Source organism: Sarcophilus harrisii, chromosome 2 (genome assembly GCF_902635505.1).
Source record: "Sarcophilus harrisii chromosome 2, mSarHar1.11, whole genome shotgun sequence".
NCBI classification, from domain to species: Eukaryota; Metazoa; Chordata; class Mammalia; order Dasyuromorphia; family Dasyuridae; genus Sarcophilus; species Sarcophilus harrisii.
The window spans coordinates 244,687,318-244,748,265 of NC_045427.1; the positions used below are offsets into that span (position 1 = coordinate 244,687,318).

The 60,948-nt window shown below is 38.2% G+C and overlaps 3 protein-coding genes across 3 annotated transcripts; 1 reads left to right on the forward strand and 2 right to left on the reverse strand.

Annotated features, from left to right (window-relative positions):
• Positions 1-26,591: 26,591 nt before the first annotated feature.
• On the reverse strand, positions 26,592-26,845 carry NDUFA3 (NADH:ubiquinone oxidoreductase subunit A3). Its single transcript, XM_031949492.1, is given in 3 exon segments — positions 26,592-26,642; positions 26,644-26,745; positions 26,747-26,845. Coding segments are annotated over 3 exon segments (252 nt in total).
• A 1,097-nt stretch (positions 26,846-27,942) lies between these two features.
• PPDPF (pancreatic progenitor cell differentiation and proliferation factor) lies at positions 27,943-34,422 on the forward strand. The gene is made up of 5 exons (XM_003757602.4): positions 27,943-28,152; positions 32,324-32,411; positions 33,148-33,225; positions 33,527-33,623; positions 33,978-34,422. The coding sequence occupies exons 2-5, from the start codon at positions 32,357-32,359 to the stop codon at positions 34,090-34,092; spliced, it is 345 nt and encodes a 114-aa protein (XP_003757650.2). The 5' UTR covers positions 27,943-28,152; positions 32,324-32,356; the 3' UTR covers positions 34,093-34,422.
• Positions 34,423-36,008: 1,586 nt separating this feature from the next.
• On the reverse strand, positions 36,009-57,490 carry PTK6 (protein tyrosine kinase 6). Its single transcript, XM_003757601.3, has 8 exons — positions 57,031-57,490; positions 54,264-54,385; positions 49,919-50,082; positions 46,353-46,506; positions 43,683-43,844; positions 42,686-42,867; positions 39,491-39,644; positions 36,009-38,304 (listed from the first exon to the last, which is right to left on the reverse strand). Exons 1-8 carry the CDS (start codon positions 57,264-57,266, stop codon positions 38,117-38,119), a joined length of 1,362 nt encoding a protein of 453 aa, XP_003757649.1. The 5' UTR covers positions 57,267-57,490; the 3' UTR covers positions 36,009-38,116.
• Positions 57,491-60,948: the final 3,458 nt, after the last annotated feature.

Below are 60,948 nucleotides of genomic sequence, written 5' to 3' on the forward strand. Positions count from 1 at the left end.
CATTAGGTAGAGTGTCAGGTCTGAAGTCAGGAAGACCCATATTCCTGAATTCAAATCTAACCTCAAAAACTGCTATTTGACACTGGGCAAGTCACTTAATCCTGCTTGTTTCAGTTTCCTCAACTATAAAAGGAACTGGAGAAGGAAATGAAAAATATTCGAATATCTCTGCCAAGAAAACCCCAAAAGGGATACAAAAGAGTCAGACATGACTGAAAACCACTGAACAAAGAGTTAAGATAGAATGTTGAGAGATAAAATGTTTCTGCTGGCAATTTTAAGTCAATTGAGAAAAGACTTAAAGTGAAATGGCTCTCTCTATGAATCAGGGAGAAAGTGCTTGTTTTATCTGTGATATATGAAAACTGAAGAGTCTAATACATCAAAAAGAAAGAAGGTGAGGATGAACTTCATAGCTTCCTCTTCTTTCTTCTGAAAATTTGTCTTGAGTGTTATTTTGTAAGTAAATTCCATAAAAGTAACTTGCAAAGAGAATTCTCTGAAGAGCCTGAGAGAAGCTGAGGGATTGTTTCTTGTTATTATTGAAGACAAAAGAAAGAGGACAAATATTAATGAGAAATATTAACATATTTGAGAGAATTTAATCATTATCTGGGATGATTTGAAGATAAGGGAAGAGGAATCAATTATAGACATATCAAATTTGAGATAACTTGGCCTAGAACATTGCTCATAGACAATATATTACAAATACTTTTTTTAATATAAACATATGGAAATGTTTTATATCAATTATTGATCCTGTTTATTACATTACATAGTCAGTCATTTTCATATTTAATTATAGAAGATAGTGGATAGAGAGGTGGCCCTTGGTTCAAATATACTGTTTGACTGTGATGGACTTGATCAACTCTTTTCAACAATGAAGGGATTCAAGTCAATTCCAATAACTTGTAATAGAAAGTCATCCACATCCAGACAGAGAACTATGGAGACTGAATGTGGATCAAAGTATAGTATTTTCACCTTGTTGTTGTTGATTATTTGCTTGTTTTTTTTTTTCTTTTTATCTGATTTTTCTTGGGTAGCATGAAGAATATGAAAATATATTTAGAAGAATTGCACGTTTAACTTATATCAAATTGTTTCCTGTCTAGGGGAAGGAGGTGGAAGAAGGGAAGGAGAAAAGTTTGGAGCACAAAGTTTTACAAAGTTTAACATTAACTAAATGTTAAAAATTATCTTTGCACATATTTGAAAAAATAAAAATCTATTTTAAAAAACAAACAAAAAAGGTTTTTAAAAATAAATTGTTCACAAGACTATATGATGACCAATTCTGATGGACATGGCTCTCTTCAACAATGAGATGATTCAAACCAATTCCAATTGTTCAGTAATGAAGAGAGCCTTCTACACCCAGAGAGGACTATGGGAACTGAGTGTGGACCACAACATAGCATTTTCATTCTTTCTGTTATTGATTGCTTGCATTTTTATTTTCCTTCTCAGGTTTTTTTTTTTTTTCTTTCTAGATCCTATCACTACAGGATATCGAGAATGAGAAATTCAACAGGAAGTTGGACTTGTGAGACTAGTACTCAACAAAGAGATAACTCCTTAAGATTTGAGAGTCATCAGCATAGAGATGATAATTCAAGCCAGAGGAGCTGAGATCACAGAATAGAGCCTTGTGAGTGTAGGACACTCACGATAATAGGTATGACTTGGATGAAGATTTATCAAAGTAAATTGAGAAGAATCAGGTAGGTAGGAAGAGAGTCAAGGGGGAGCGGGGGGGGGGGGGGGGGGGGGGGGGGGGGGGGGGGGGGGGGGGGGGGGGGGGGGGAGGGTATCAAGAAAAACTAAAGAGAAGAGAAAAAGATTTGGATTTGACATTGGATTTGACAATTAAGAGATCATTAACAACTTTAGGGAGAGCTTTTTCAGTTGAATAATGAAGTCAAAAGCCAGGTTGTAGAGAGAAGAGAGTGAAAAGATTTGCAGTGGAGGCACCAATTGTACACATTGTAGCCACAAAAGAAAAAGAGATATAAAATAATAGCTAGCAAGAATGGACAGATTAAGTGAAAATTTTTTGAGAATGATGAATATGAACATGTTTGTAAACAGTAGGGAAGCTATAATAGGGGCTTAACCCAAGTAATTAATGAAATAAAGATTAAAAATGTATTAATGAGAAATAACATCCAAATATAACTATAAATTGCTACAAAGCAAAGGAGGATAAATTTAAATACATAACAATCAAGTTGCAGGCTTAAGATTGGGTAATCTAGAAGCAGTTATGTTTTAAGGTTCAAATAAAATATTGACTATAAAGCACTTTGCCAAACTTAAAACGCTATTTTTAAAAAGTCTGTTAATAATCGTAGTAACCCTACAATCTGTGAATGTCCTCATTCCCTGAGCTTTCTACTGCACTCCTGTTAGAGCTCAGTATTTACAGAGCTATAGTGGGTGTGCTGGTAAATGATTAACAATTAAGCTGAATATATGCACACACTATTTAAAGTTTAATCTGCATCATTAACACTTTAAGTGTAGATGATTAATACACAATAAATCAAACCCTGATTTGTAGCAATGGCTGATTTCTGAAGAGTAAATGCTCATATTGAAAATTTGTTGTCACTCGTTCTTTCAGTCCTGTTGACCCTTCATGATCCCATTTGGGGCTTTCTTGGCAGAGATATTGGAGCCTTTTCCTTTTCCAGTTCATTTTACAGATAAGGAAACTGATCTAACAGAAGTAAATAATTTGTCCAGGGTTACACAGTTAGTATCTGAGGCCAGGTTTGAACTCAGAAAGATTAGTCTTCCTGACTCCAGACCTGACACTCTATCCACTACCCTGACACTGAAAATCTAACAATCAGCCTTCAATAATTAGAGCTAATTCCAGCGTACCCCAATCTACTGATGAGGATAGTCAGACTCCTGATTCCAAAAGCCTTTACTACACATGAGGCTACATTCTTCATAATCTGCTACATATGAAGAATTTATTTTTCAAGCCAATTACACAAATAAAACTTTGGTCATGCTCTGCTCCTCTATTTTCTCAGCCTCCATAAAATAGGCAAGATGCCATTTTACCTCAGTTTCAAAGGTGGATGGGGGCCAAAGGCAACAGAAATGGAGCCAAGGGGAACATGAAAAAAGTTACCTGGTGAATTAAAACACTCTCTTTCTCCTTTCCTATATGAGCCATATCTTCTATAAAAAGCAACAGATAACTAACTTTTAAAAGAGCAACTGAATGACTTTGAAAAAGCAGCAAGAGGCTGGAGAATGAAAGAACCAAGATTTCTCAAAATAACTTTTTAGTCTATCTGAGAATTCTCTATTTGGGATCAGAACAGAAATGATTTCAAATCCACTTTCTTATGCAAACTAGTTGTATGACTGTTAATCTTTCTTAGGCATGCCTTAAAGGAAGTCCAAATACAGCCAGGTATACAAACATGCTCAATTCAAGCCCTGTTTATGTCTATGAGATTATAAATTATAATTTAATTGCCTTGTTTGAAAAATGGGGATTACAACTTTACTTATCTCCCAGGATTATTTTGAATATCTAATGAAATACTTGTAAAATGTGTTGCAAATCTTAAGGCTTTATATATATTGATAGTTAATATCATTTCTATTGTCCTTTCCTTGTCCTGTAAACCTAGCAAACAGGTTTGACTAGCACTGTCCATCTCAGGAATATGTGTGCGCTTTTGTTTGGTCACTGGATTTTACTGGATTCCTAATGAGTCCTTAAAATGGGCTTTGCAAACTCTTCCCCTAAAATGAAAAAAAAAAAAAAAAAAAGCTTTATAAATGTTTTGAGTTATTTTTATCATTACAAAGTTTTTACATAAAGACCACAAGAATAGCTTTCAGCACTTGGGGAATGGAGCATAAAGAAGAAAAAAAAAACTGATCCTACATCTTCCATATTTTGATTCCTCAAGGATTTATAATTTTATTAGTGCTTGGTTCTTCTTTCATCCTCGAAAATCCATCAGGAAAAAATTCATCAACTGGAAGCCAGTCTTCTGGGGATAAGCTACAATGAATAAGCAGAGAAAAGTTTCAAAGTATCATATATAACAACCACTGTGCTAAGCCACTGGGAATATATATACAAAATCTAAACAGTTATTGCTGTCAAAGAGAATATATTCTAAAAAAGGGGGGAGACAACATGTAAACAGGAGTGATAGCCCAAAAAGGATATTGTGATATAGGAAGTCTGAGGTAAAAGGCACAATAGGGATATAGATAGAGCCTCTCTAATAGTTGGTTTGATTATGATTCCAGAGCTAGGAGGAGAGAGGGAAAAAGAGGCAATTTGAGAGAGAAGAGATAATGTAATATGATGTATAACTAGGATGTGTGATGTATGACTGGATGGGTATATTAAACCTTGTGAGTCATTCAATAATTAGGATTCCCCAGGTCTATACTAGGAGTTTCAGCTGAGAGTCTCCTAAGGTATAATTTCTAGTTATGAAGTCATAGCAACAGGACAGATGAGAGAATGTAAGAGAATATAATGGGGAGTATAGTTATTCAAACTTAACCAGATTAGTCCCTGGTTTGCTGTCATAGTATTCAGAAAAACCCATATCAGAGTGAAGTATCAGAGGAGGATGGAGAAGACATCTACTATATGGATGATGTTACCTATGCAGATACTTGCATCAGTTCAATCTCAGCACTGTGTCCTTAGGGAAAGAAAATAATAGTACTCATCTGTCTCTTGCATTAGGGATAATCATGAGATACAAAAACTGATTCACAATGAACAGAAGGGTTACAATGGAGAATAGAGGTCATTGGTGATTTAAAAAACAAACAGAGACCTGGAGGAAGGCAAAGAAATAAACAGACAAAATAAGACATACAAAGAAGGAAATGGGGATATTTAAAACAATGAAGTGTACATTGAATATCAAATGTTTAGGTTTAAGGTCTCCAGATATAAATAGAATTAGAATTAGAAAGGAATTTAGTCATCTAGTCCAATCTCCTTCTTTTAATAGATGAGGTATTAGAGGTAGACCTGACCCCAGCATCTTATTAGTTCAGATTTTATATTGGAATAAAGTAGGGCATTTATAGATCACTGAAAATAGTTGATAAAAAGAAGGTTTACTTTACTTCTTATCCTTATGAAGCAAAAATATGCACTAAGAATATAGTGGTATTAAGCTTCAATAGAAGCTCTCCTTGTCTCCCTCTGGAAATATATGTATGTGTTCAGCAGGGCAAGGTGTGATGACTCTACTTGGCATCCACCAACATTGAAATGAAGCTCATGTATGTAATGTGAGAAAGATTCCTAGCTTTGATTCCCAACCCCACCTAGTTAATGTAATTACCCTTTAACTCACAAATCCTGGTCCCTTTGTATTCTAATAGAAGATCTGGACCTGTCGCAGCCCCATCAGGTTCTGAGCCAACTTTGGGGCTACACCCAAAAGCCCCTCGAGCTAAATCTCCCATCATTAAAGGGACGGGCTGGGACCCCCTCTTTCCAGAGATGCCAAACATGCTAGCCATGTGAGGACCCTCTGTCCACTGGACCCTCTGTCCACTGGACCCTCTGTACGGTGCCCTCCTTATCTCTTCACCTTCTCCTTCACCTATCTCCTTACTTCCAAACCACAGTAATAAACCTCTTTTATCAGTCTAGCTCTCCGTCCAATAAAAGCCTTTATTGGGGACTCGCACAGCTACTAGTGTATCCTTGCGCCGAATCCAAGGGGGATTACAGGGGAGATTTGCTTGACTTCCTGTACCCCAAACCTGCCACTAGATCTCAACTAAACCCTAATTTCATTTAGGTACCCCAAATCTAGACCTCAACATGTGGGGGACTTTTCACACCTTTAGGTGAGTAGGAAATCATATCAACAAAGCCAGAAACTACATTCATCCAAGATTCATCCAAGGAGGCATAGGAAACTTTATCTTACTCCCAAATCGATCAAGCCCCGGCTTGGTAGCCTTTTGGGGAAAATTTAGCCTATGCCATGGAAGTTATGGGAATGGGAAGAGGACTATGGTCGATATTAGTCCTTGTACATGAGGGAACTGAGGCCTAAAGAGATTAAATAATTTATGTAAGTTCTTCAAGAGTCTGGATTCAAACACAGGAGAAAGAACCTGGAACCTGAGATGGGGATCCTGCAGCTGGAGAGAGGGCTGGTCTCAGGGTCAAATATGTTAGCATCTTGGAATTGAAATTTCAAGGGAGCAAAACTGAAGAGAAAGGTTACTGATGATCCAAGAATATGGGTTCTAGTTTGGTTCAAAAGCACATAGTAGTACATTAATTCAAAATTTCAGCTGGCAACAATAGGAACTACAGCCTCTCATCAAACTGACAATCCCTTGAAGAGACATTGCATCCAGTAGGGAAGAGGATGAGGACATTAATTGAAATGATGAAAAAATCCCCAGAGCCTCCATAGCATTAGAGGTGTGAGTTCCTTAGCAACATGAATTGCTATATCTTTCTATTGGCATTTTCTGCATGTGTGAAGGAATAACATTGTATTTATGGGAGAGTCTGAGGGGAGGACAATATTTTGTTGCTATGGTTAAGGCTATGCTATTTCAGTAAATGTCAATGACTAGAGCTGTTAGCATCTTCTGGCTCACTAAGAAGTAGAAGCAAAAACATGCATTTGGAGATTTTAATCCAAGAGATTTAGAAAATGTTGTTGAGTTGTTTTTCAGTCATGTCTGACTCTTCATTATTCCATTTGGGGTTTTTTGGCAAAGAGACTTAGAATGATCTACCATTTCCATCTCTAGCTTGAAGAAACTGAAGCAGACAGAATTAGATGATTTGCCCAGGGTCACAAAGGTAGTAAGTGTCTGAAGCTGAATTTGAAGATGAGTTTTCCCGACTTCAGACCCAACTGCCTAGCTGCCCCAGATTTACAAACCCACAAAGTATCTTGAACAAATGTATCTGTCCCTCCAGGGATTGAATCATCAAATATAACTTGGGACAAGGGTGGTAACCCAGTGGGGCACTATATTGTGGTGGGCTCCTTGAGGACACTCAGAGATATACTTGAAGAGACTTCTTGGATGCGCTAATATCTCAGGGTCCCCCTGGAGAAAAATTACAACATTTGTTTTGCTTTGTTTTCAGATTGTAATTAGTCACTTTTCCAGCCTGTTCTTTGTTAACCTAACCAGCAACGCTGTCCATGGGTCTGAGACAAGTTTTGCATGGTAAAATTCTTAAATATTGATATTTGTTTTATTACTATATCCATCACAAATATGGAGGATGATTTAAGCATTATGAATGTTGCATCATTAGAAAATTGACATTTAATATTATTTCTGGAGCTAAAGAGGGGACTTTTGGAACAATAATGTAAAAAAAAAAAATCTGTAAAATGCTATAGACCCTTTGGGGAACTATGAATTATTCCTATGGCAGTGTAGACCTTAGCATGGCAATGCTGTCCATGGGTTTTTTGTTGTTTGTTTGTTTGTTTGTTTTGGGGAGGAGGGAGAGGTAACCTAGAACAAAAGAAAATCAGAGAGAATAATTTGGTTTTCTAATATCAGAAACTTTGATGACTGACTATTCCCTATAGAGGCTAGTCAACTTTCACTTAGACCATGATGTCAGGTTTTGGTGGCTTTTCATTGTTCAGTCATTTTCAGTCAACTCTTCGTGACCCCCATTGTAGTTTTCTTGGCAAAGATATTAGAATAGTTTGCCATTTCTTTCTCCACTGGATTAAGGCAAATGGAGGTTAAATGACATGCTCAGGATTGCAAAGCTAAGATGTATCTGAGGCTGGATTTGAACTCGGGTTTTCTTGACTCTATGCCTACCACTTGATCCACTAAACTACTTAATTGCCTCAAAGAATGGTGCTATTACCAAGCCACTCAATAATCGCATTCAGGCATATATAAATGAAAAAATCCAAAGTAGAAGGAAAAGAAATAGCAGGTTAGCCTAAAACCTCTGAATCTACTTCAAAACTATTGGAACAAAAGATGCCAACAAACTTTCAAAGATTTGGTTGACTGCCTCATACCTACCCTGATCTATATAGACACCAAGAAAGTCCACAGAGATGCTGGCTTGGAAGACACGTTCTGTTCCAAGACAATGATGGTCACCAAAAACCATTGTATTTTTCTGCAGACTTACCAAGACTGAAGCTTGGTATCTTCTACACAAACTAGAGTAATAGACTCTAAAGTGAACTCTTTCTGAGAAATTCAAAAACTACATTATGAAGCCAAATTCCAAGTATGGACAGATAACAACCCACTGACATATTTTTAATCAGTCAAGTTAGATGCTGTCTGTCAGAGATGAGTACAATGCTAACTAACTCTGAGTTCTTCATACACCATTGACTAGTACTATTGGGACGCTAAATAGCCTTATTTATGTTTCAGGAAGAATTGGAACGACACGTAGCCATGTGAGAGTCATGTTTCACCACACCATGTGATCTTGCATTCTTGCTATCAAACTGTTTTATTAAAAAGGATCCAGTGTTGATAAGCTTGTTATTATGCAAAGTTTTGCATATTCTACTAATATATGTTTCTGGACTGTATATTAGAACATATAGTATTATGGCTACACTATTGCAGTGGGTACATGTTATATATTTATGATAAAATCCACACATCTGGGAACTATTCAAATCTATAGTGTGTTATGTGACATATGGTATGGTTACATGTGCATATTTATGTGTATTTGAGCAATATACATATACTATATAATCATACTATATTTCTACATGTTCTATTTATATGTTTGTTGTATATGTTTATGTGGTAAGGTTATATGTGTATGTGCATACATGGGCAATATATATGTTCATACAGGTGATTCAGGACAATTCCAGAAGAGTTGTGATGGAGAGAGACATCTGCATTGAGAGACAATTATGGGAACTGAATTGGATCAAAACAGTATTTTCACCTTATTTATTATTGTTGTTTGCTTGCTTGTTTTTTTTCTCTTATTTTTTTTCTTTTTTGATCTGATTTTTCTTGTGCAGCTTGTTAAATGTGGATATATGTTTAGAAGAGTTGCACAAGAGTTGCAATATCGGACTATTTGCTGTCTGGGGGAGGGAGAAAAATATGGAACACAAGCTTTTGCAACGATGAATGTTGAAAACGTTCTTTGTATGTATTTTGAAAAATAAAAAACTATCATAAATAAAATAAAATAAACCGGAAAATATATACTCATGCAATACAACCATGGCATAGATGTTCTATATATCTAACATATGGTGAATTTCATATGTTAGGTACCTGCACTGATTATTTTAACTACTGGTCACATTAACAATGTTGAAGAGAGAATCCCTTTGAATTAAATTCAAATTCTAATCCTAGCTGAAACCCAGCAAGGAGCAAACCTGGGATTCCACTCATTAACCTCCTTCAGCTTGTAGCCAAAATTCCCTATTAGAAAAGAGCCAAACTAAAACCCTCTCTTGGCAGAGAGTCCAAACATGCCAGTACCATGCCTGGCCCTGCAAGGACTCTCTGCCCACTGGAATATTGTTTCCAGTGCCCTCCTTTCTTTATCCTCACCTATTTCCTTAACTAGACTTAACCAGACTTTAACCTTACTTCCAATCCCCATAATAAACCGTTTTTTTTATCAATCTAGATTTTCTGGTCTGTAAATTCCTTTACAGAGACTCTGCGCTGCCAGAAAGGGAATTCTCAGAACTCCCTACCCTTGCGCCATCACTAGACCTCATTTAACTCCCTGACCACCAGAAACCCTAATTTCATTTGGGTACCCCAAATCTAAACCTCATCAATGTGACTTTATGGAATGCTATTTTCCATGCCCACAGACATCCTGATGTACCCAAATGATTTGCAGAGTCTACAAATTTTCTAAGGGGAGAATTTAAGTGTTTGGGTTAAAACCCCTTTCAAAAGTTTGGAACCTCACTTTGCACTTTTAAAATATATCTGGGTATAAAAGAGTGGCTTATCCCACTGCCTTTTTCTCCAGAGACTGCAAATTTAAAAGAAAAGGATTTCCTGCTGAAATCCAATGGCAATCTTTGGGAGGAAGGAAAACCTAGTGGGCCAGAACCCTGCTGTTCCAGAAGCAGGCTCCAGAGCTAGTGCTCCTAGGAAACAGAACCTGGGAAGATACTGCTAATTTAAGGGATGATCTGTATTTTGACCCAAAGGTACATAGGAAGATTTCATGGAAATATGGAGATTGGTCTGATCTAACCAATTGGAAAAATATTAAATGCTCTTGGATAGGGCGAGCAAATATAATAAAGATGACAATATTACCTAAACTAATCTATTTATTTAGCGCTATACCAATCAGACTCCCAAAAAACTATTTTAATGACCTAGAAAAAATAACAACAAAGTTCATATGGAAAAACAAAAGGTCAAGAATTTAAGGAATTAATGAAAAAAATCAAATGATGGTGGCTTGGTTACCAGATCTAAAATTATATTTAGAAAGTTACCAAAACATTTGATTTAAGGAATAATTAGTTGATCATGGAAAATTGGGTTCAGGATAAACAGTCAACAAATATAGCAACCTAGTCTTTGACAAACCCAAAGATCCCAGCTTTGGGATAAGAATTACTGTTTGATAAAATTTGGGGAAAATTGGAAACTAATATGGCAGAAACTAGGCATACTTAACGGACACCAAGATAACAAATGGGTTCATGACCAGGAAAAGAATGAAATTATTAATAAATTAGAGGAACATAGGATAGTTTACCTCGACCTGTGGAAGGGGAAGGCTTTATGACCAAAGAGAACAGAGATCATTACTGATCACAAAATAGAAAATTTTATATACTAAATAAAAAGTTTTTGACAAAAAAAAACAATGGAAAGATTAGAAGGGAAGCAATAAACTGGGAAAAAATATTTTACAGTCAAAGGTTCTGATAAAGGCCTATTTCCAAAAATATAGAGAATTAACCAATTTATAAAAACGATTAAAAAATGGTCAAAGGATATGAAAGAAATTTCAAGAAAAATTGAAACTATTTCTTAGTCAATGAAAAGATGCTCCAAGTCAATTAATCAAGAAATGCAAATTAAGACAACCTAAGATACCATACACACCGTCAGATTGGCTAAGAACAGGAAAAATAAATGATTGTTGGGGGATGGGAAAACTGGGACATTGATTCATTGTTGGTGGAGTTGTAAAACCAACCATTTTGGAGTATTTAACTATGCCAAAAGTTATCAAACTGTGATACCTTTGATCCAAAAGTGTTACTTGGATTTATCCCAAAGAGATTATAAAGAAGGGAAAGGGATTGTCAAAATAATGTTTGTGGCAGCCCTTTTGTGGTTAGAAACTGAAACGAATGGATGTCCATCAGTTGAGAATGGTGAATAAATTTGTATATGAAAATTATGGAATATTACTGTTCTTAAGAAATGACAACAGGAATTTAGAAATGAGAACTTAAGAACGATGCTGAGGAAATGAGCAGGACCAGGAGATCATTATATACTTAAAAATACTAGATGATGACCAGTTCTGATGGATCACCATCCCAGCAACGAGATCAATCAAATCATTTCTAATGGAGCAGTAATGAACTGAACTAGCTATACCCAGAAAAAAGAACTCTGGGAGATGACTAAAACCATTACATTGAATTCCCAACCCATATTTATGCAACCTGCATTTTTATTTTTCCAAGTTAATTGTACAATAATTCAGAGTCTGATTCTTTTTGTACAGCAAAATAATGTTTTTCATGTATACTTATTGTGTATCTAAGTTATATTTTAATATATTTAAATCTACTGGTCATCCTGCCATTTAGGAGGAGGTGGGGGGTAAGAGGAAAAATTGAACAAGAGGTTTAATTTTAATGCTGTAAAGTTACCCATGTATATATCCTGTAAATAAAAGGCTATTAAATAAAAAAAAAAATAAAAATAAAAATAAATAAAAATAAAAAATAAATAAAATAAAATAAAATAAAAAAAAAGGAAATATGGAGATTGCATCCTACTATCTGGGTGACAGAGGGATGTGCTCGAAACAACTTGAATCAGCTCTAGAGAGTCAATGGTTACATTTTCAGTGTAAGCATTTAGACCTTGGAAATTGGCAAATGTTACCAATCAATGTTTGATTTATTGTTTTGTTGATTGTCTAGGCTTAAGAAAGTTATGGGGAAAATGTTAATAATGCAGATTAAACCTTAAAGTGTATCATGAGTACTTTTTTATTTCCCAGAAAACCAGTTGTTAAACATGTATCAGTATACTATTGGATTAATAAATCCAATAAAAACATGTCCAGCAGAGATACTTCCCTTGGGGAAGGGAGCAACACCAGGCCAACATAAGAGGTGGACAGCTATGGCCACCCTATTTTGCTGTCACTTAAATGGCATTCATAGTACTGTTGTAATGTCAAAAGAAACTGAACAAGACAGAGATTAGAGACCAATTCAATAGTTTATTAAATGGAGAGAAATACTGGGACCAATGGATCCCAGGAATAGAGGAGACTATCATCTCAAAAGAGTCTAGCCCAGAATATCAGGACAGCAAACCTTTTATGGAATAATAACAATGACATAATGCAGAGACCTAGGTGGGGATAGCCCCTAAGATGGAGGTTACTGATATTCTAATGACATTAAGGAATGTCTATAACATCTTTATCTCAACCATTAAGAGGGAATGGTCATAACCTTAAGGCAGAATAACGAAATAGGACAAATGGAGGAACTGGTCACCCCATTAAAAGTGACCTTTGGCATTACACTGTCAATAAGCAATCACAAAACTTATGTGAAAAACTAGATTTATTACAACAGAAATGAACTTAAAAGTGGAAACCCTAAGCAAATGCAAAGAGTTCACAATCCAAATAAAAGCTTGTTTATTTATGAGATTACAACACAAGGAAGAGAAACACCAGTCTCCTACTAAATGGGACTGGCATGGGAGGAGGAAGGGAATAGTAGGAGTGAGAAAAGGACAAACCTTTCCCAAAGGGAAGAAGTCATGAATAAGTAAGATGGCAAAAGCCACATTCTTTTCCCTTAGGAATTGCTAATCTATGAAGTTAGAATAATATGTTTATCTACAAGGGTCCCAGTTTCAAAATTAGTCTGAGTTGGGATGCAAATAACAAATCATGTCAGTTTAGGGTAAATGGATTTCATCCTTGACATATTCAGAGTCCTTGACATATTCAGTGTTTCTGGAAAATATGACAAGTCAAAAAAACAAATTCAAGGGATCCAGGGTATTCCTTAAAAGTAGGGCTTCAACTAGTGTATGAGATTTTACTGAACCAAGCTCTGCCTTCACAGAAACACTAACTTCAGTAAGGTAGAATATATTTCTGCAAGGAAAGATTTACTAAGTAATAAAGGGTGTTGTACAGAGTAGACATTCAGTAACTATGTATAATAATAATTTATAGAGGAAAGCAATCAATTCAACTTACTTCAATAAACATTTATTAAGTGCCTACAATATGTGAGTTCCTTTTCACTCCCAGGTATAAAAATGTGAAAATTACCAGAGGCCCTGATTTCAAGAAAGCACATCCATAAACCTGATTCAAGATGCAGTGTGATGAAAGAAAAGAAAAAGTTCAATCTGAAGATAAAAAGAATATTTTTTTACTAGGGAGCTGAGGGAGAGATTCAGGAAAATGACCCAAAGCTAAGCTGCTGCATTCAGACTCATAAGGGCTGTTAAGGAGGCCTCTGAGCTTGTCTTTTTGAGTTGCCATATTTTACAGAAACACCGATCCCAGAATATGCAGGAGGTCCTAAATGTGTCAAAGATGAACATTTCTGCCCCCCCACCTGACATAATTTGTTGTTTGCACCCCACATTAAATTCCCTGTGTGTTTGTCCTTGGGAGGCAAGACAGGTGTCAGCCAGTTTGTGCCAGACTAAGAAAATCTTTGTGCAGCTGGGGTCCTTTACAGATAAGCAGACCCTCTTATCTTCATAATCTAACAGTTCTCAAGGGAATTTTTGTCATTGCCTTGCAGCTCCCCTAGGGAAGGGCTTTTGTACTTTATTGAGACTACCTGTGAATGGGATAAACTGAATGAAGACTGCTCATAGGAATATGCCCTAATTGTGACTTTAAGACTTTGCAATAATAAGTTGAGCTATAGCTAAAAGCTACAGGTGTTCAATCATCTTAGATAAACAAACATTTCCTTCTTGTTCCCTTCCCACTTTTCATTATCATTAAGTACTTAATATTCTTTGTTTCTGAGGTACATATTTAGTCTCTGGGTAAATTAGAACTTCCCAGCCAAGGGGAGAAAAGGTCAGAAGAGGAGTGAGGGCTTCTGCTTTAAGGTTTATATAATCCTGTGTTTGCAGTTTGTGCTTTGCACTTGTCTTGACATCTTGTTTGTTGGGAGTTGTTCTTTCTTGGGAGATCCTAATAAATCTTTTGCTTTTTACTTTGAGTCTCTGGTTTTAATTTAGGTAAGGGTTGCTGTCCCACACACCTGTTTGACAAGAACAAGCAGAACTCAAAAGAAAACTTGATCAGATATGAGTTAGACTAGATGGCCTCTGAGATCTTTTCCAACTCTTTTTTTTTTTTTTTTAACTTTCCAGTCTGCATAAGAAAAGCAAAAAATAATGGATTAAATCAGGACAGTAGCCTGAGTTTGAGGCTATCAAACTTTTTTAATTAAAAAAAATTCATTTTATTTTTTCAAAAAGCTGGGGCAATTTACTTTTTTGTCTCATAAAGTTTTCATTTGTAATTTCTTGAAAAATAGCTCTGAAAAAACATGCTTTTAAAAAGTCTATTGTGTTTCAAATGGAACTATTTGACTAAACCTTAAACTCAAATTACTCTGGCTCTCAGACAAATTGAACAACACAGCTCTTTTATATTCCTTTTCTTTTTTTTCCTTTTATTCTCTTTTCCTTTTTTTTTTTTTTTCTTCTTCTTTCCCTTCCCTCTGGCTACTCTTACTTTAGGTCCTCTGCCCAAAGGAATATAAATTTTGATGACTGAAACCTGACAAAATATCTTGAGACCTGGGGACATGCTTTAAACCCACATTACTCTGGCTCTCACTGATTGACCAACAGTTTCCAGGCCAAGCCCACTAGGTCATTGTTTGAGTCAGAATTAACTCAAGAATAAATGTAAATAGCAATTGTTTCTGTTTTGCCCAAAAACTGTGAGAGTCTTCATAGGCCAGATTGTTGTTGTTGTTGTTGTTTTTGACTAGATAAAAAAGGCCACTCTCTTCCTCATTTCTTACTTAATCTTTATCTCTGATTAGAAGTTGCCTACCTTCTCTTTTCAACCATGAGGTGATTCAAGGCATTTCCAATAGACTTGTGATGGAAAGCAACCATCCACATCCAGGGAACTGTGGAGAATGAATGCGGATCAAAGCATTGTATTTTCACCTTGTTTTGGTATTTTGTTTTTTTGTTTGGGTTTTCTTTCCATCTCATTTTTTTCTTGCTCAGTGTGATGAATATGGAAATATATTTAGAAGAATATGTCTACATATACCTATATCAGATTGCTTGCTGTCTTGGGAAGAAGGGAGGGAAGGGAGGAAAGGAGAAAAATTTGAAATACAAAGTCTTACAAAAATGAATGTTGAAAACTATCTTTACATGTAGTTAGGAAAATAAAAGACAAAAAAAAAAAAGAAAAGAAAAGAGAAAATATTTGTAAATCACTTTACAAACCTTAAAGCACTATGTAAATGTAAGCTCTTATTAGCTACCCATCTAGAGTATGGAAATATTGCCTTTTCCTTCTACTGCCAATATGGAAATGTAATGCTGGAGAAACTGAGGCAAGATAGAGATTAGAGAGTATTTAATATTTCATTTGAAAGGGGAGAGATTTACTGGAACCAAATAGATTCATGGGTTTGATGAGAGGGAAACCAGAGAGCCCTATAAAGTTATACAAACTCAAATGGTGTTGTTGAGGTCAGGAACCGAATGTTGAGGTGTAGACCATATGTGTTGAGGTCTACATTTGGGATACCTAAATGAAATTAGGGTTTAGTTAGGTCTAGTGGCAGGTTTGGGGTACAAGGAGTCAAACAGAGTTCCCCTGCAACCCCCTTAGATTCGGCGCAAGGATACGGCGATACATGAGGTCTAGAAGCGGCGCGGATTCCCAATAAAAGCATTTATTAGCCCAGAGAGCTAGATTAATAAAAGAGGTTTATTATTGAGTTTAGAAGTAGGAGATAGGTGAAGGTAGAGATAAAGAGGGCACTGGACAGAGGGTCCAGTGGACAGAGGGTCCTCACATGGCGACCATGTTTGGAATCTCTGCAAAGAGGGGTTCCCAGTGTGGTCCTTTTAAGTCGGAGACTTAGCTGGAGGGGCTTTGGGGTGTAGCCCCAGAGTTGGCTCAGATCCCGGTGGGGCTGGGACAGGTCTGGACCTTCTATTGGAATTCAAAGGGACCAGGATTTGTGAGTCAAAGGGCAATTTACATTAGCTAGGGGGGTTGGGAATCAAAGATTGGAATCTTTCCCGCATCAGTGTTACATCCTCTGGAGACCGATGAACTTTCAGAGAATGATTCTTTTCATATACAAACTTAAATGATCCCACATCCTCTAGAATCAGGAAGATGAATATCCAGAGAATGTCTCTTTTCATATACAAACTCAAGTGGTCCTGCCTATTCTTAGATTTCTGTTGCCTTTAGAAAATGTCTTTTTGTAAAAATCACTTCCTTATCTTGGTGTCTCTCTAACAATAAAGCCTTTTTATCACAGCCTTTGAATAAACGGGCCTAGGAGAACAAGAAATTACTCACCTAATCCTGCCCCACCTCTCCTTCTCAACCCTGCCTTCAGCAGTTTGATCCCAGGGCTGAATGAGACTATCATGTCTAAGAATCCAGCAAACAGTATGAGTTCTCAATGACATATATTTTACACATGGCTCAGACACAGGGGGTAGACCCTTATGGGTGCTGAGAATAGGAATGGGACTCCGACAGGGTGGATTGAGACAGCAGAGAGGGAGATAACATAATGGGGGGAGGCACCCCATGGGGAGAGGCATCTTGATAAGCTGATATCTGATAATCTGATAGTTTGGGATGGGAAGAGGCATTCTGATATTCTAAAATATAAGATCTTTTATCCTTATCAAATATTCTGATTGAACGAGATGAGGTGAGATCTTTCAAGACAGTTGTGAAAATCGAGTAAGGCTTCATCTATTTCAAAGTTTGAGTAGGCCTGAAGGACTTTAAGCATCAAGTCAAGGGCATACTTAAATTCCCTCCCTGCTATCCCCTAAGGGCATACTTAAATCCCCTTGTTATCCTCCTATGACATCAGTGTCTTTATGTTAGGTCAAATATGGGCAACTATGTACTTATTGGTCAAGTTCAATTTCTTGGGTAGTTCCCGCATTTAGAATGTAAGATCCTCAGCCAATAAGGATGAGGGTCAGTGGTGGGAGGGGATATTTGCGTTACGGATAAAAAGTGTTGACCCTGCCCCCTACGGGCGCCTCCTCCCTTCGATTGTCTGCTCGTCGTGTGGGATGCCCGATTCTAGCGAATCGTATAATAAACTTTGCTTTGCTTCTAGATATCTCTCCAGCTTTTTTATTAAATGCTGTACCACACATGATTAAGAGGGAGGGAAGGTTTTGTAGGATTGAGCAAAACAATTAGAAATTGAGGAAGAACAATTAGGGAAACCGAGGCAGGACAATTTAGGGAAACTGAATCAGGATAATAAAAGAGAACTGTGGCATAACAGAATGAGATGGGGCTGTCAAGAGCAGATAGATCCAACCACATTCCTGGTCTGGTGGTGAGTGCTTCAGGAACCAAAGTAAAGTAAAAGACTAAGCAAGTTTTTGCCCTCATCTTGGATTGGGGAGATGGAAGTTTTGAAAAAGAATACAGTGACTCATTGGTCTTGATGAACAGATTGTGAATTATAGCACTAAGAAGATTGAAGGGAAATTTAAAAGCATAGAGATGTGTCACCACTGCCATCCCTTCCCTGTTCTGCAGCAGGAAGCCATAAATCCATAAAGGACATTGTAGAATAAGATTCCCACTGAAATTTTTCATCATAGAAAATGTAATTGGTTCTGCTTAATTTACACACATCATTGGAACAAATAGTGATTTAATCTGGGATTCCTAGAGTGGAAAGGAGGGAAGAATGCCCCTATTTTTGACAAAACTTTTTTCTATAATATTATGAATTGGGTGCCAGAAGTGGTGAATCACTCTCAAGATACTGAAAGATAACATTTCTATACTGTCCCAGCTTTTCTACGAGGGAACTAAAAATTAAGATAGTAAGATATCCCCACTACCATCACCCATAATAATGTATCTAGAGCCTTTATATAATATTAATTTTTTAAAAGCCAACTTTACGTAAAACTTTAAGGCTTTCACATACTTGCTTTCATTATCTTATTTAATATTCACAACAAATCTATGGAGTTGTGTTACTAATAAAAGAGGAAGCATGGTGAAGTTGATTGGAAGCTGACTGGGAGTTAGGATGACCTGGCTTGAAGTTCTGACACAAACTGATTTGGGTTTTCACTAACACAAATTTATACAGTATGACACTAGATAAAATCTTTAACTTTTCTGTGTCCTTGGCCATTCAATAAAACCATGTCACATATACACAGGTATTCTTTTCCTACTTCCAGGTGACTATGAGTAAGCTCTGGGGTCAGCTTCTGTACATTTATGACTTGAAGTAAATGGCTCACAAATTAAGCTCTAATTGACTGCTAGCAGATGAATTAATGACTCGGTGGATATGCAGAGAGACCAGACTGACTTTTCTCTTCTCTTTTGGTTGCAAAGTATGTGTAATTGTATTTATCTCCCACCTATCCTCCATTTGGTTTTGAGTACATGTCTTACTTAAGCAAGCCTGAAAGTGGACTCAATACACCTGTTAAACTCTAATCAGTGAAACGACTACCATGATTCCAAAGAAACAATGATGACCATGAACCACTTTATAGCAGAGAAATGTACTGAAGTTACAGAATTAAAACATATATTTGTTGATGAATTTTAAATACTACCTTCATTGTGAATTGTTGCAATAGTAGTGATAACATACTGAATTCTGTTTTAATTGTTCTATTAATATGTGCTGTGCTTGTTTTGCAGTTAGCACTATTTTATTTTGTATGTAGGAATATTACCTATTCATACACTTTTTCAGTTTGTGATAAATCCTCTTGTCTTATGAGACACAATCTAATTTATAAAAATAAGATATCCCCAGGATGATTAGTGGGAAAGTTAATAAGATAATGAGTGTGAGAAAAAGGACTCCCCTCTTCACCAGAGACAGTTTTCTCTGGAACCACATGTCATAGGTGGGTATAGAATGGAAAGATGCAAGTACCCTAGTCCCTATGGGCTCAGCTGAGTAATGTCTCTGAAGGTTCATACTATAAATTGAAGAAAAGATGCTGATCTTCATGGAAAGTGGAAGTTCCTTGTTGAGAATTCTATACATAGGGACAGCTAGGTGGCATAGTGAATAGAGCACCAACCCTGAAGTCAGGAGAACCTGAGTTCAAATCTGATCTCAGACACTTAACAATTCCTAGCGGTGTGACCCTGGGCAAGTCACTTAACCCCAACTGCCTCAGTAAAGAGAGAGAGAGAGAGAGAGAGAGAGAGAGAGAGAGAGAGAGAGAGAGAGAGAGAGAGAGAGAGAATGAATTCTATATATAGATAAAATCATAGATCTAATCCCAGTGTTACAGATATTAGACCCATTATATAGACAAGGAAAATTAAAAGAGATTAAAAGTCGGGGCTAGGGTCACAAAGCTAATAGTATTTGAAGTAGGATTTGAACCTGATTCCAGATTCTCATGTTGCATAAGAAAAAAAGCAGATCAAAAAAGAAAGAAAATGAGTAAGAAAAAAAATGCATGCAAACCTCAAAGGGGAATAAAAATGTTATGCTGTGATCCACATTCATTTCCCCAGTTATATGTAAAAATAATTTTTTACATTCATATTTATAAAATTTTGAGTTCCAAATCCTTTCCTTCCCTTTATCCAAAGATAAGGCAAGTCTACCTGATTCCATGTCTAGCACTCCATCCACGATTACATAATGCCTATCACTAGAAAATCTCTAAGATATACCTGGACACGCTGAAAATTGCTAAATTTTCAGCATAAACATTTCCACCTCAGAAATCAGGAAATGCTATAAATCAGGGCTTGTTTTATTGATTGTGTAGATTTAAACTGATGGGAAAAAATGTTAATAATGCAGGTTAAACTTAAGTGTGTCATGCATGACAATGCTCAAAAAGTTATCAAACTTTACATATCCTTTGATCCAGCAATATTTCTACTGGGCTTATATCCCAAAGAGATCTTAAAGAAGGGAAAGGGATCCACAAGTGCAAAAATGTTTGTGGAAACCCTTTTTGTAGTGGCAAGAAACTGGAAACTGAATGGATGCCCATCAGTTGGAGAATAAGTTATGGTATATGAATGTTGTAGAATATTATTGTTCTATAAGAAACGATCAGGAGGATGATTTTAGAGAGGCCTGGAAAGACCGACACGAAGTGCTGCTTATGTGAAATGAGCAGAACCAGGAGATCATTGTACACGACAACATCAACATTATGCAATGATCAATTCTGATGAACATGACTCTTTCCAGCAATGAGATGATTTATGGTAGTTTCAATGATCTTGTGATGAAGAGAACCATCTACACCAAAAGAGGGGACTATGGGAAATGAATGTGGATCACAACATAACATTCTCACTCCTTTTGATGTTGTTTGCATGCATTTTTTCCTTACTCAATTTCTTTCCTTTTTGATCTGATTTTTTCTTGTGCAACAAGAGAATTGTATAAATATGTTTACACATATTGGATTTAACATATATTTTAACATGTATAAAATATATTGCTTGTCATCTAGGGGAAGGAGGGGAAAATCTGAAACACAAGGCAATGCAAGGGTCAATGATGTTTTGAAAATAAAAAGCTTTAAAAAAAAAAAGTGTATGATTACATTCGCCTCCCCCAATTGAGAACCAGTTGTTAAACATTTCCTAGCATGCTTCTGGTCACTCTTAAGAAAAAACAAAGTAATAATGATAATTATGTTTATATGGTCTTTTTCCTATATTTATTTAGTATTTTGGTTTTTCCCCAGTTATATGTAAATATAATTTTTTACATTCATTTTTTTAAATTTTGAGTTCCAAATCCTCTCCCTTCCTTATTTTTCATTAAGTAGGCGAGTAGTTTGATATAGATTAAAAATGTGCAATCATACATATTTCCACATCAGTCATGTTGTGAAAGAAAACTCAGACAAAAAAAAGTTTAGAAAAAAAAAGCATATTTCAGTCTGAATTTAGACTCCATTAATTCTTTCTATAGATTTGGATAACATTTTTCATCATAAGTCATTTGGAATTATCTTGAATCATTCATTGTATTGCTGAGCATAGCTTTGTAATTCACAATTGATCATTGAACAAGATTGCTGTTTCTCTATATAAAGGTCTCATAGTTCTGCTCATTTTACTTTGTATCAGTTCATGTAAGTCTTTCCAGATTTTTCTAAAATCAGCCTGCTTATCATGTCTTTTTCTTTTTTTCTTTTTAAATAATAACTTTATTATTTTCAAAATATGATCAAAAATAGTTTTCAACATTCACCCTTATAAAACCATGTATTTCAAATTTTTCTCCCTCCTCTCCAGCCACCTTCCTCCCCTAGATTGCAAGTAATCTAATGTAGGTTAAACATGTGCAATTCTTCTAAATGTATTTCCACATTTATCATGCTGCACAAGAAAAATCAGATCAAAAGAAGAATGAGAAAGAAAAAAAAGCAAGCAGATAATAACAACAACAAAAAGATGAAAATACTATGTAGTGATCCACATTCAGTCTCTATACTTCTTTTTTTGGATGCAGATTGTTCTCTCCCATCCCAAATCTATTGGAATTGGCCTGAATCACCTCATTGATGAAAATAGCCACATTCATCAGAGCTGATTAGTGAAGTGAAGATTATATAATCTTGTCATTGCTATGTACAATGTTCTCTTGGTTCTACTCACTTCACTTAGCATCAATTGATGTAAGTCTTTCCAGGTCTTTCTGAAATCATCCTGCTGCTGATCATTTCTTGTATAACAATAATATTCCATAACAGACATATACCATAACTAATTCAGCCATTCACTAACTGATGAGCATCCTCTCAGTTTCCAGTTCCTTGCCACTACAAAAAGGGTTGCTACAAACATTTTTGCACATGGGGCTCCTTTTCCCTTTTTTATGATCTCTTTAGGATAAAGGCCCAGTAGAGACACTGCTGCATCAAAGGGTATGCACAGTTTGATAGCCCTTTGGGCATAGGTCTAAATTGCTCTTCAGAATGGTTGGATCCATTCACAACTTCACCAACAATGTATTAATGTCCCAGTTTTACCACATCTCCTCCAACATTTATCATTATCTTTTCCTATCATTTTAGCCAGTCTGAGAAATGTTGTCTTAATTTGTATTTCTATAATCAATAGTGTTTAGCTACTCATCATTTCTCATAGTACAGTAGTATTCATATACTACAACTTGTTTGACTATATGGTATAAAGTAATATTTTCTGCTATTTTCTGCTATTTTCCAGATGGAGATATAATAAGGGTCTTATGGTATCTCTAGAACTTTACAGTATCATATATAGGATCCAAGGATCATGGATTTTGAACTGGAAGAATCCTAGAGGCATTCTAGTTCAAACTTCTTATTTTGCAGATAAGAAAACTGAGGTCTATAGGGATTATATTGCTCAAGGTCACATAGGTCGTAAGTAACACATCTGGGATTTGAACCAAGGTCTTCTGATACCATCTAAAACTCACTCTTCTATACCACTTTACCTCCACATGATAAATGCCTAATAAAAAATATAGTTAGCAATTAAATTAGGTTCAGCCATGACCCCCAAATCTAGCAATGTAGTTGTGATCCCATTTGGGATTTTCTTGGTAAAGATACTGGAATGATTTGCTATGTCCTTCTCCAGTTCATTTTATAGATGAGGAAACTGAGGCAAGCAGGATTAAGTGACTAGTCCAGGGTCACACAACTAATAAGTATCTGAGATCAAATTTGAATTCATGAAGATGATGTAGAAGTATGTCTTTGTTGCCTTGCCTAACTGGGGTAGTCACTTCCATCCTAAAACAAATCTATCCAATGCTTACAATATCTAGAACCACACTGCAAAAGCAAGAAATATTTGTGCTCACAAAGAGCAAGAAAAAATTTCAGTTCAGAAGGTCAACAGAAATGCTTCCAACTTTTCAAATAAAGTTGTTTTGTTTTGCTTTTTGCTGAGGCAATTGGGGGTTAAGTGACTTGCCCAGGATCACACATCTAAGAAGTGTTAAATGTCTGATATCAGATTTGAACTCAGGTCCTCCTGACTTCAGGGCTCATGCTCTATCCACTGAACTACCTAGCTGTCTCCCCCACACACACTTTTTTTTTTTTAATTTTCCTTATAACCATTGTCAAAGTAAAATCCAGGACTTCCAGTTTTATGAAGCACCCAGCTAAAGATGAAGCTCGATGTCAGGATATTCAACCCTTACCTTTTCAAAACTGGATTTATCAACTCTATGGAAATGAAGAAGAGAAACAATATGCAACATAAATTAAAAAAAATTTATCTGGATTTGAAGAAAAAATGAGGAGAAAGGATAAATGTTACCACATTTCTGTGATTTTTTTTGTTTGTTTGTTTTTTGCCTTTTCTGCTTGATAACTTGTTGCTTAAAAAAATTGTTACTTCATAGCCTTTGGCCGGAAGGAACAGTGTGTCTCAGAGCAATTTGCTCAATGTCACTCCCAAAGGGGCATTTTAGCTTCCTACAAGAGGAAAACCTTGAGGGAGTCCTCTAGGCTGGGGAAGAGTTTCCCCTACCTACAAATCTCCTTGATGGCTTAGGACATTTTTATCAGATAATTAAATATTCATAAAAATTTTGCTTCCAAAAGTTGAAGTCTTGTAACCATTGAAATAATGGCAAATTCTGAAAAATAAATTATACTGATAAGCACGTTAACATATTGAGAATTAGAATTGCTCTCAAATTACAAAAATTCATAAATGCAAATGGAATACTGTAACATGACTTTGTACCATGCCACATGTCATGAAAGATTATGAAATTTATCTAAGATAAGGAGATAAATGTGTTTCAGAGACCTGGGAAATCATCTGCTTTAAATGTCATTTGAAAATGACTACAAACCAGTTCCAATTGTTCAGTGATGAAGAGAGCCATCTATACCCAGAGAGAGAACTGTGGGAACTACATGTGGTTCACAACATAGCATTTTCACTCTTTTCATTGTTGCTTGCTTGCAGTTTATTCTTCTTTTTCTTCTTCTTTTTTTAATGGCTTGATTTGATTTTTCTTGTGCAGCACAATAATTGCATAAATATATATGCATATTATTGGATTTAACATATAGTTCTACCATGTTTAACATATATTGGACTACTTGCCATGTAGGGGAGGGCTTGGGGGAAGGAAGGGAAAATTGGAACACAAGGTTTTGGAAGGGCTAATGTTAAAAAAATTGTCTACAAATATGTTTTGAAAAATAAAAACCTTTAATTTTAAAAAAAAGAAAGAAAATCTATGAGCTATAATAAAAGTAACATTGAAAAACAAATTGACTCTTCCCTTCCTTTTCCTTTTCTAAAACTGCCTTTCTAACCTTTCTAAAAGCTCTAAAAATAAATAACTTGCCTAATACTGTTAGTTGAGGATATCACTATCCTCCAGTTACCCATATTATCAAATTTGGTGTCATCTACCATTTTTATCATACATACCAAATCCATTGCCAAATCTTAGAATTTCCAGCTTCATTACATCTCTGGTATATAACTCTTTCTCTCCACTCACAAAAGCACCACTCTAGGTTAGGCCTTTATCAGCCCTCATCAAGACTATAGTTACCTTCTAACTTATTCTCTCTCTCAAATCTCTCCTTAATTCAATCTCTCCTGAATTTAGCTACCAAAGTGATTTTCCTAAATCCCAGGTCTGGCCATGTTACCCTCCTTACTTGAAGAGATCCAGTGGCTGTCTACAGACTCCAAAATTAAATATAAACCCCTGTATTTGGTTTTTTAAGACTCTTTAAACCTGGTACCTTCATATCTTTCAAATCTTAAACTTTGCTCACTTTAACACAATCTACATAGATTTTGTTTGTTTTTAACAGTTCCTCAAACATGATACTACATCTTCTTAACCTAGCCTTGAATCATTGAAAGGGTATTGCCTCAGACAAACTGAGACCTGGGAAAGACCTTAGCTTAAAAAGGTCAAGATCTCTCACTGCATCCAGGGCCATAGCCAATTGTCTTGATCTTGCCACTGGATTCTGATGACTCTGGAGGAAAGAATGAGGTTGAAGACTTTGCACAGTTCTTCCTCACTTAAATTCAAATAACTTGCAATTCAAGATATTAATGATGTCATTGGAACTCTTCAAGAAGGAAAGATGAACAAGGTATGCCCCCCTAGGTAGACTATAGTTTCCTGGTGAATAGCTAAATGAGCATCAAAAATAACTTATAATCTCTCAAGGACTTGCAGAATAAGAAGGGCCTTCAAAGGTCAAGTAGTCCATGCTGTACCTAAGCAGGATTCTTCACTATTAATATCTTTCAATAGTTCTCATACACACAATCTCCATTTAAAGATGTGACAAGAAATCTATTCTTATCTCACTTTGGGATAACTCTAATTGTTAAGAAATTCTTCCTTACATGAAGATGAAATCTGGCTAAAAATAACTAGGGAAAAATCAATCAAAAATATTTATTAAGCACCTACTGTATGTCACGAACTGTGCTAAATGTCAGGAATACAAAAAACAGCAAAAAGCAGTCCCTGCTCTCCAAATACTCACAATTTAATGGGGTAGTCAACATGCAAACAAATATAAAACATACACACACATATATGTACATAAACATATAAATACATAAAAATTGGGAAGTCTACCTACCAATTTACACCCAGCAATTTTATGTATCCCATTATAAAACTTAAGATCTAAATACTTAGAGAAATATTCACTGTTCATGAGTAGGGAGAGCCAATACAATAAAAATGACAATACTACCTAAATTTCTTTGTTTATTTCATGCTATTCACAAGCTACCAAATGATTACATTTTAGAACTAAAATAATAATACTAAAATTCATTTAGAGGAACAAAAAATCCAGAATTTCAAAGTGGGAAGGAAGAAGGCCTAGTAATACCTGATCTCAAAATGATACTAATTTGAATCATTGGCAAAGTAACAGACCATTTACATTATTATTTAGTTAAGATTACATTATTCAAAAATATATAGTAACTTACTATAGCATTCTGGAATTAAAAAAAAAAATTAAGACAAGGACAATAAACAAACATGGGGGGGGGGGGGGAGGAGGAAGGCCGGCAGATGGAGACTTCATAGATTCTTAAGCCAATGAAGAGAAGGATCCTGGGGTCCTGAGGATGGCTAGAATATCCCTCATGTTGCCATGATCTTAAACAAGAACAGGGTAGATGTAAGGAGTGGCCTGGTTGATCATGCCTGCATATTTGGTATAGGGGCTTAATGGGAAGTAAGAGCAGTGCCATGGTGCAGATATCAAAGGACAGAGTCAGCAGGGGCTCCTTGACCCAGGCCTCCTTCAGGAACCAGCCCAGTCTGCCTGCCATGTGGGTCATTTTCTCCATCACTGCTGGGGCAACTCAACATTCTGGAATTTAAAGAATATTACATGGTAAGGAATTCGTGTTTTCTCTATTCATTAAAAAAAATAGATTTAAAGTTGTAACCCAAATATTTAGATTAAAGGCTGGAGTTAAGGGTTAAAAAATCAATGATCTGTCATTCTATAAGTCTTACAACTAATGACAGCTAAATAGAGACACTGGAACACCTTTATTAAAAAAGATTGAGATAAGTTATATCTCTGTATTTTTAGGAAAGTTGGTGTTCTGTCTAAATGGGTGATTAGGGTTATAAGCAATCTGCCCTTTATTACGTTCCAGACACATTCCAGACCGACCTATTCTCAAATCCCCTCACCTCCAAAACCAAAATATCACAGGCTACTTCCTTTTAAAGAAAGTGCTTCAACAAAATTACAATATATTTCTTTGATGTGGAGGGGATGGAGTGGGAATTGGACTCTGTCCCAATTAAATTGTGCTACTCCTCTCCTTCCTGAGTCCCATCAGCAACCCAGGTCTCAGCCCTGAGTACTTCAGGACATCCCCTCCTTATCAAGGTCTTTTGGTCAGAGGACAGACATATTATGGGCACGGGAAGCCTCAGGAACTGAGTATCTTTCCAACAAGGGAGGTGCTCATCAGTCTGCTGAAAGCTACTGAAAACACACACACACACACACACAGCCAAAGCAACCAAAGGACACAAAACAAGGAAGCAAGGTTGGGGAGGGGCCCCTAAAACCATATGCAGGAAGCTTCTAGGACTAGCTGCAAAGAAGGAAGATGGGTCCAACAGTTGTTGTACATGGGAGATTTTTTTAAATTTTGAAATGCTTCTTCTCTAGGAGCTCCTTTAATTAAGAATAAATTTGGATCCCCAGTGCCTCGAGGTGCACGAAAGGGTCAGAAGTTTTTAACCTCTCCCCAACAAAGTCAGCAAAAGCTCTAGTCTCTCTTTTACCGCGAGCAGAGTTAATCTCAACCTCCCGGGGCTAGGGAGAGGAGGCGGAGTGCGGAAATCGCTCCTCCCAACTCTAATGACGGATACCTTCTCCCTCCCCACCCCACATCCCCGCCTCTTCTCGCCACCCTATATAAGTCTTTGCTCGGCCCCTGTAGAATCAAACCCAAAGAACTCTCGCATTTTTTGTTGCCGTGGAGTATCCTCCCGTTATCTCCTTTACAAATGGGCTCTGTGGCCTAGCGCACTCTTCCCCCGAGCCAGGTCACCCGTGATCGTCCGCCGCAGTCCACTGCCTGACAGGGGCTGCTCGGGAGCCGCCACTAAGGTAAGCAGGACGGGGTTAAGGAAAAGACTAGCTGCAACCTTCTTTCGGGGGCTGGGCAGCTCTCTCCTCCCCGTCCCTCACTCTTGACTTCCCTGTGCTGTGAGTCCGGAGCAGGAGGCTAGGGGGAGACAGGAGGGAAGGAGAGGAGACCCACCCTCGCTGGGCAAAGTCCAGACTCCATTTTAAAGACTGTCCAGGGGAGCTCCCAAAGGAGCCAAGGACAATTGGTATTTGTATTAGCCACACCAGAGATACATGTGGAAGGGTAAGCGTATCCAAGTAGAAAGGACTGCGTGAGAAGACTTTGGGTTCCGGTCTTGTCTCTCTGCTTCTTACTAAGTATGACTAATAGTAGCTTTGCGCTCTATCATAACCTCAGGCAAGTCACTCCGTTTCCCTTATTTGTAAATGAAAAAAGGATGCACTCCAGAAGACCCTTCCTAGATTCCTAAGATTTTAAATCTTATGATAAGGAAGTAAGTGACTATACCAATAAGTCTCAAAAATACTCGCCTAAAGGGGAAAAAATAACCCTAAGGGTTCCTGTATGGTAGAACTCTCAGAAGAGGCTAGATTTGAGGAACTTCGGACTTTGGCTGACCATAATAAAATTTAATCGAAGTGAAAGGGGCCTTAGAGGCTATCTAGTTCAACTTTTTCTTCTATAGATAAGGAAAATAGCCCTAGAAAGAGTCTTGTTTGACTTCTCAATCAAAATATATTTAAATGTATGCTCTACTACTTGGAGGCAAGGTATTGGAATTTCAAAGACAAAACTACCCCTTGTAGTAGCTTCCTTTCTATCGGTGGAAGCCATGCACACATTTAAGTAAATACAAAGTAACTTCTTGGGGGTTGGGGAGGACGACGGAGAAGGGGTTCTAATCGCTGTAGTAAATGGGAACTTCTGTATGGTAAAGTGTGGCAAATTTAGAATTTGAGCTCAGATTTTCAAGTATGAAGGACTAGCGCACTGTTTGGCCATCCCATGCTACTTCCCTGGATAGTGGGACCAAGATCCCACTGACAGATATGGAGCCAAAATGAGGCGTCCTGAGTAATCGACACTTTCCAAAGATTTTCGGAGAGTTTAGAAACTGGAAAGGTGCTTCAGTCTTAACTACTGACCGGATGCTGGGCGGTAATTGAGGTCTTTCCTTGGTGGCTTGGCTCACTTGTAGTTACATGGTATCTACAGGTTTTTCACTGCTGTGCTTGGGGGCTAAAAATTTGGGTGTGTGTTTTCCATTCAAAAGAATGTAGATTAGAAACCCTTTGGGGGTAAAATAATATAAAACACCTCCTCTGCTACCACCTCTCCAACCCCCACTGAGATCACCTCCCTTGGAGAACACTACCTTTTTGTTCCCTGTCTACCTCGTAAGCGATTGTCCCTCCCCTAGACATTTACCCTGCTTTGTAAAGCTTTGTTTGCCTTTCTAGCCTCCGCCCTACTGTCTGGGGTGGAAAAAGAACAGTCATTTCGTCCCATCCAGGATCACTGTAAGGGACTGGAAGTGAATACCCTACCCTTCCTCATCCAAAACACGTGTTGGGGCCAACCTAGCCCTTTCTTTGTAACCCCTAACGCCCAATTCGCCATTTCTGGGTACTTCTCGAGAAAATCGGGGAGGCTCGAATGCATCTGATGGTTTTAACAAACACAACCAGCCCTGTTGGCCCCTCGTGGCAAACTCGGGAATTTTTTCCTCTGGGATCTACTTCCCAAATATGGCTATTAGAAGGGAGCTCATCCTTGTGTTGGCCTCGGAATCAAAGCTTTTTTAGGTAAAAGTTGACCTGTGAGATAAGCCTTCCTTATTTCCACTTGAGGGTCTTATTCCGTGTCTGAAGCTACCACAACCAATTCAGACAGAAATGGGGGTGGGGGAGAAGCAAGAGACGCCGGAAACAGACCCCACACCGACTCTGATGTGGGTTCAGTGTCTTGAGCACAGAGCATTCCCCACCCCAAAAAAATCCCTAAGGCGTTTGGCCAGACGAACCCGGACAGCCTGCAAAGTTGGGAGAGGATCGGTAGATGTAAATGCTTTTCCGGACGTGCGAGTCCCATGAAGAGACCCTGACGGGACCAAAGGATGGAAAAAACCCGTCTCCTAAATCCGATCTAACCTAATATAAATTATACCCTTTTCTTTTAGCCGAGCTTCCTTTGGAAGCTGCTGGGCGGGGCTGAGCTGGGCTCCTGCTGCTGGGGAGAACAACCGCGCCTTCCCCTCGCTCGGGGTTGATAAGACAGATCCGACTCCTGCGGGCCCCTAGGCCCTGGAGCGGAGAGCCAGTTTAGACCCTCTACTCCCCACATCTCCCCTCACCCCTCACATCTCCCCTCACCCCCCACATTTCCCCTCCACCCCTGTCCTTTGCTGTCAGTCGAGGTTGAATCTCGATACGGGGAAGGCTGGGCACTGGACCTGCGGGTTTCCCTGAGCCAGTTTGAACTGGTTTGATGGAGTTCTGGGTGGGGTAGCCGCCTCCCCCCGCCCTCTGCCTGGGTTATGTAAGGCTGTGGGGGAGGAGCCACAAGCAGTGCGGCGCAGATAATGGAAGGTTGTCTGGAGGAATTAAGGAGAGGCGGGCCCTCTTCGCGGCACAGAAAGCGCTGACCGTGGCAAAGAGACCAAACAATGTGCTTCTGTTTCTTGTGCAGGCCCTCTTTGTTGCCTGAGAACAGACAGTTAAAGATGAAATCTAAATGTGGCGGAGGGGGGGAGAGGGAAGAGAGAATGTGGGGATGTGAGAAGAGGCGGCGGCTTAATACTGGCTAGTTTTGTCTGTTGGGAGGAAAAAGGGAAATTCTAGGTTTTGTCCCTTAAGTTCTGCGCTGGGGAACTTAAAAGCGAGCCTCCCTCATAAGCGAGTTGAACTCTTACTGGCCACGGGGTCGCTGCTAGTATTGTTTTAATTCCGTTTATTCAGCATTTCTTACGCAGCCATTATGCAGGTTCTGCTCTAGACTGCAAGTCCAATCAACAAACATTTATTACATTCGCTACTGTACTGAACTCTGGAGATAGAGATACAATCAATAGTAATGGTAGACTTTGCCCTTAATCAGTTTATATTCTGGTGGTGGAGAACAGCACTTCCCCCCTAGTCTGGTGATAAATCTGAGACTAAAGGATAGTCTAGATCCTTCCCTAAAGTAAAAGTTCCGGGAGGAACTCATTCTTTGAAAGGGGCAGAGACAGAATGGAAGAAGATGTATGTGCTTGTGCACGCTTGCCCTGCAGTACAAAGCAACAACAATATTTTGAGGAAGGAAAGAACACTTTTAGCCTAGGGGGAAAAGCATCAGCCGAGGTTTCCTAGACATTTGAAAAACAGTTTATAAAGAAACTACTGTATCAGAAGAAAAATTTGAGAAAAATGTAAGAGTAATTCTACAAACCAGTGCATGTGACGTGTTTGTATAATCTAGATAAAATTGGTAATTTGTTCAGTTATTTTGGAATCATTCTGAGGTTGATATAAGTCCAGGCAAAAGGACTTGAAGGAGGAGGTGTCAGGTTGATAGAAAGGACTTGAAGGAGGTGTCAGGTTGATAGAAAGGAGAAAGCAGATGGAAGAAATGTCCTGGTAGAGCTTGGTTATTTGGAAAAGAAGAATCAGAGGTGATTGGGCTTGAAGTCTGAGTTACTGAGATGAAGGTGTTGCCATGATTGTCTGGGGAATTACTGAAAACTCATTTTGCAGTATAAATAATCATTTCTTTGGGAACATCTTCTTTGTCAACACTTTAGGAAAGTCTCCTAAAAGCCACTCCAGTTTTCTCATTTCCAAGAGGATTTAGTGACACAAACATAGATCTTAGTTTTTTTTTTTTTAAAGCACTCTAAGAATTAACAAGCAAAGTAGAAGTAAAATATCCTATTTAATTTTTCCAAAAACAAAACCTGAAAATCATGCCATGAAGTTATACCTAGTTATACAACCAGAAGTTGTTTTAGAACCTTCGGAAAGTAGGTGGAAATTCTCCAGTTACCTTTTCTCCTGGAGAAGTCACTCAAACGATCAAGTATTGAGGCCCACATAATATCTAACCTCTTTGGAGCTGCAAGGTTCCATAGAGCCAGGTTATTTGAGAAAGAACAATTGCTTCTGGGTTGAGCCAAAGTGCATCTGAAAGTCATACCTGTCTCCCCTGCAGGTTTACATCATCACAAGGAAAAGAACAAGCAACATGGCAGCAATCCCGTCCAGCGGTTCACTCGTAGCAACCCACGATTACTACCGAAGTAAGGCCTCCCCGGCACACCAGGCCCTAACCCGGCTAGAACCTTAGGGTCCAGTGTGCCTATGGGCACTCAACTACCTGATGTACTACAAGAGAACTGGGGATTTCTGTTGGCTCTTTTGAAAATATTATGAAAAGAAAATATACAACCCCTAGCTATAAGTTGAACTCAACTTGGTGAAAAGATGTCAGGGATTGCAGCAGAGTATAAGTGGAGAAACCACTGGACTCAGGCAGAAGACCCCCACCCAGGTTTGACTCCTGGTTCTACCTCTTAGTAACTGTGTGATCTTGGGTGAGTTTTCACTATTCTGAGCCTTCATTTTCTCACCTGTAAAGTAGGATAATCCTGCTTATCCTGCCTGCCCCCCAAAGTTGTTGGAAGAAAGCGCTTTGTAAACCCTTTTTAATTCCTAGAGTGTTCCCCCTAGTTCTTGTCAGCAGTACAGAAAGCATATATCTAGCCAGTGGTGTACAGCCCTGCAGATCCTTACAATTGACACCAATTTGGGATCTGAAAGTAACTAACTGTACAGTTGGAGCCTGATTTGAGTAGGTGAAAAATGAGACAGTAAAGTGTTGATCTGCTGGAAGAAGGCTCCCCAGGCCTCCAGAGAAGTGGCAAAATTTCACATTTTGGGGTGACCATGAGTAGCCACCCCAAGAACCCAAAAGGGGCTGAAGATTATCTGTATTCCAGGGAAGGAGTCACTAGTGACACAGTGTTTCCTTCCCAGGACGTCTGGGTTCCACTTCCAGCAACAGCTCCTGTGGAAGTGCTGAGTACTCTGGGGAAGTGATCCCCCACCATCCTGGTGAGTATGGGACCCTTATTAACTCTTTAGGAACATGCCCCTCCTTCTATATCCTTTAAAACAAAATTTAATATTAGACTCATTAAGAAACAAATAGTAGTCATATGAGAGGTAAGCTCCTAATACTAAAATAAATGCTCCAATAACTGGAGATAAGTAGGAGGGTCAGTATTAGAGCTATTCTTTTGTTTTGGGGAAAGCATCTGACATGATTGAAAAGGAGAGTTGATTCTACAGAATAGCAAATTGGTAATTACTCTGAGCTGCTACCAAGATAAAGTGACTCTCTTGGATGTTCTAGGTCTTCCTAAATCAGATCCAGGCCATTGGTGGGCAAGCTTCTTCTTCGGGAAATCAAGTCATCCTTTCATGACAACTGTATTGGAATCCCCAGAGCAGTAAGTGAGCCAGCCTCTGATTGGAGGTAGCCATGGAGTGGGCTTGGGAACCTGAGGGTAAGGAATAAAAAAGCTGAGTATGGCTTGGAAAAAATTATGTGGTAGGCAAACTAATTCCATTCTCCAACAAAATCCCCCCCCCCCTCCCACATATATCTTGTTGTTAGTCTGTCATTAGTTTATCTGTTCATAACTCTGTAAGGAGTAAGAATTTATCACATCATGAAATACAGGAAAAATGACTTGACCCGCTGGGATTTGGGGGATGGGGAAAAGTGTTAGAGAAGGGCTACCTAACAGGTAGTATTGGAATTTATTGATGTTTAACTCTCCCTCTGATACTTGCCTTTGCAGCTCAGGAACTTTCCAGGTTGCTCATGGCACGATCACCTGTGACCTGGCTCAGGAGGCCATGAGGAAGCGGCATGTCAGCGAGCCCAGCAAAACCAGCCCTGGGACTTCTGCATGAGTGGCAGTACCGTCCTCCGCTTCTGAAGTGTGCTAGGCATCAGAGCCCATTTCCCCCTCCCCTCCCCCCCCCTCCCTTCCCTTCCCTTCCCTTCCCATTCCTTTAGAATAGACAGGCTGCTTAAGTGTAGAGGTAGTTGTGTTGTGTGTGTGGTTTTTTTTTTTTTTTTAAGGAAAACAAAAACAAAAGCAAACACCAAAAAACAAGTAAAAGAAACCACACTATTTGTTTTTTTACTATCTGAATCACCTATGTGCTTTCCAGCAGCCTCAGTAACTTTGTTTACTTTGTACTCAAAAAGAAACTAATAAACTTTGAGCAGCCTTTTAATGATGTGTGCCTTATTGGAGCACTTTTCTCCCTTTTAGTTTAAAGCCATTCCTTCTGTTGGTAACAGCCTGAAGATTAAACCAGATTAAAGGTCCAGTTTCTTTCAAAGAACACTTAAAAAGAGGTGGACTCAATCCTAACAAGACCTGAGGGATATTCAGATATTCAGTGCTTGTCTTGGTCTGGGTATTTGCATACTAAGGGATGTTGCATGAGTTATGTTGCTGTCCCTACCCTAACTTTACACTTAAGGCTTTCCTTTTATCAACCATGTTCTTAATACCAGACCTCTCTCAGGTTCCCACCATTGCTGGAGCAAAGAATCCAGAGGCCCAGGTTATCTATTCTGTATCCCCCAAGAAAGTAGAAAGGCTTCCCCAAAGATAAGATCCCCGTTGGGAATGAAGAAGAAAGCAAATGCAGAGGGAAATATTGTGTATTCTAGTCCCCGTATTCGTTCTTTATAGCTGGGAACCAAGGCCATCCAGGAATTAATTTATTTCCCTAAGACTTAATTCCCAGAGTCCCAGCTTTCACCTTCCTACCTTGCCCCTAGGAAGACAAGGGAGTAACTCTTAACATGAATTGGCAAAATGCTTTTGTGTGCTGTACTAAATGCAGGTATGCAGGTTAAGCCCCATCCTCAATTACTGAAGTGAGTTATATGAGGATAAAGGGAAAGAACAAGCACTTATATAGCACCTGCTACATACTTTGCACTTGGGGAAAAGGTTAGGTGACATGTTCAGTGTCCACATGGCTAGTAAATGTCTCATGCCAGATTTGAAGCTGACTCTAGGTCCAGCACTATGTCCGCTGCGCTCCCAGCTGCCACCATAAGCTGAAGTGATTGTTTAAACAAATTCCTAAATACATTCAAAGTATGATTTGATTTGTAGTGTTGCATGAAGAAACCCTGAGGTATAAATTAGCCTTGAAAACACTTGCTCCCGACAGGTGGACTTGGAGATTGGGGAAGAATTTCTCAAGAAGGAACTTGCTTTCTGGACTCTCCATTTTTAATCCACTTCCCCTGGCACTCGAGGCTTTTGTCCAAACCTTGCCAAGTCACCTTGAAAGTGTATGCTGTTCTAAATCTAAGACTTGGCTTATTTACTGGTTCTAATATGATTGGCTATATGATCCTGGGCAAATCACTCTCTGGGTTTTAAGTTTTCCATTAAAAAATGAAGTAGACTAAGTTATTAGAGTCATTTCTGCTTTAAAACTGATTTCTATATGATCCCTGTAGCGAAGGGAGAGGGGGTAGATATTGGCCATAGCTACCATGATTCAGGAAAGCTTATTGCCCTGTCCTGGGAACTGGCATTGCCTCAACCTGACCACTAGGATGCAGGTCTGCCATCTAGTCAAATATGTCCTGGGGTACAAGAGCAGATGGCTCTTTCACCTAATCTCAACTCCTGCTTATAAATAGCCATTGTTAAGAGTGAGACCAGGTGGTATCTGTCAGCATTGGTCAGTGGAACCTGCATGGGGACCATTCTCCCTGTCCAACTAATCTTGACTGTAGTATTCCAAATGGAATGAGTGATCTAGTTCATTATACATTTTTGTTTACCCTATCTTAAGAGCAAAGGGACCAATGGCCTCTGATTATAAAGGTAGCCACTAGCAGGACCTGCCTACTAACTTAGTTCTCTGGCAAAGAGAGTACAAGTAGGAGAATGACTAGGATGTGCTCCTGCCTATAACTTGCACAGGGATCTGGGAGGAAAAGAAGGGTTCCCTCCACTGGCCAGCCTCAGCACAGGCAGCTGGCATCTGAGCCAACTGAAAGCTCAGCTCTCTTGGGCCAATGGCAGGAATCGACATGGGAAACCTGGAAGCTTATATTTTCATCATCAGTGGGCCATTTGAACCAATTCTCCCACTTGCACTAGTGGAATAAAAGAATTCAAACTGTAATGGATGTGTAATGCTTGGATCCAGATTTATGTACCCAGTTGAAAACACTTCAAATGATGGGTCATCTTTAGGCCTGGTAATGGCTTATATGGTTCAGGGCCTACTTAGTTTATTCCTAATCCCAAAGAAACATCAGGTCCAAGAGAGCTTCCTCTGTCATCTTTAACAGGTATCGAAGGACCTTCAAAGACTTAAATTGTGGTTTACAATCCCATATGGGGTCTTGTAACAATGTGGGGAGGTCAAAAAAGTTGTGATTATCATTAAATGTTTGATTTATTTACCTATTTCATATACCTATATATTTGGAGTCACATAAAAATTTCTCTAGTGAAAAGAGACTGAGAGTGGAAAAAGTTTAAGCCCTAACCTAGAAGTCAGCTCATTTTGTAGATGAGGAAACTGAGGCCCTAAGAAATTATATGACTTGAACAATGTAATAAATGACAGAGGACTTGAATTCACATTCTTGTTCTCCAAATTCAGGTTATTTTTCCTCATTCCGTCCAACAGTTTTATTCCACACACACACTGGAAAATGGAGAGGCAGGAGATTATTAACTTGTGAACTACAATGTTTACAAACCATTTGACAAAGAAGAAAAATTACTTTCGCAAGTAGTTCTCTGGCATATCAACAGACAACCAAGTTTTTTGGAAGTGAGAGCCAGGGCTGGAAACAGGACTTGATAGGAGGGTTGCTGGGAGTTTCATTAAATATCAGCTCCTAGACCCAGACTCCAGTCCTACCAAAGCCTGAATTGGACACAGCCTGAATTGTAATTTTAGATGATAGTTTTTCTTTTTTTTTAAGTCCTTGTGATCTAGAATTAAGACTCCTTCTCTTCTCCTCATTGCACAGCTTTATTATTTTATCCTAAGATTGCCTCCCGAGGACCAATTTTTCCCTTCCACATATGAGTGAGTGATGTGGTATGGCACAATTACAACTTGGCAAGAAGGGACTTAGTCATCACATCCAACCCTTCTTTGACAAGTGAGGAAATTGAAGTCTGGAAAGAATAGGTGACTTGCTCAAGATGAGAGCCCCTCTAGCACTAATCAAACAATTTTCACTGCACTGCATGGCTTCTAAATAAGTTTTAACCAGAGGCACTGAAAACCTCAGAAAGCTTGAACTTCTCATAAGTCTCCCCTGTAGCTTAAGAGCCTATCTGGAGAAGAGTCCAGGAGCTCTTAATGTTTCATTGTAAATGAAATTTACTTATTTTTTTTAACAGCAAAGTTTTAGTAAATGAAATAGAAACAAATCAACTATTTTTGCCTTCTGGCATGTTTGATGGTCAGCTATGCTCTGACCCCAGTGCATTTGTACCCTTCAAGTGACCTTCTGTTTTGCACTGGAGCAAGGAGCAGCAGCAAACACAGCAGCTAACATTTTCACAGAACTTTAAGGTTTAAAAGATGAATTCTTCACAATAACCCTATGAGAGAGGTAGCATGAATATTATTATTCCTATTTTACAGAGAAGAAAACAGACCCAGAGAAACGGAGTAGTTCTTGGAAGTCTGTGCGACTAGTGAGTGTTGGAGCGCAGATTCAAATTCAGGTCTTCTGCCTCAAGGTCTAGTAATACTCTTTTAAGTGGGCCCCGTTGCTTTCAGAAACAGTCCCCATGGCACTTCTACATGCCCAAAGTTCATTATTCTTGGGGAACAAACCTTTGAGCTTGCTGTCACAGAGTACCAGGGAGAAGAGTTTGGTGGTAAATAAGGAAACATACTTTTCAGGTGGATTCTTGGCTCAGAGTGGGTTTTCATAATTAGTGAAGCTAATGAGTTTTTCTTTGAGGCTTTTGAAGCATGGTCTTTCTCCTGGAGTCAGATTCCAGCATTTATACATGAGATCATAGATGGAGAGTGGGCACTTTGTGGGGCGGAGCATCCGAAAGCCACCCAAGACTTTCATGTGAGTCTCATTATTGGACATCCCTAAGGAAGAAAAGGAAAGCAAAAGGATAAGGGTCCAAATGCAGAAACTAAAGAATTTCTGGGTCTAATGAATAATAATTACCTGCATTTTAAAAACTTAATAATAATAGCTTTTTATTTTCAAAATACATGTAAAGATAGTTTTCAACATTTACCCTTGCAAAACCTTGTGTTCTACATTTTTCTGTCTCTTCCTCACAACCCCTTCCCCTAGATAGCAAATAATCTAATATAAATTACCTGCATTTTTGTAACATTTTATAAAAATCAGATATTATTGTCTCTGTTTTATTAAGTCTAAGGAGGTTAAAAAATTCCCCATGGATCAGATCCTACTGTGGGATCTGAATTCAGGTTTTCCCCAATACTATGTCAATCAGTCCATTACTCCACACCAATTCTTAACCTCTCTAGGAGGGTTTAAGATTGATATTCTCACTAGGGAGAATAAGGCTCAAATAGTATTTTGATTATCCTTAGACTTTGAGGGAAAATGAAAAACAAGGTCTTATATCTTCATAGCTAAGAAAGACCAGGAAAATAACATTATTCATTGAACTCCATTCTTCCTCTGGAATTTGAGGTAACTGGGCACAGAGTCTACCAGACCTTTGGATTCTAAGGCAAAAAACAAAACAAAAACAAAAACAAAAAAGCCCTTCCATTTGCCTTTGGTTTATAACCTTAGGGATCTCAGAGTCCAGAATTCATTTTTGCCTGCTGTTAATTTGTAGAAAGTTGATCTAAGGGGTAAGAAGGCAGCATTTCCTGCCAACAGCCCCCAACAAAGTCATTAGTTTCATTCTGAAAGTGCCTAAAGCCAACATATTAAGGCAGACAGAGCCCAGGTCCCTGAACTAATGTTCCCAAATTGGTCTTTATACAATGGCTTTAGACTGAGTTTGTTGGCAGAAAGGAGGGCAAGGAAACTAGGTGCGAATTATACTGTGCTTTAAGCTTCCTAAAATATTTGGCAGAACGTATACCAAGGACTAGGAAGATATGACTGTTTCACAAGAGCTGCACCCTTGAGAGTTCAAAAAATACCCTCCCCTTATTTTCTTGGACCTCTTGTCAGAGGTTATAGACTCCCTGAAGTAAGCACTCATGGGACTCTTGACACTTGTAATGTGGGACTACTTCTCCTACCACCATCCACCTGTTGAAAGTTCATAGAATGCTATACCTGGATAAGGTATCTGTCCACCACTGAAAATTTCATAGAGAAGAATTCCAAAGGACCAGACATCAGATTTGATTGAATAATATCCATAGGAGAGGGCTTCTGGTGCCGTCCATTTGTAGGGGATGTTGTGTGCATAGGAAAGATAAACATCATCCTGTAAACACAAAAGTTTTGTGAGCTAGGGAGGGTAATAACTGGCATTACTATAGCACCTATTGTGAGTCAGATACTGTCTTGAGCACTTTATTAAAATTATCTCATTTGATATTCACAAAACTCTGGGAGATAGGTGCTACTATCATGCCTATTTTGCAGATGAGGAAACTGAGGAAAATAGAAATTAAATGACTTGCACAGAGTTGCACAGTAAATGTTTGAGGTCAGATTTGAATTCAGGTCTTCCTAACTCCAGATATTCTATCTGCTGTACCACCTAGCTAGCCCAGGTTGTGTCTGATCTCAGCAGGTGTCATACTCTCAGAAACCGTACATGAATTTCAATGTCATAAAAGCTATTCAACTGTTCACAGAAGTTGAAATGGAATTTCTCCTAAAGAATGTTATTTTCAGGGCAGCTAGATGGCACAGTAGAGATAGAGCACAGTCCCTGAGCCCAATTATCCCCCATTTTCTGATTGTTTAAAACTATTTTAAACCACAAAGACTGGAGGACTAATTTCTTTTTCTACTGTTTATAGGACCCATTCGTTCTGATACTTATGAAAAACCAGAAATCTCTCAGTATTATAGCATTAAAACTACCAAAGTTTGGTAGAGAGGGGAAGCAGGATATGTAATAGAATTGGGGACTAGAGTAACAGTAATTTACAAATTATGAGGGCATATACTCCTTAAGAACAAGGCCTTTGTTCTAACTATGTTTATATCCTCAATGCTTTGCAAATAGTAAATACTTAAGTGTTTGATGAATGAATAATTGGATAAAGTATAGAACTCCCCTCCACCATGTAGCAGGAAGAGACTAGAGGACATCTCATCCTCTCAATTCCTCAGTCTTTCAATTTCCTCATCTATAAAATTTAGATTTAATAATGCTCAGTCTACCACTTTGTCAAGGATCACATGGCAATCAAATGACACAACCTTTTTGAAACTCTTCAGAAACTTAGAAATATTACCAATAATAAGGCAATGCTGTTTCTAGCATCCCTTAGTGGAAAAGAGGATTTTCAGGGCTTATGTGAGGGTCTTATGCTGATACTTATATAGGGTCAGCCAGTCTCCCTACATACATATCTGGTTGTGTCACTTTTTCCTTCAGATATCTTCCATGGCTCTTTATTACCTACGAAGGGGAAAACTCAGACACTTTTTCCCTGCATTCAAAGTATTTCATAATCATCAAAGGTGCTGCCATATCACTTTTTCAGGTTTATCTCATATTACTTGTTTCCAGGAATATTATGTTCCAGCTAAACTGGACTTTATACTACCTTCTGTTTATGACTTTACTTTCTCTCCAACTCTTTGTTTTCCATATCTAAATATTTTCCCTATCAACCCTTTGACCCTAGCAGCAGCCCAGTAAATTCTTTTGTTGTTGTTCAGTTATTGAGTTATATCCAATTCTTTGTAACCCCTTGAACCATATCACGGCAGACTCTTCTATTCCCCATTACCTCTTGAAGTCTGTCCAAGTTCACGTTCATAGGTCAGAATTTATATTTTGCCTCGGTAAATTCCTACCCATCTTGTAAAGACCAATTCAAAAGGCACCAATTTAATGAAGCCTTCTATAACAGTTAGGAATGGCATTTCCTCTCTGATTTCACATAGTACTTTATTCCTATTGCTCTAATATACTTAGCTTGTGCTACTTTATATTAGAATAATTTCCCTATTTGTCATACTCCTCTACTAACCTGAAATTCCATGAGAATAGGAATGATCTTCTCTGGAACAGGGAACAATACAGAGTAGGTGCTTCATAAAAGCTTATGAAATTGAATCAGTTTATTGAAGATGCATTGCACTAAGTGTGAAGATGTAAAGAAGCATCATTCTTGCCCTTGAGAAGTGTACTATCTAGCTGAGCAGACAAAATGTAGAAGTCACAGAGTTAACTAGGCAGTCAATTATATGTGACAGAAGCCTGGAACAGATAATAAATACTGTAAGAAGTCAGTGGAAGGAGAAATCACTCTGTGCTAGAAAAGTCAAGAAAAACTTTACAGAAGTAGAAAAATGTGAACCAGTATTTTAAGGTTAGGGAGATTTTTGAATGAGCAATTGAGTGGCACAGTAGAGAGTGTCAGGCCTGGAGTCAGGAAAACTCAACTTTAGGAATTCAAATTGAACCTTAGACACTAGTTCTATGATCCTGGACAAGTCAGTGTTTGCCTCAGTTTCCTCATCTATAAAATGAATTGGAAAAGGAAATGGCAAACCACTCCAGTATCTTTGTCAAGAAATCCCCAATGTCCTCACAAAGAATTGGACATGACTGAAACAACTGAACAATAAGTATCCTGAATAAGCTAAATGTAGGAAGAAGGATACTCCATTTGAAGTGGAAAATGTAAGCCAGATCTTGGAAGTAGGAAAGTCTATGTCATATTAGGGAGACAATGTTCAGTTTGATTGAAGCACAGAGTATTTATAGGGAAGAGAGAAAGAGAAAAAGATTACTTACTTCAATCTCCTGTGACTATAGCCAGGCTCCCAGACACAGTTGGCCAGCACTAAGGACAGCTACCAATCAGTTGGGAACCATAAGATCATAAATTTAGAGCAAAAAGAGATCTTAGAAGCTAGCTAATCTAACACCCTCACTTTATAAATGAGGAAGTTGGGATTCATATGTGACTTGCTCTAGGTCACACGGGTAGCAAAGTGTCAGGACTGAGATTTGAACCACAATATGACTTGAAATAAAGCATGCTTTCCATCACTACATAGACTTCAAGAACTAGAATCACTTTTCCAGACAAAGCAAAAAAAACCAAATCTTAGCCCTTTTACTCCTGAGTCAGCCTGCTTTCTTATACTACTAGTGTCCAGAGAGAGAAGTAACATTCATGTTATAATGAACAACACTGTGGACATGAAGAACACAATTTGACCCTGAGTATAGCCAAATTAGCAATAGAGAAGAGCTCTCTGAAGTAAGGTTTTCATGTATATTAGCTATGAAAAGAAGTTTAAGATGAAGATTTTGGAATCTGAAATTTTTACCTTGATAAGCCGAGCCAGCCCAAAGTCTCCCACTTTGCAGATGTTATTTTCCCCCACAAGGATGTTTCTGGCAGCCAGGTCTCGGTGAATATAGTTCTGTGACTCAAGGTAGCACATGCCTTCTGATATTTGAGATGCTATGTCCACAAGCTCTGTGGTGGGTAGCTTTGCCCCTTTAGGGTCTGTGAGAGGCAAAGAATAAGATCTCTCTATTACTCTTTATCATAGTTGTTCAACCAGGTCAATCAAAAAAGAAAAATGTTGATAATAAGAATGGGCCACAATACAATAGAGAAGGATGGAGTAAATTATTTATCATCCATACCAGTGAAGAGGACTTAAAATTAGATAATTTAAAAATTCTGGCAAATTCAAAACTTACATTCTCTTATGGTTTGTGATCTATTAAAGAATGTTTATGAAGAGAATACTTACTTTGCTACCTTTCTCTTCATGGAATCACAAGAACATGGGATCTTAGGATAATAAAATTTGGAAGTTAACGTTTATTAGGTTCAACCCCTTCATTTTATAGATAAAATTGAAACCTGAAGAGTAAAGGGATTTGTCCAAAGTCACACATGTAGTATATAGAAGAATCAAGATCAAAGAATATTAGATTAAAATTATTCAGTTCACATTTTCTAATTGTAATAGATGAAGGAACTAAGTCCCAGAACAGGGGATTGACTTGCTTGGGCCCAATGGCAGAGTCAGGACTTAAACCCAAGTCTGAGTTCACAATCAGAGATCTTTTCCATTCCTCACATTCCCTGCCTCTTTAGCTCAGATTAGTTAGAGTTCTCTGAGTACATACAGTTAAGGAAACAGTTAAGTGAGTGGGGAAACACTAGAGACAAGAAGACATGACTCCTGAGTCAAGTGAGAAGTTCATTCTCATAGGCTACCTTTGTGGATTGTATCAGTTCCTAATTTCCCAGCTCTAGTGTTCTATAGGATAAACCTTGGTCCCTTGACTATCTCCCTCTGTTCTTACCTCTAAGGAGCTCCAGAAGGTTTCCTTTGGGCATCAATTCAGTAATGATATAGACAGGATCCCCAATGGAAGAGATAGCATAGAGAGAGAGAATGTGTTTGTGGCGCAGCTTCTTCATGGCTTCAATCTCTGAGTAGAAGGTGTTTTGATGCATCAGGTCATCTGCAGAAATAGAAAGACAAGCATGAAGTAAATGTATTTAAACTTCCTGAATAAATACATTATACAGGGAAAGTGGGAGAGATTCCTTCTGGGTGAACCTCTTAGAAGCAGTCCTGAATCAAGGAGGATATTACATTGAGTTCCATCAAAGAAGGGAATCACTATTTTCTTTTGTTGTGTTTGCTTGTGGGTTTTTTTTCTTTCTCATAGTTTTTTTCCCTTTTTATCTGATTTTTCTTGTACAGCATGACAAATATGGAAATGTATTTAAAAGAATTGCACATATTTAACCTATATCACATTGCTTGCTGCCTGGGGAAAAGGAAGGTTAAGTGAAAGAGGGAAAAATTTTTGGAACACAAAGTTTTACAAAAATGAATGTTGAAAATTATCTTTACATATATTTGGAAAAATAAAATACTATTAAAAACCGAGGAAGAAGAGAAAAAAAAGTAAATCATTAGATATAGAACTAAAAAAAACCCAGAGATTTACTCCTATATCTTCCTCAATCAACCACGCACTTATTAGACATTGTCCATGTGTCAGGCTCTGTGATAGATACTAGGGAGAGAGAGACAGAGACAGAGAAACAGAGACAGAGACAGAGACAGAGACAGAGACACACACACAGAGAGAATCTCTACCCTGAAGATTCTTACTTTGTACTAGGAGAAACAAGATATAAACAGTTAAATAACTCCTGTTCCTCCTTGGGAGAAGGAAACTATTCTGGGACTCCACTGTATGATGAGAGAACCATCTCACTTAATTCATCCTGTGGTCTTATGTGTTCACATTTTTCATCTGTCCTGCTTTGATGTGCATAATCTTACCCAGATTTCCACCTCTTAGATTGGGAACAGCAATCAGAGCTATGCTACCATAGTTTCCAAAAGGGTCCTGACAGTACAGCCCTAAGGTGCCATTCATTCATTATTAACCTAATTCCCAACATCAAAATTCTCTTCTCTGGCCACCACTCTCATATGTATGTTGTGTATATTAGGATATAAATGCCTAAGTAGAGAGAATGTTTAATTTTTGTATTTGTGTTCCTAATACCTAGCACGGTGTCTGGACCATCATAGGTATTTAAATGGCTTTTCTCTCAGTCATAAATAAAAGATCACTTAAGGAAGATACAAGTATTACAAACAAAAAAATATGAGCCTGAGTGAGATGGTAGGGGAGGAGAAGGTCCTGTTTCCCTAACAAGACTTAGAATGGATGTAGACTAGGCTGGAGGAGGAAAAATTGGCCTCCTGTCCTTGACTGAGAATATATAGGGTGGGGGTAGGGAGTAAGACCCCTTTAGATTCGCAACAAGCACAGAGGAGACTGAGGGAAGTAGAGGTCGTCTTCTTCTGATTAGATATGGATAAGGTAGAAAATTCAAAATTCAGGTATAGAAAAGGCTCAAGAATATACATACACATACACAATTAAAAGATTGCTAGTAACCTTGAAGGAGAAGTTTCAGTCAGTGGTTTAGGTCAGAAGTTAGATTACAATGAATTATAGAAAAGAAAGAAAGGAAGTGAAGATGCCTTTTCCTGGGAGTCTGGCTATTGAAAGGAAGCAAATTTTGGAATGATAGTTCACGAGGATGATAATGTCAATTTAAGAATTTTGAAGGAAGGAAGTAAACATTTACTCTTCAAAATTCAGGTGTAGAAGAAGCTCAGGAATACATATTATATGTGTGTGTGTGTGTACATGTACACACACACACACACACACACACAAACACACACAATTAAGAGATTGCTGGTAACCTTGAAAGAGAAGTTTCAGGCAGTGGTTTGGGTCAGAAGCTAGATTACAATGAATTATAGAAAAGAAAGAAAGGAAGTGAAGATGACTTTTTCTGGGAATTTGGCTATTGAAAGGAATCAAATTTGGGGAATGATAGTTTAAGAGGATGACAATGTCAATTTAAGAATTTTTTAAGGAAGGAAGAAAGAAAGCATCAACTCAGCAACTACTTTGTGTCCATCAATGCTAAGTGATTCATATAAATATTGTCTCATTTGATCCTCACAACAATCCAGGGAGATAAGTGCTTTTATTATCTCCATTTTACAGTTGAAGAAACTGGGGTAGACAGAGATTTAGTGACTTGCCCAGAGCTAAACAGATAATAAATATCTATGATCAGATCCGAATTCAGGAGATCCTGATTGTAGTCCCACAGCACTAGACCCTGGGCCATTCAGTTGCCTCTGAGGGAGAAAGAAGTCAATAGATAAAGAGAAATTGAAGATGAAAGCAAAATGATCAAAAGGATGAACTCCTAGAAAAGATAAGGTCAAGGATACAAATAGGGGTCTTTTTCTTAAAGGTTCCCTGGAAGTTCTCTGATTTGGAGAAACAAGTAGGAAGAACAGTGAGAAAACTAGTGTGGAAAAGAATGTCATACCTAGAAAGTTCTGTCCATATACCACTATAGGTCAAATAGAAACCAAGGCTAAATTGTGACCACCAACTAAGAAGAATGGTACTTACCCTTGGCAATGACCTTAATGGCCACTTTGACTTTCTCTTTCCAGTATCCTTCAAAGACTTCCCCAAAGTATCCTGAGCCCAGCTTCCTGGTCAGGATAAACTCTTCCCTGGGTCTTTCCCAGTCATCCCAATGAGGCAATGGTTTTGGCTCATGCTATAGAAACACAGGAACAAGTTGGAGGCTGGTTACTGGTTACACCCAAGGGAGGAGAGCATTATTAAGAACTTACTCTGAAGCTGGCTGAGCAAGACTCCTCTGAAACCAAGGAATCATAATGTTAAACTGGAAAATCCCTTAGGGATTATCTAGGACACTTCATAACCTCATTTTATAGATGAAAAAAATCAAATGCCAGAAAAGACAAATGACTTGCTCAAAGTTACACAGGCAGTGAGTTGTAGAGTCAGGCCTGGAACCCAGATCCTGGAATCCCAGATTCTAATTCAACAGTTTCTGATGTTGAATGGAATAAGCCCATTTAATAAACTTTTGCTGAGCCCTCCCTTATATTCATCCATACTCAAGGTGATAAGAGGAGGCAGCTTGCAAATCAATTCTCAGGGCCACCATTAATTTTTTCATCTTGGCAGTACTTTTTGATTTGGGGAATACCCAATTATCATGTGGTCTAAATTTTCCATAACAGTCTAGTCTGACTTGGAACAGGTCCTGAACATCTACACTATCACAACTTCCCAGAAGCATATCATCCTGTTGGCAAGCAAGCAAGCCACATTTATAGAGGACCTCACATCATAGGCACCTAATAATTCCTGTTTTTATTCTCTCTGTGGTTTATCCCTTAATGCGTGGAGCCCATGGGTTGTTTTCTCAATGTCAGTGATTCCCAAATCAATATAAAGAGTCCTTCCTAAATTCTAGTCCTAAAATACCAATTATTTGCTAAATATCTCTACTTGAATATTCTGTTGACAACTCAAATTCAAGGTGGCCAAATGAGAACTTCTATTTCTACCCATTTCCTCTAAACCTTCCTGTTTCTGAGGGAACTAGCAAATTTCCAGCAACCTTCTTAGAGTTATCCTTAACCTTCCCCTCTCCCTCACTCCACATATCCATTTGGTTCCCAAGTCTTGCCAATTGTACCTGCACATTGTCTTCGGAGGTGTAGTATAGTGCTGGACTTGAAGTCAGAAACACTTCTATTCATATCCCATGTAGATGAGTCACATGACCCTGAGCAAGTCAATGAAATCTTAAGAAACTCTCTCAATAGTTTATCCCATACAATTCTAAATCTATCAGTCTATCAGTCTTCCAACTGTCCCTTCTCTCCACTCACGCAGCCGCCATTCCATTTCAAAGCTTTATCACCTCTGATGTTGATCATTTATTGCAGTTCCTTCCTAATTGGTTTCACTATTTCCAGTCTTTCCCTGTTCAATTCCATCATTCAAGCTGTTGCCAAAGTGATTATTCCAAGTCCCACCTTTACTCATAAATATTCACTGACTCCCTATTGCTGTAAGACAAAATATGAAATTCTTAGCTTTGCATTTAAAGTTGTTTACTATCTGACTTTCACCAACCTTTCCAGTTTTACTTCATATTACTCCCCTTTTGTACTCCCTCCATTCTATTCATATTAGTCTAATGATTTACACACGACATTCCTTCTCTGGCCTCTCTGCCTTTTTCTAAGTAGTATTCCATCTGGAATACTCACCTTTGCCTTTTAGGAGCCCTAGCTTCCTTCAAAATATAGGTTATGTGTAACCTCTTACTCAAGACCCTTCCCGATTCTCTTCATTGTCATAGCTATTAATATTCTTCACCCCTATTGGCCTTTAGAATTACTTTGCATTTACTTATCTGTCTACATGTTGTGGGCAACTAGATGGCACAGTGAATGGATCAGTGGGCCTGGTGTCAGGAAGATTCATCTTCCTGAGTTCAAATCTGGCCTCAGACCCTTACTAGCTGTGTGACCAAAGGCAAGTCATTTAACCCTGTTTGCCTCGGTTTCCTCATCTGTAAAATGAACTGGAGAAGGAAAAGCAAACCACTCTAGTATCTCTGTTAAGAAAACTCCACAAGACAATATTTCAGAGTCCAATTCTTTTTATACAGCAAAATAACGGTTTGGTCATGTATTCTTATTTTGTATTTAATTTATACTTTAATATATTTAATATCTACTGGTCATCCTGCCATCTAGGGGAGGGGGTGGGGGGAAGGAGGGGAAAAAGGAACAAAAGGTTTGGCAATTGTCAATGCTGTAAAATTACCCATGCATATAACTTGTAAATAAAAAGCTATTATTTAAAAAATAAATAAATAAAATTTAAAATGGGGAAAAAAAAAAAAGAAAACTTCACAAGGAGTCATAAAACATTGTACAAGACCAAAAAATGGCTCAACAACAATTATATATGTTAGAAACTATCCACCCTCACTGCAACAGAAGGTAAAGCTCTTTGAGGGCAAGGATAGTCTTGCTTTTGTCATTGTATCACCAGTGCCAGGCAAACTGTCCTGTACTTCATGGACACTTAAAAATGTTTGTTGCATAGAATTGATGTTTACTTACATAAATTTCTAAATTAAAATGCCCTCTCGCTAAATGAAAGAACAAGATTTCATTAGAGAACTCTATCCTACCTCCAGCTTTGAGTAACTTAATTATTCTTGGTAGAAATGGGTCTTTCTCTCCAGATGCTCTCCGAAGAGTCTATTTCTAGTAATGGAATAATGATGATGATGATGATGATGATGATGATAAGATAATGATAACTAGCATTTATATAAAACCTCAAAGTTTTATAAGTAGGTTCCAAATAGTGTGCTAAGTTCTCAGGGGCAGAAAGGCCTAGCTTTTCATTACTCACCTCCAGTACTGAAAAGAAGCTCAGAAGATGCCTCATTTGTGTACAAAAGGAAATTCTTGCTGATTTTAAGAATCAAATTCTAAATAAATCAATATGTTGATTCTTCCACCCACCTCATGCTCCTTCCATATTAGGCCCTGGTGAGACCACCAGAATCCTAAAATGAGAGAGGAAAGGTGGTCTTTCAATGGTCCCCAGATTAAGTGAGTGATGATGGCTAAGGTTCTGGGAGTCCACCAACTGCACCTGTCCCAATTCTTTCCTTGCTCCAAAACAGTCTTGTGCCATGAAGATCCCCATGTCCCTTCCAATACAATTCCCACCTCCCCTTTCCGAGATCCTAAAAGACCAGCTGATTCTAGATTTTCTCTGCAGTTGAAAAATTTTATTGAGAAAAGATCTTGCATGATTACAGTAAGTGAAACTTACAATACAAACCAAACAAAAAAAATCATCAACACAAGACATAAAACAATTAAGAATCAGGTGGGGAGGGAACAGTGATGAAAAGGACATCTCAGGAAAGGTTTGTGAATCCAGTTGGACTGATTGAGGGTCTGTGACACAATGGCTAAACTTAGAGGCAAAGGGTTTCCCACTAAAATTCTCAAAAAGTCCCTGAAAAAAGCCTGTTCTGGGTAGTCATAGCCTGGGAGAGGAAGATGGTCCTCCCAGGCAAGAGTTGGAACAGAATCCTGATCCAGACCTCAATTTACCTTCCAGCAGGGTGTGGTGAGCCTCAGGCCGTGGGACAGTGGCTTATTTTTGTGATACTGCACTAGACCAACAAGACTGGGGAAGGATACAGCGGAGTTCATGTGGTATCTTCCCTCAGCATTCCTCCAGATCTTGTAATGTCTTACAATCTGGTTGTCCCGAACTTTGAAATCCAGAAAAGGGAAAAGGAGAAAAAGAAGGTACATACACATCACAGTCATTCTTGAAAATTGGAAGCTCCCCAAATCCAGGACAAGCAGACAAGTTCAAATTCAAATCAGTGCCCATGGAAGGTTTTTCAGAAGGAATATATTTTGCAGCCATCAAAAGAAAGACCTTTCAAGTTATGTTCAAAAATGTAGAAGAGACAGAATGTTCCCTAGTAAAATGTGAAGAAACTGAAGCTTCTCTTTCAGGTTCCAAATGAATTGGCTTTTAACTTCTCCATAATTTTCAGATTATGAATATATTTTAGTTCATATTGTCTTTATTATTATGCTGAGACAAAAGGTTGCTATAGGAAAGCAGGGCCAATGTCACAGATAGGATTCCATCTCCCACCTAGCTGCCAAATTTTTATTCTTAAAACAGAGATCTAATTATGGTACCTCCTATTTAAAAAAAAGTTAATGACTCTCACTAGCTTCCTATTGCCTCTCTGATAAAATACAAAACACTCAGTTTGGGATAATTTGGCTTCTACCTATTTTTCCAGTCTTAATTTATATTTTTCCTTTCCATTCTCTCTATTCTTTTCAATCTGTTCTGCTAATTTCTCCTTACATGTAACATTCTACATCTTGCCTTTTCAACTTCATACGAATAGTTCCTCATGCTTGGCATGTTCTTCCTTCTGCTCTCTGACCTCCCAGCTTCCTTTGTACACAGTCTATGATCTTCCTACAATCTCTTGAATTAATTTTATTTTGAATGTAAGTTAAGCATGGGAGATGCCAAAGCTTCCTTGGAATTTTATTATTATTCAGTCATGTCCACTCCGTAACCCCTTTTGATTAAAGACAGGACAAAGATACTAGAGTGATTAGCTCATTTTATAGATGAGGAAACAGAGGCAAACAGGATTAAGTGATTTTCCCATGGTCACAAAGCTAGTAAATATCTAAGGCCAGATTTGATAACTCTTCCTGATTCCAGGGCAAATGGTCTATTTACTGTGCTTCTTAGCTCCCCTTCTTAGAAATTAGGGAATACCCAACATATTTAATCAAATAAGACACCAAGGTTAAAATGACAACCTAAATGAGATCAACCAAATCATTTCCAATGGAGCAGTAATGAACTGAACCAGCTACGCCTAGCGAAAGAACTCTGGGAGATGACTAAGAACCATTACATTGAATTCCCAATCCCCATATTTTTGCCCACCTGCATTTTTGATTTCCTTCACAGGCTAATTGTACAATATTTCAGAGTCTGAATCTTTTTGTTCAGCAAAATAACAGTTTGGTCATGTATACTTATTGTGTATCTAATTTATATTTTAATATATTTAACATCTACTGGTCATCCTGCCATCTTGGGGAGGAAGTGGGGGAAAGAGGGGGAAAATTGGAACAAGAGATTTGGCAATTGTCAATGCTGTAAAGTTACCCATACATATAACCTGTAAATAAAAGGCTATTAAATTAAAAAAAAAAAAAAGTAAAATGACTGCCTAGATCTCACTTTTCAACTGGTCCTAAGCAGTTTTTGTTTTGTTTAACACTCAGAAGCTTAAAGTGAGCATAGATTCAGAGGATCACAAATTTAGAGCTGATAGGAACTTTAGTGATCATTATCAAGCAAACATTTAATAGATATTTCCTATGTACCAGGTACTATGTTCAATGCTGGAGATACAAAGAAAAAGCAAAAATAGTCTCTGTGCTCAAGAATCTTGCATTCTAATAGAGGGGTATAACATACACTAGCCAGAACATATGAGATAAATAGAGAATAGATAGATGGTAGGGTGGGTGGCATTAGCAGCTGGGAAAACCAGAAAAAGCCTCCTGGATAAGGTGGTGTTCAATATAAGTTTAAAAGTAGTTAGGGATTCTAAGAGTCAAGAGAGAATTTGGGAGGGAGAACATATTATGGTTGGGAAACAGCCATTGCAAAAGCTTGGAGACTGGAGATGTAGTGTTGATCAAGAAATAGCAAAGTGGAAAACATGGCTAGAGGGTAGAGTGATAGAGAAGAGTAAGAAAATTGGAGTAGTAGGATAAGGCCAGGTGGTAAAGACCTTCAAATGCCAAACAGATGATTTTGCACTTGGTAAGATAATAGAGAGCTACTGGAGTTTATTAATCAGTGAGCTGACATAGTCAGATCTGAATTTTTTTTTAAAAAATGCTTTGCCAGTCAAAAGGAAGAAGTATTGGGATGGGGAGATATTTGGGGAAGAGAAAACAATTTTAAGGCTATTGCAGCCATCCAAGGACCTGAATTAATGTTGTTGCTGTGTGAGCAGAGAAAAGGGAACATGTGAGAAATAGTGTAGAGAAAGAAATACAACATTTGGCAACAGATTTTTTTGATAGACTGGGAAGAGTGACTGTGAGAGAAAAGGAGGAGTTGAGGATGATGGCCAGATGAGGACGATGAAAGCCTGGGTGACAGAGAGAAAGGTGGTCTCCCTTCACTGCAAAAGAGAAGTTCAGAAGAGAGAAAAGGTTTAAGGGAAAGAAACTAAGTTATGTTTTGAACATGAGTTTGAGAAATCTATATGGTATTTCATAGTTAATATAGTTGAGATAAGACTGGAACTCAGGTGAGAACTCAGAGCAGGATATATAGCATTGAAATCATTTCCACAAGAGATGATAATTGAAGCTAATGAGATGAATAAGTGAGAAAGTATAGAGAAAAAAACAGAACAAGATCCAAAGAAAAGCCTTGAGGGACGCCTACCTTTATCAGGCATGACAAGGATAAAAACATAGAAGAGACTGAAAAGAGATTAGCTAGGTAGGATGGAAACCAGGAAAGAATATTCAGGAGGCAAAGGTAGTCAACAATATCAAATGTGGCAGAAAGGCCAAAAAGGATGAGGGTCAAGATTAGCAGTTGGTAACTTTGACAGCCAGAGTAGTTTCATTTGAATGATAAAATTGAATGCCAGATAACAGAAGGCTTAGAAGGGAGTGAGAGGAAAGGAAATGGAAATACCTGTTGTAAATTATTCTTTCAAGGAGGTTAGCTGAGATAGAAGAGATCTAGATGATAGCTAATAAACATGGCATTATCTAGTCAGGGTTTAAAGGAGCGGAGAGACTTGGGAAAGTTTGTAGACAACAAAGAAAGAACCAAAAGATAGGGAGAGATGTAAGATTAGAGAGTGGGGATAATTTACTGGATAAGATGGGAGGGAAGGAGATAAAGGAAGCATGCAGTAAGGTTAGCCTTGGCAAAGAGAAGAGCTCCCTTATTATCTCATCTGGGAATAAAGAAAGAGATAGTGGGTGGTGTTATTAGAAAGATAAGATCAAGAGGAAGAGAAAAGGAGCTCTCAGCAAATGGCCTCAATTTTTTTTTTTCCAATAAAGTATGAATTGAGGTCCTTAGGAGAGAAGACATAGAGAGGAAGCTTAAAGACAAAGAAAAGGTTTGGAATGACCACTACTGTCCTAAATGCAATAGGGAAACAATTAGAGAGGAGTAATATTGCCTTGAGATTGTTAGGGCCCAATTGAGTAGCAAATATTGATAGTAGCTCCACTTAGCAGGATTTTATGTTTTCCTTCAGTTCTATTTCAGTGACCTCTATAATTAAGTGCAACCTCCTTATTTTATAAATGGGGAAACTAAGGTCAAGGGAGACAAGATGACTTGTCCAACTTCACAGATATGTTAAATTTAAAAATCAGGATCTGAACTTTGGTCCCTGACTCCAAATCCTATGCAATATGAGACTCATAGATTATTAGGTAGAGCTGGAAGAGAGAGGGTGGGCAATTGAGGCTCATAATATCGGAACAATTTGCTTAAAGTCACATGGTTAGGAAGCCAAGATTTAAGTTGCTCAAGCCCTATATTCTTCCCAGCATAACACATTATCTGAGTCTGTACCATGCTTAAGGAAGCCCCATTTTGTCTTGGGAAACATTTGTCCTAGATTTTACCATTAGTGGGAGGGAGAAAAATCCTGTCTGATCAAGATAATACTTCCCATTAATGAGGTTGGGATGGGGTGGTAAAGATGTAAAAGGAGAGGTAGTTTGGGGTAGTGGTAATGCCCCAAGTCAAATAACAAATGGAAGGGTCAAATAAAATTCTGCAGACTTTCAGAAGGAAGTCAGCAAGTCGGTGACCTGTTCTATCAGAAAAAGGAGAGAGTTTTACCTGAGAGAACATAGTCTGCTCCTGTCTTCTCACTGATCCTTATAAGGAAGGTACCAGTTCCATTTTCTCCTGCAAGGAGTCTATGCAGAGCTTCTGAACGAGAGATCTGCCCAAAAAACCATCTGAAAGAGAGAAATGAAAATAGAGTGCTCCTAACACTAAATCCCCAGAGATGTCCTGGTTCACAGAAAAGTTATTTGTGTTCCCTCTGAGTGAGGGCTTTTTGATCCTTCATCCATTAAGCTATATTCATAGAATGGTAAAATAACAGCCCAGGATAAATCCTGGTGGCTTACAGGGTAGAAGGGACAGCAGCAGTGGCTCTGTTGAAAGAAGTTTACATAAATTCAATCTAATTTAGCCAGTATGTATCATTGTTCACCACTGATCACCAAATTCTACCTTTGGCCTGAGTTGGGCCCAGGAACAGTACCACATAGAGTGATTTTATCTACACCCTTCACTTCCCACAACCCCATATAAGCTGAAACAGCAAGAGTACGTTAGGGCAAATCTAGGGAGAAAAGAAAACTTGAATTATATTAAATAATTACCCCAAAACCACATAACTTCTGGAATAGATTGTACTCCAAGGGGACATGATTGAAAAATTATAGTTACCAAAACTGACCTTTAGCACAGAATCAGTGAGACAGGGACAGTAAGGAGGAGTAAAAAGTGCTCCTGATACATGGGGTTTGGGACTTAGAGTTGGGAAAGTACTAACATATATATCCTGAATGTGAGTGTTGTTCTCTTAGCTACTAGCCCCTTAAGATATATCACTAGTCTTCAAGGCTCAGGAATAATCCCAAAGTATGATTTTGGGGTCATCAACTTGGGGGAATATACTGGGTTTCACAGTCTCAGTACATTTATCCCACCAGTCTTTTACTTTCTGGGGCTTCCTTCTTGAGCTCTTTGGATGGAACTAATTGCATAGTTATTCAGCTCTTAATTCCAGACCAATTTAATGGAGATTCTCACTTCTTTCTGATATCCCCTATTCCCTGAGAGTGGAAGGAATTCAACCGTCTCCAGGAGCAGTGTCTGCAAACTGTCCACGTGAGTTTCTTTCATAAATGTTCAATCAGTTAGAGAAAACTATTGATGCCAAGAGTCATAAAGAAATCATAACTCAGATCACAGATGTTCTCTGGGTATACATATTCACTAGAGGGCGCAAGAGAGGAAAATGGGAAAGGAGGAAGGAAACTTATTTTGTTCCAAGGTCTCATCTCCAAACTATGGTTGTAGTTCATGAAATTATACAACACAAATTCAATTGTCCAACTTCTCATTTGCTAATTAATTTGGGGACACTTTAGCTGGGCCAGCATTCTTCATCAGTCTGTTCCTGACAGAGGTACACTGACTCCTCAGAAGATCTGAAGAAGCCATGTAGGAGGGGAAAATTCAGGAGTACACACCCACCAGTCCAGCTGTGTGTGTTTAGCAATACAGCCTTCCCCACCTCTCCTCCACCCTACAGAGCTGGAAGGTATTGCAACACTATTTCCCTCCTCCCACTAACTAGGTTGAGATTCCAGTTTGTGGTTGTTCTGAAAGTGAGTCCTGCAATGTCCTTCTTTCTCTGGATTTTGAAAAATCAAAGCAGGATTTCTTTCTGTCTCAAGCTGCCCCTATTCAGAAATTAATACCAAGTGGTTCTGTCTTGTCCTTCCCCAAGGACAGCTTGAGCCATCAGGGCTGAATGACTATAAGAGTAGAGTCAGTGGCCCCCACACATTCTTCTCTGAACAAGGAATTCCCAAAGCTAGTGCCCCAACTCCTCCATCTCAAGTACAAAACTATAAATAATGATTAAGTCCTAGAAGAATCAGACACTTTGCACTGTGAAACAGATGATTTTAACATGGGGTCTTATCTATAGTTCAGAGAAGTTAAGTGATTTGTCTATGGTCACACAGTTAATAAATAATCAGAAGTAGGATTTGAACTCAGGTCCTCTTAGATCTAGTTCTACCATCTATATATTGCCTCTTGTGAAAAAGACTATCAGACTTATTTTTTAAATCCTCATTTCTTTTTATACCAAAGAGAATTGGGCTGCAAACAAGTCAGTAATGGTACTATAATGATGGCATTGATAAATTTCTATGACCAGTTCAATTGTTTAAGCTGTTCATTGAAGCAAAGAGGAGTCATAATCTATACTGATAAAGGGAAAAACAGACTCTTTGAGGTACCCACAGTAGTGTCAAGTGTTATGCAGCAATTTGCAAAGTAATTCCTTGGGATGGCAGAAAGTAACCAAGAAGAATAGCAAATTACCAGACTGGGATGCCTGAACCCTTTTCCACTTGGAATAAACCAGCTTTGAAAATAAGTGCCAAGGAAGTGTCTGAAGATCACTACAACTGCTTTCAGATTTTCTCTGGCTTTTCCTTTAAGATACTCCAGGATTTTTAGTGGAACTCAATCCATTTCTCTGGGATTGATAGTTATGGAAACAAAGCACTAGCTCTGGAATTAGAGGTCCTGAATTCAAATCCTTTCTCTGATGTTTACTTCTTGTATGACTATGGATGTCCCTAATACTCAGTTTCCTCATCTGTAATATGGCCTTTCAAGTACTATATCTGTGATCTTGCTCTTATGATCCTAAACCCTATTATCAATGCTAAAGAAGTAACTAAGGGCTCCACTGGAAGCTATTTCCCAGAATGGGATCCACAAGCAATAAATGTAACATTCTAGGAGATGAATGAGCCCAGGATCCTGCCCTCTGATGGGTCCTACTTACGGTTCAGTCTCCATTGTCTCTTCTTCAGCTAAATAATTGTGAGGGACATAGCCTTCTCCCAAGCTCCTTCCAGCAGCATCAAGCTTCGTGGCTTTCCACCAATCTTCCTTCTTCTCTGTTACATAAAAATGATCCCCAGCCTGAAAGCTCAATTCATCCTCTGTCCTTGCTTCAAAGTCCCAGAGACTAACATAGAGGTATTTGGGACCCAAATGGGAAAGACTTCTTGAATCCATGTTGAAAGGAACTTCAGGATTCAGATTTTGAAATCCTGCTTTCTCTCAGGAAAATGTCACTCAGAATGCATTCTTCTTCCCCTGGGAACTTTTAAGTATTTTGACAACGGAGAATTGCCCCAGCTGATCTCTGGGTCTCACCCTTATAGAACATCTCAACTAGGAGTAGGTGATTGCCACAAACCTAGCAGGCTCTTCCCACAAAAGCTGCACCACTTTTTTCTGAATTCACTGGCAACTTGCCCTGGGAGCCACTCCCCTGCTGATATGTGACAATAGCAGAATCCCAACTAAACTATTGCCTTGTCATTAAGGTCTCTGGAAATACATACCAACTCTGAGCCAGGACTCAACAGTTCCCCATACTCACTCACACCACTCCCTGCCCCACTACTTTATGCATAAGTGGATCCATGGATAGACATATCCATCTGTACAGTTTTTATTATATTATTGCTTTTCTTCTCTTTCTAGTCAAAAGTTCTAAACTTTTGACTTCTAAACAATAAAGGAGTAAGATGAGAAATGGAGAGGGGATTGAGAAAAGGAGCAGGCAAATGAGGGACCAGTCAAAAAGGCAACTGGGAAAATGACAGATGAGAGGCTAAGGTAGACAGAAGAGCAAAAGAAAATGGATAGCTTCAGAGGACAACAATGTTAAAGCAATGAACTTTTTGCATTCCTGCTTAAGTTACTCCTCTCATCCAATATGGAGAATGCCACTTGAAAGACAGTCATTTTTAGTGATTCATGTTAAATCATCTCTGAAGCTTCACCAAAACTTCAGAGTGACCAGGGGATGAGTCAGAAGATAGGAGAGTCAGTGTTTAAATCTAATAAACCTACCTTTACTCACTCCTACAGTTGCCACCCAAGTCTTGCCCTCTTTCTCTGAACAAGATACATACTTATTCTTCCTGCTAGTCTGTTCAGTCCAGTCCTGTCACCTTCCTTACACCTTTTGGTTACTGATAGCTGATTTTAAGTTTTCATTCTTCACTACATAAAATCAGAAAAAAAATCAGGAAAATGGATTTTTCCAACTATAAAATAAAATGTTTCTTTGATGTTAAAAAAATTCACTTTTTATCATATTAGTTTCCTCATTTTTAAAATGAAAGGGATGAAATTTGATGATTGCAGTCGTTACTTCTATTTCTTTCTTTTTTTTTTTTTGAGGGGTGGGGGAAGGGAATCAAGTTTGAGTAATTTGTCCAGAATCACACAACTTAGTAAGTACCTGAAACTGAATTTGAACTCAGATCCTCCTGACTCCAAGGCTGGTGCTCTATCTACTATACTAGCTTCCCCAGGTGCTTTCCCACTTCTAAGGCTTATGATTCTATACAATTTGAGAACCTATTATTAAAGGTATAGTTTGTGAGCATTTAGAAAGGCAAGTGATTATTCTCTCCCCACTTCAATTCTCTCCTTTACATAGCTGCCAAAGTGAGTTTTCCTAAAATGCAGGTTTGACTCTGTTATGCATATATTGAATAAACTTCAATGGCTCCCTATTTTAGCATCAAATATAAACTCCCCTATTTGGTATTTGAAACACTTAACAACTTGGTTCCAATCTACTTTTTCAGCGTTAGTATATGTTACTCTCATTCATATACTTTATGATCTAGTCAAACTGGATTTCTTACTGTTCTTCATATTCAGCACTCCATCTCTTATTTCTCTGCCTTGGCAATAGCCGTCCCCCATGACTGGAATGTACCTTTTCCTCATACTTGCCTTTTAGAGTGCCTAGTTTCCTCTAAGGCTAAACTCAAACACTATCTTCTATATATATTAAAGTTTTCATGATTTTCAGCCCCCCCCCAAAATTCTTGTGTTTATTTTGTATATATTTGCATATGTAGGATTCCCATCTATAGAATGTAAATTTTTAGAGGCCTGGCCCTTTTGTTTCTGTATTTTCAGAGAATAACACAATGACTGATTGGCTCATGGCAGGCACTTATAAATAGTTATTGGATGATTGAGTCATTGATTAAGTAAGGGTCAGCATGGATACAATAAGACTATTTCATTTCAAGCAAACCTTCTTTCCTTTTTTTTTTTTTAAACAATTTTACTAAATTGTTGATAGATGAAGGGAATAGAACCAATATCATTGTCACTGTGAATAAGATAGAAAGATGGGGACAAGTAATTGAGTAAGTAGAAGCCCAATATAGATGGAATTAGATATGCCCCACCCCATGAAAAGGAACTGTCAGCTGATACTGTCAGTTAACCATACTATGAAAGCGCATCCTCTTATACTAAAGCATTTATCCCCTCCCTGGGAAGAGGAGGAGGATAAGTAAATAGTTGAATATTAATGCCAAGGACCTTGCTGATCTTAAGGCTTTGGCACAGGTTAGTCTTGATTTAGTCTAGGACTTAAAATGCAAAGTCATTTTCGTATAATATTTTATAAATTTATCACAAATTGGCTAATTGTCCCTTATTCAGTGATCTGAGAAAATGTTGAAATATAACTTGTATCCAGTTTCTCATTAAAATTCTTAACTCTTCACTGATTTCCTTTGATCCAGAAGAAAAATACACAGAATCAGAAAATTTGAAAGCTGGAAGGGAACTCAACAGATATTTAGTCCTATCCATACATAAAAGAATCCTCATTATAACATGACTAACAAAGTGCTATCCAGCATCTGCTCGAAGACCTCCAAAGAGAGGGAAATCACTATTTATCCAGGGAGCCTATTCCACTTTGTGATAGCTCTAATTGCTAGGAAGCTTTTCCTGATCCCAAGCCCAAATCAATCTCTTTATAACCTTCAGTCATTATTCTGAGACCAAACAGAAGAAGTTTAATCCCTGTTTCACATGACAGCCTTTTAAATACTTGAAGATAGCTACCACTCTCTCTCTCCCCCCTGAATCTTTTCTTCTACAAACTAGAATTATATTTAATTTTTTGGTTCCTTCTTTCCCTCCTTCCTTCCTTTCTTCCTTCTTAGCTTAATTCCTGTGAGAAGACAAATTTTTCTTGAAATGAAAGTTTGAAATCTCTCCTCCACTCCCTTGTTTCTATCTGTTTATGACCCTTAGATCTTGACATTTCAAAGAATCTAGCTCCCAACCCAGTTTGCCTCTAGTTTATACCTGATTCGAACTTTTCTCTTAGCACCAGTGATTGCTCCAATCACCAGCAATATATATATATATATATATATATATATATATATATATATATACATACACAAAGAGAGAGAGAGAGAGAGAGAGAGAGAGAGAGAGAGAGAGAGAGAGAGATATTTGGGGAGATAGATACTCTGAAGAATAAAACTAACTAGTCCAAAGGCAGCCATGTCTAAATGAGGCAGTTGATGTAATACTTGTCCTTGTGGAAGCTGCTGAATAAAAACAAAACCAACAATATATAAATATGTACATTGTGCTAATTCTGGACTAAGAAGAATTCCCCATGATGATAGAGACCTTGAAAGTTTTGGAAGAATTGATCACCTCATTTATCTTTGTAAAAGTGGATTTAGAAATTACTTTCTATTTGGGTGTTGTTAAAAAGCTTTCACCCCAAACAATAAATCCTGTCACCTGCTGGGGATACCTTCATTATCCCTTAGTCACTCTGTGTTCTACTTATTCTTGTTTTTCTTGGACTCACCTCAATTCCAAGCAATACCCCTCATTAAGTTTT

Coding starts and splice junctions, on each gene's coding strand:
- PTK6 (XM_003757601.3), bottom strand. CDS start 57,266: ATGGATTCAAGAAGTCTTTCCCATTTGGGTCCCAAATACCTCTATGTT. Junction 54,386..57,030: donor GAGACAATGGAGACTGAACC/GTAAGTAGGACC, acceptor TCTCTCTTTCAG/ATGGTTTTTTGGGCAGATCT. Junction 38,305..39,490: donor TGGACAGATACCTTATCCAG/GTATAGCATTCT, acceptor TTTCTTCCTTAG/GGATGTCCAATAATGAGACT.
- PPDPF (XM_003757602.4), top strand. CDS start 32,357: ATGGCAGCAATCCCGTCCAGCGGTTCACTCGTAGCAACCCACGATTAC. Junction 33,226..33,526: donor AGTGATCCCCCACCATCCTG/GTGAGTATGGGA, acceptor TGGATGTTCTAG/GTCTTCCTAAATCAGATCCA. Junction 33,624..33,977: donor GTATTGGAATCCCCAGAGCA/GTAAGTGAGCCA, acceptor TTGCCTTTGCAG/CTCAGGAACTTTCCAGGTTG.